Source organism: Mirounga leonina, unplaced genomic scaffold (genome assembly GCF_011800145.1).
Source record: "Mirounga leonina isolate KUSES-001 unplaced genomic scaffold, KU_Mleo_1.0 Mir_104, whole genome shotgun sequence".
In the NCBI taxonomy this organism is placed as follows: domain Eukaryota; kingdom Metazoa; phylum Chordata; class Mammalia; order Carnivora; family Phocidae; genus Mirounga; species Mirounga leonina.
This window is the reverse complement of record NW_023270231.1, coordinates 3,676,630-3,748,718: the sequence shown is the minus strand read 5'-3', so window position 1 is coordinate 3,748,718 and position 72,089 is coordinate 3,676,630. Positions and strand designations below refer to the sequence as shown.

General features: G+C 38.4%; 3 protein-coding genes across 8 annotated transcripts in view; 1 reads left to right on the top strand and 2 right to left on the bottom strand.

Annotated features, from left to right (window-relative positions):
• Positions 1–3,437, bottom strand: part of LSM11 (LSM11, U7 small nuclear RNA associated) — a 26,859-nt gene extending 23,422 nt beyond the window's left edge. For all 4 annotated transcript variants that reach the window (XM_035013249.1, XM_035013240.1, XM_035013220.1 and 1 more), the window contains exon 1: positions 2,962–3,437. In XM_035013249.1, the coding sequence (XP_034869140.1) occupies positions 2,962–3,406 (445 nt within the window). In that variant the 5' untranslated portion in view covers positions 3,407–3,437. The remainder of the gene's footprint in view (positions 1–2,961) is intronic.
• Positions 3,438–5,156: 1,719 nt separating this feature from the next.
• THG1L (tRNA-histidine guanylyltransferase 1 like) lies at positions 5,157–12,566 on the bottom strand. 2 transcript variants are annotated; one of them, XM_035013263.1, is made up of 6 exons: positions 12,325–12,566; positions 11,321–11,497; positions 10,422–10,591; positions 9,312–9,400; positions 7,838–7,945; positions 5,157–6,832 (listed from the first exon to the last, which is right to left on the bottom strand). In XM_035013263.1, exons 1-6 carry the CDS (start codon positions 12,513–12,515, stop codon positions 6,671–6,673), a joined length of 897 nt encoding a protein of 298 aa, XP_034869154.1. In that variant the 5' UTR covers positions 12,516–12,566; the 3' UTR covers positions 5,157–6,670. The 2 variants fall into 2 exon arrangements, with proteins under 2 accessions (XP_034869154.1, XP_034869165.1); XM_035013274.1 differs by lacking the exon at positions 12,325–12,566 and having other exon boundaries at positions 10,422–10,496; positions 11,321–12,275.
• Positions 12,567–41,496: 28,930 nt separating this feature from the next.
• Positions 41,497–67,746, top strand: SOX30 (SRY-box transcription factor 30). 2 transcript variants are annotated; one of them, XM_035012362.1, is made up of 5 exons: positions 41,497–42,719; positions 44,496–44,735; positions 45,972–46,151; positions 50,671–51,163; positions 67,365–67,746. In XM_035012362.1, the coding sequence occupies exons 1-5, from the start codon at positions 41,708–41,710 to the stop codon at positions 67,744–67,746; spliced, it is 2,307 nt and encodes a 768-aa protein (XP_034868253.1). In that variant the 5' UTR covers positions 41,497–41,707. The 2 variants fall into 2 exon arrangements, with proteins under 2 accessions (XP_034868253.1, XP_034868261.1); XM_035012370.1 differs by lacking the exon at positions 50,671–51,163 and having other exon boundaries at positions 67,365–67,483.
• Positions 67,747–72,089: the final 4,343 nt, after the last annotated feature.

The window sequence follows — 72,089 nt, the reverse complement described above, 5'->3', positions numbered from 1 at the left end:
AAGCCAGCAGTCAAACTCTTGAGTCTGTGGTCTATACCTCCCCAAATACACTTTACCACTAGAAAGTCAGTTATTAGAAAGGTTGCCCTAAAAGTTTTTTCACTTAAGAATATACACGATGGGGCGCCTGGGTGGCTCAGTTGGTTAAGCGACTGCCTTCGGCTCAGGTCATGATCCTGGAGTCCCGGGATCGAGTCCTGCATCGGGCTCCCTGCTCAGCGGGGAGCCTGCTTCTCCCTCTGACCCTCCCCCCTCTCATGCTCTCTCTATCTCATTCTCTCTCTCAAATAAATAAATAAAATCTTTAAAAAAAAAAAAAAGAATATACACGATGGTTCCCACTATCTATCATAACAAAGTCAAAGAGAAACTCTTTGGTCTTCAAAGTGTTTTTAACAAATCCTTCTCTGGACCCAAATTCAGTTCTCATTGCTCTAGACACACACCTTTCTGCCTCACTTATGTGGCACCCTCCACCCACCAAAAGAAGCAAGCAAAGAAAAATGAGAATTTAGAATGTACTCCCCTCTTCCCTTACCTGAGATTAGCATAATGGCCCTGGCACACAGGCCCTGGAGTTGAACAACCCAGCATTAAGTCTCAGATGCAAACTAACAAGCTATGTGATCCTGGGCAAGTAGTTAAGCTCAGCAGACCTCATTTATAAAGTAGTATCTAAAGGTAAAATAAGATATAATGCGTCTAAAGGGCTTGGCAAGTGCACAGCACTTACCAGCTAAATAATAGTAGCCACAATTAGCAACAATAAAATTGTCTCTTGACCTAAAAAGGGGCATGAGAGAACTTTCTGAGGTGATGATTTGTTCTGTATCTTGATTGTGGTGGTAATTTCACAACTATACATTTGTCAAAACTCACTTTAAAAGGGTGAATTTTATTATGTGTAAATTATACCTCAATAGCCTATTAAATAATTACTGTTATCCTCAACCATGCACTTCCTTAAATTAACTTTGAGACCTGAAGCCAATCTCTTCCAGGAACTCTTTCTGAATAAATTTAATCTTCACCCTTGCTTCTGTACTTTTCTTGCTTTCTTCCTTTTTGTTTTTTAAAGATTCATTTATTTATTTTAGAGAGAGAGACAGAGAGTGTGCATGAGCAGGGGGAAGGGCAGAGGGAGAGAGAGGGAGAGCAGCAGATTCCCTGCTGAGTGGGGAGCCCAAGGCAGGGCTCAGGCTGAATCGCACAACCCTGAGATCATGACCTGAGCCTAAATCAAGAGTTGGACACTCAACTAACTGAGCCTCCCAGACACCCCTGTACTCTTCTTGCTTTCTGAAGCTCATCAGTTCTCTGTGATGTCTACCCATCTCTATCATGTACACTCAACTGTTTCTAGTGATGTGATTAAAATTTTCAGTGCCTATGGCACGTTCTAAGATCTTGATTCCAGGCATATATTTAATCATGGGAAATCGACAAAGCTGGTTTTCATGCTCTGTCATACCAATATAGCAGAGTGCTCCATAGGTAAAGCTAAAACCACTCCCACATAGAAATACGTCTTTCCCTTGACAATCTCTGTAGCAAAGCAACAACTGGCAAAATGGAAATAAATGTTACAATCTGACACTTGAAGTGCATTTCCAAGATCTGATAGTGGCAATAAGGTCCCCCAAACTGCTCTTATTTTAGGAACATGCATACTTTATCTTTGTGTTACTGTTGGGCAAGCAAGCTGGGGTGCACCCTAGCTTTGGCAAGAAGGCTCTGGCACTGTGTGTCACAGTAGATGATCTGACAAAGATACATCTAACAGCACACAGCTTTTCAGGATGTTTCTCTCTTAATAAACACGTCTAGGAATGAAAATATTCCCTTGCTTCGCACAACCCTCTATTCTAAAAGCAGTGATTTAATAATGTTACAGTTTAGCTATCAGGATACAGATGCTTTGAATGGCTAACTAGGTCACTGTGTTCACTGGCAGATGTCAGAAATGTTTGCCAGATGACAAAAGACATAACCCTGGGCTGTTTTTATTCCATTTGTTTAAGACCTAACTCCCACGTTAGCAACCTTCCCTGTTTACAGCTTTACTCTAAGGATCTATTCGGAGGCTCCAAGAGATTCCCTTGTGTCATTTACACCTTCAGAACTTAAAATAACCTGTGCATATGGTAACGGGAGCCTGACAGACACACTCCTGCACCCATCCTGGCAGAGTGGCTGTGAAACAGTGTCTGGGTTTTAGTGGCATTTGTCCCTGCTGCATTCCAGCACTTGTGACTTGGTAATGCAAACATACGTGTATCAAGACCCAGTGGCCCTTCTCCTATAAGCACCCTGGAAGGAGCTGTCACTTAATGTGCAGGGGTTATGCGATTATGTTCCCTGTTCTAACTGAACAGATAGATCTCCCCACACTCCGTCCCATCATCCCCAATCCCACTCACCAAACACTCTCCTTTCCTTAATACTGGTCGTGCCCCTCCCCTCTGGCTGTGGTCCCTAAGACCTCTCATCAACTCCGCAGATCCTCCCTGTAATGCCCCGTTTCCGGGCCCCACCACCTCTCCAGATCCCCGTCACACCCGCAGACCCTCGCTGCAGGGAACTCATCACCTCTGTAGCCACTTCCACGGACCCAGTTACCTCCGCGGACCTACACCCGTTACCCACGCAGACCCTTCCCGTGGCTCCTTATTACCTCCACAGCCTGAGCACTCTCAACCCCCACCTCCCGGCTCATGCAGACCTCTGATTACTCCAGAAGACCCTCCCCACGCCCCCACTGGCCACATGACTCCAGCAGAACCTCCTCACGGTGGCGGATTAGCTCCGCAACCTTCACCAAGACCCTTCCCCTGACGCGTGTGGACCTGCGCCAAGCCCCTAGCACCCTGCAAACACCCCGTGGGCCACCACCTTCCGGGCAGCCGGCTGGGCCCTCGTGCCCCCCCCCCGGCCCGCCCCGCCCGCCCCCGCAGGACTCACAGGGCATTCGCGTGAGCACGTTGCGCGGCGCCTTCCTGCTCCGGCCCGGACCCCGCCGGCGCGGCCCCGCGGCCCCGTCCCCTTCCTCCTTGGCCACCATGAGGCGACGGAGGCGCTGGATGCGCTCGGGGTCTGGCGCGGGGGCGTCCTGGCGGCGACGGGCTCTGGCCGAGAGCCCGGCAGCGGCGGCGGGGCCCCTTGAGCCCGCGGCCGCGCCCCGCGCCCGCCCGCGCCCGCCGCCCCGGACCCCGGTCCTGAGGAAGCTCTCGTACTCGGCCAGGTTGTTGAAGCAGGGTGCGTTGGGGTAGGGGATGGGCGGCAGGCGGGGCGCGTACAGGGCCAGCAGAGGGTCGAAGCTGTCAGAGCTGACATCCAGCCGCGGGCTGGGCGGGCGCGCGGGGCTCCCGGCGAGAGCCGACCTCGCCCCCCGCTCCCGCTCCTCCATGTTTGAAAGGCCCGCAAGCCGAGGCCGATGGGAAGGAGGAGCGGAGCCGCCAGAGGGCGGCACTGCGCAGCCGCGGCCTGGGGTTGCACTGCGCCGGCGCGACCGCCGGAGGGCAGCATCTGTCCGCGCTCAGCCCCGCCGGCCCGCCACGGCGCTCGGAAAACAGATTAATCTGTTTGAACGCGCTTTCCCCATGTGTATCATTATCACTTAGGGTGTTTGTTAATACTCCAGATTCCCCGGGGGTGGATCTTGGAATCGGCATTTTAACAAGCCTCCCTAGGCGTTTTTCTGCTCTCAAACTGCAGTATACTCCTGGCTTGAGCTGATGGGAAGAGGCTGGAAGAGGGCAGTCCCAATCTGCTTTCATGCCGAGTCTCACTGGGGGTTAGCCTACCTGGGCTCAAATCATTTCGCTTCTTTGGATCTTTACATTATCACCTGAAATGTGATAGAAATAGTACCTAACCTACAGAATTCTCCTAAGAATGAAGAGATACTGCATAGAGAGCATTTAAATGTTCTATGTTAGCTAGTTAGTATTGGTTAAGTAGACAATGAAGGATGGTTGGATCCCAGTCCTGCATTTCCGACACCCTATGCAAAAAGTAATTTGCATTAACACCAGAGCGACCTTAGTATTAAAGAAAATTCACTGTATCACTGATTTTCTGAGCACTACTTAGGCAAGTGGAGGAAACTAGGAAAACAGCTCTTGGAAGCCAGGATGATGAAGATTTACAAGACCTGGTTGTACCACTTATTTTTTAAGATGCTGAACATAGCATGTTCAGCAAAACATTTTTGCTTTTTGATATTAAAATGAAAGTCTATACAGAAGGCCAGATATTATCCCCTAATCCATCACAGCCAAGATGTTTCCAGTTACCTACAAGTCACACAAATCACCTTCCTGCCACCACTCTCCTGAACTATCAACTAGCTCTTTTCTTGTGTTTGAACATTTCTTTAAGCTTTGGAAAGCCCAAGAGAATGCTATTCTCTACCTTAGAAAGCAAGATGAAAATTAATATACAACTGTGAAACACTGGAATGCTGCAACAAACAAAAGCCATCAGAAGGTGTTCCTAAGAGCACTACGGGTTTAGTTATGGTAGGACTATTAAACATCTATTGCTTTGCTCAAAACTTCTGCCCAAACAATAAACAAAGCTGCAAACTGCTGCTAGTTCAACGATTTAAGTGTTCGTCCCCCTATCTTAAGACAAATTGAGCCTTGATAGTATCACACAGCACCCACAGGAAGCACATTTCTTTGGGTGGTTTTGTCCTGAAAGTCTGTACTTTAATGCCTCTTATTTAAATTTATCTATATAATTGATACCTATATAGATAGATATAATTTATATAAATTTTGACATATAATGCTATCCATTTACTTACCATTATGTTACATTGGCCAGTCAGGAGCTACATTACCTTATTGCCTCATGTGGCCTATCACAGTATACTGAGGGCCATGTTGCCCAAAGTACCATGTATCATCCATAGGCATCAGAAGCCTTTTTGGTTAAAAATCCGATTAGTAAACCTCAGATCTTCACAGGGGGAGAGGTGGAGGCTGGAATAGCACTTAAAACAAGCATTCCAAGTAAATTTTTGTATGCAGAAGTCTGTGAATCACTGCTGTGATGAAGGTACATTTATCCTGGCTTATGTAAAGACACATATATACAAAAGTTGGATTCATATACTGTATTTGTATGAGAAAAATAAATGAAAAACTACGCCAAGGGAGTGGAAACCTTTATTTTTTTTTTTCCAGAGATTTTATCAATTACCAAACAAGTACCAAATCTCCTCTTCCTGTGTAGTAAGAACAGGAAGGGAAAAAAATGATTCTGACAGATGAGGTATCAATTAGTGAAGGAGACCAGCCGTTGCCTTCAAAAGTACATTTTCTTTGTGGCTGTAAATTCTGTAATGCAAGACCAGGCACTAAAGTGTAGGCTGCACTTAATTAGTTCTTTTTTTTTTAAAGATTTTATTTGTCAGAGAGAGAGCACGAGCAGGGAGAGCAGGAGGCAGAGAGGGAGAAGCAGACTCCCCGCTGAGCAGGGAGCCTGACTCGGGACTCCATCCCAGGACCCTGAGATCATGACCTGAGCTGAAGGCAGATGCTTAACTGACTGAGCCATCCATGTGCCCCTTAATTAATTCTTAATAGAGCCAAATAATCTTCCTCTAAAATATGACACGAGGACAACAGGCAATGTGAGTTCTCTCACCACCTATCCTCACTTCAGAGGGGGACCCCTGGCTTCAGAGGCCAGCAACTTGGCAATGTGCCATTACTGCTGCTACTCTATGCTGCTCCTCCCCCAACTACACTGGCCCATCAGCAGGTGGAACTATTAGGTGCCCAGGACACCTGCCACTTGTGACCCCAAGGGGAGTGTTGACCACTCCGCTAATTCAAATGTCAGTATTCTGATTACACAGAGGCTACCTGAGAATCCTTTTCAGGAAGTCCAGCAGGAAGGTAACTTTTAAAACTGAAGTATTTAGAGGACACGGAATCAATGTTTTTTCCTCATCCTTCATTCTCACACTTTCTTTTTCTCATATACACATAATTCTCTTTCTTTTTAGAAAGAGGTTAAGTGGCCTTGAAAATACCCCTGGTGAGACAATGATCATGCTGACAACTCCACAAAATCAATCTATGGAATGTTTACACAAGGACTTCCAAACTACAAATTTGTTCAGCCAAAGTTGCCAACTTGGAAACTGGCACAAAACCCTGATTCTCCCTGGAATTCCTGAATTCAGAGGCATCACGCAGCCACCAACCTATTATCTCCAGGTCAAAGTACACGGGAGGAAAGGTGCGATTTTCAAGGTTAGTGCATTTTGTAGTTAAGAACAGGTGGTTGAGAGTAAAGTTTGGATTCATGTTCTGTCATAGGTGGAAAAAGCTTGACACTTATGCCACAATCTAAAAATGATTCATTCTGCCTAGCATAAAATAGTTCTTGCTTTATAAAAATAGCACCACGATTAAAAAAAAAATGCACTTCTACAGAAGGAACCATGTTCCAACATTGTAAGAAAAAAAAGGTTCTACTTAAAGCAGAACAAGATAACCACCCCTACCCGCCCCTTCTTTCCCTGCTCCCTTTCGAACCAGTCATGTGTCACTACTAGCACACTGTCCTTCGTCGCAGGCCTCCTAGGGCACCTAAGGCCAGGAGACTTAGGGGTCTTGCATGGTTAAGCATGCCAGGGCTAAAAAGCAAAGGATCAGCTGTCTTCATCTAGGATCTCTGGATGTTCCTTCCAAAAAGCATCCCCGATTATATCGCAATATAAAGGCACTGGCTTTGTCCTGGTCCGGGTCACCGCCATCTTTTTTCCTTCCATTTCTGCTGGCAGTTTAACTTCTTTTGTTGTGACTTCACTCACCTATAGGTAAAAGTTAAAATACTGACACTGTTAACTGGGTTTGGGAGAGAAAAGGGGGATATGCAGGAAGTTTACTTTTACTTTATATACTTCTGAGTGATATATATTTATCAGGTAGATATACAGGTACACATATCTCAACATCTATGAATTTGTTTACAATTAAAAACTTCTACAAAGTTATGTTGCTATATTCTGAAAGGATCTTAGGAACCAAGGAGTGATTCCATGTTCCTTATTAGCAATAACTATAGAATTAAAGGTAATTCTGCTCTCTCATCTGCATGAAGAAGTATCCAAGCCTGTGCTAAAAGCAAATGTGCCTTAAAAATATTAATAAGCTGAAGCTGCCAGTGGGATGACTAATTCTTAAGGCACCATTTAACACGTGAAAACATTCATTAAAAAGAAAAACTACTTTACATGGAAGGAGATTAAAAATTTAGAGAAATCATTATGCTCAGAAGCTGGTACAGAGAGAAAATATTGGTGGAATTAAGAATTTAGGTAAATGTACAGACTTATTGTAGACTATTTGGTAAGTATGAATATCTGGGGAATCTCCAGAATATTCTGCAAGTGACAGAATCCTCATATACAACATCTTCTACTGCCTCATATTATAGCTGTCATGGGATGGACTGGCTATTTAATGATATTATCCAGTGTGGAAGAAATGTTCTTTGAATGCAAAAATCCTTCTATCTGCAGTGTACCCCTTTACAGGGTTTTATTTTGGAGAGCTTAGGACACAGAAAAGTAAGTGTACTAATTCTAAAATCTGTGATGCCACTTAGACCACAAAGATCACTAGCAAACTGACAAAATTAGCACTGACACAAAAAGCATCCAAAATAATATATAGCATTTCATTTTTAAAAAGATCTAATTCCTGTTAGTGACTGGAATCACATCTGCATACATGTGGTAGGCCAGACAAAGCATGGGATGGGCACAGGCTTTGTCTTTCTGACCTCCATTTTTCTTTGGACAGAACAGCATTACCTTCTGCCATATCAACACAGTCCCTTTCCTATACATCAGAGGCTCATTGTTGTAGTTGATGTTGAATTCGGAAAACAAAATCTCATTCTTGTCTGCTGCAAGAGTTCCCTGAGAAAATAAAAAGACAAAAACAGATTTTTATGTCTGCTCTCTGCCCTAATCCTACCTATCCATTCTACCCTCTATCTAAATTTCCACAAACAAATCAAAAAGTGGAATGGTTTTATCAAACCTCTTATAGATACTAATGAATCTGCATTTTAAGAGCAGTTTAAATCTTATTTAGATGTATAAATTCAAAAAATTGTCGTCTGTAGCAAATAACTGGCTTCAAAAGTCACAACTGTGATAGGGTGACAGGAACTAGCAGTAAGAGCACCTGTTCTGTACTACATACATTATATTATCTTATTTGACCCTCATTACCATCTCCATTTGAAAGAACACAACTCTGAAGCTTAGAAAGATTATATAAATTGCCTAAGGCTAAAAATTGCTTTTATTCTTCTAAGAAAAAACAAAATCTAAACTCAGCTCTTCCAAACTCTGGATAAATCTACCAGTATTCCTATTAATGGTATCTGTAAATCCTTATCATCATCGTTAATGAGCACCATTTATCGTGTAATTGCAACGTACCAGGCTCTGAGTTAGGAGCCGTTACAACACATCACCTCATTTCAGAATTAGTCATCCTACAAGCAGCGCTGTCATCTAATGATGAAAGCCAGTGTTTATATTAAAGTACTTACAATGTGCTTTGTACTATGCTATGTGTTTTACATGCATCATGCCACTTAATTATCACCATAAACCTATGAGGTGGGAACTATTATTTCCTATTTCACCTGGGTGGCTCAGTTGGTTAAGTATCTGACTCTAGATTTTGGCTCAGGTCATGATCTCAGGGTCCTGGGACTGAGCCCTACATCAGGCTCCCTGCTGGTCAGGGAGTCTGCTCAAGATTCTGCCTCTGACCCTGCTTGCTCACACTTTCTCTCACAAATAAATAAATAAATCTTAAAAAAAAAAAAAATAAAGAACTAAGGCAGAGAAGAGAAAATTAAACAGAAGTCCCTGAGTACAATTACTGGACTCCCAGAGCTTCTACTCTTACCGATGCACATACCCAGCAGGGAATGGCAATGATGAAGAGGCCAAGTGGGACTGATGAAAAAGAAGAGCACATGCCCCGTCTAAAGAAGGCAACCAATATGCAGCCCCAGCCAAGCATTACCATGTGGGAAGGTAGAGCCAGTATCACTAACTCCATTTTCCAGCTAAGGACACTAAGTCCCAGGGAGAGATAGTAACTCACCCACAGTCACAGAGCAAGCAAGCAGCAAAGCTGCTACTAGTTTTTTATATCCTCTCAAAACAAACCAGTAAAGAGAGCTTTAAAAGAATGCAAAATGCCATGGAAGAGTATAGAAAACCGCCCCCAGCTAAGTATTAATGCAGTAAGATCTTATACCTGTAATCTCTCTTGGGCTTGTACTGGTGTTAGTCCAGACTGTTGTACAAGTGCCCAGAAAACTGTATTATACAGATTATTGATGTGACCTGTGAGAACAGAGTAGCACTGTTTATACATACATAATTTTTATTCAGTATTTGCACTTCAAAGAATATTAGAACTCTTCCCCTCTTCTCTAAAGTAGAGAGATCGCAGAGACATTTAGTGATATACCCAGAACCATATACTGGGAACATGGCGGGGGGAGGTGGTCAAGTATAAACAAACTTATTTCCTAAAGGTTTTATTCTGTCATTTCAGTTATGCTTTACATAAACTGGTTAACTTGAAAATTACACTTAGGAGTACTTTCAAAGTTATTTGATTTAGATTATTCCTAGCACTTTCCCAGTTCTTCTTCTGGCAAAATCAAGATATACCAAATGAGTAAGTCTCACAAACATGTCAGCATAGTCATGTAAGGCAGGGGTCACAACTCAAATCACCCACTGAGGCCACCATGAACATAAAAGCATAAAGCAGAGGGCGCCTGGGTGGCTCAGTTGGTTGAGCGACTGCCTTTGGCTCAGGTCATGATCCTGGAGTCCCGGGATCGAGTCCCACATCAGGCTCCCTGCTCAGCAGGGGGTCTGCTTCTCCCTCTGACCCTCTTCCCTCTCATGCTCTCTGTCTCTCATTCTCTCCCTCGCAAATAAATAAAATCTTTAAAAAAAAAAAAAAAACATAAAGCAGAGTAGGTGACCCCTGGAGAACAAGAGAGAATGGTAGAGGACTATGGCACATTGGCTTCCGTGTGTGTGTGTGTGTGTGTGTGTGTGTGTGTGTGTGTGAGAAGACAGCAGTCACTGCCCAGCACAGGTTATGTCCAATACTAAGTCGGAATGATGACCTAGTATTGCCAGGTCTTCTGATTTTTCCCAAAAAAAACTGGAAAAAGGAAGTATTTACATAAATTTCCCAACTGTTCGATTGTTTTCAACTAATTAAAAAAACCTGAAATATTGCATTCTGAACAAAATACACATGCACCAAAACTGAACCAAATCACCACCTCTAATGTATGGAATTGGTGGTTTTAACTACATCTGTTTATTTGGTTTTACTTACAATCTGCTTGCCGCCAACTGAGGTAGTCCTTTAAGGTCTGGTTGTTAGGATACACTATGACTCTTCCATCAAAGCCTGGGGGATAAAGAAGGGGCTGGTCCTCAAAGTAATCTCGCCAATAAAACACATAGCTGGAGGCGAACTGGGAAGCCACGTGAGTCATGAACTTACTTGCGAAAGTAAGGCCATTGGGTGGAGCAAGAAAAGAGAAAATGCATGATATTAATTCAAAACCATGACAGGACCTGCGGGTGCAACAGAGTGATTACACAAACTATTCAGCAAGCCAAGAGATAAAATGTGTTGGGCCAAGAAAAACTAAGCAGGCCGCCCCTCTCCAGTCCTATCAGTAACTTACTAATACCAAATTTTTCTCTGTAGGATGTGATGTGAATTTATGGTTCAAGAGGTTTTGGGGTTTTTTAGTCTTGGAAGGAAGGGAACCATTGTTTTAAAAACATACCAATTCATTATATGCTTTGTTTTCTGTGAGAGTTTCAATATACTGCCAAATGAAATATCTAATTTGTATATTTTGAGACCCTCCTTAATTAAAAATTTAAGCAATACTGTAATGCACATACAGGCTGTCACTGGCTAGAGCCAACCTATAAATCATTAATATTATAATATTCTCATGGTCTCGGTTTCTAGTCTTAATATTAAGTGCCAGATCTATCTAGAAGCTAAGGTGATGAGGAATGGAGGGGAAAGAAACAGATACAGAGGCATATGTGATGTTCAACTATCAGACGAAGTACAGAAAATAGACAGAAAATAGACATTCTGCAGTTGCAAATACTGCAGACTCTATCTGCAGTCTGTAAGTCAGAAATTAAAAAGAGCAAAAACCAAATGCTGGTAGGAAGTATTCTGAAGAAGCTAGGCCATGGAATTACCTCGCTCTTCTTTTAAACCAATTGCTTTTCCTCTTGAACACAAAGCTGTACTCATCACTCTGTCCATATGCAATCACAATATCCTCCAGTTCTTTCATTACAGTCTGGGCACATTTGGTCATTAGGTGGAGAGCACGGCTGTCATTAGGTTTTGCAAAGTTGTGTTTCTCAGCAAACCTTCACAGAGGGAAGAGTAGAGGGAAAGGGGCATGAATGGAAGAGAGTCTGTCCTTAGCACCACATATCAAAAAGACTGCATACAGAGGAAGATATGCAATAGTGCTGTAAGTCTACTAGCCACAACCTGACTCATTTCCTTGAGAACTCCAGTTTTTTCCTGCCCTGAGAAAAAGGGGTATAACCGCTAAGTCTCCATTCCCTTTTCTGTGAAATGGAGATAAAAGTATACTTACTTCATGGGGCTGTTCTGAAGATTAGAGAGGTAAAAAATGTAACTACACCTGGCTCCTTGGAAGTGCTCAATAAATGTTAGTTATAATAACCATTATTAAAATAACACTTAAGAATTAAATTCCCATATTTGTTACACTTCTCCCTTTTTTCTGACTCGTTTCCTCGAGTCCAGTCGGTGCAGCCAGTTACTAATAATGAAACAAAAACATACTGTCAAGCATGGCCCACAGCAAGACCTAAAGAGGCCTCTGAACAGTCAGCCCTCAAAGACAGCTAACGAAATAGCCAAGCATTCGGCTGAAGAGATGGAATACTGCACCAGGGAGTGACACTTTCCATCACGGCCTTGCTAGCAGGTCTCTGCTCACCGGCACTCAGGCCGGCGGCTCACCACGAGCCCGCTCTGCCTCAGTTTAACTACTCACACCCGCTGGCGTTCAGGCCCGTCGTAGCCAGCACGTCGGGGAATGCTCAATGCCGCGCGCTCATTGGCTGTCGCGTTACCCAGTAACCGTGAGCGCTGCGGTCAGCGGTGTTTGAGTCCCAGGAAGCGCGGGCACAACATGTGGCCGAGAGCCGAAATCACTCACCGATGGAAATTCCTGCCGTCCAGCCGCACCACCACCCAGCAGTGGGCCAGGCAGGTGTCGTCAGCCTCGAAGTTCCGCACGTACTCGAATTTGCTCTTTGCCATGGTAGCCCCCGCCTTCAAACACCGTCTCAGAGTGACGGAAGTGCCGATCCAGAAATCGCGAACTTTAACGTTGCAAGAAGGCCACATTCGCCCCGCGGAAGGTGAACGACCAACAGAGCCCCGCCCCGGAAGTTCCGGTGTCTCTTAGTGGCCGCTCTAGCCATAGTGGAGGCCGGCATCTCTCTCGACTCTCCTTGTAGTCCTTAATCCACCTCCGAGGGTGGAAGGAGGGTTCCATTCTTCCCTTCGCTGTACACACGATTTTTCGCTTTTCTCCTCCCGTCGTGCAGGTCAGCCTACGAAGTTATAAAAAAATTCCTTTCTGACCTAGATTGAAAGTTTAGTTGTGATTTTTTTTTCCTCCTAAAGAAGAAAATGTGGAATATACCAAAAAATATAAGAAAATACTTCCTATCACCCCTCTCGCTTCGAAGCATTGTGGATGGTTCCTTCCAGTCTCTTTTCTCTTTGTATATCTGTTTACACAGGGAACACATAAAATTGTAATCATACACCTATGTAATTTGTATATTTTTTCACTTACCTTGAGCACTTTCCAATGTTATTAAATATTCCGAAGGGCGATTTAAAAAGAAAAATAGGCTCTTATTCGAACACATGGACGTACTAAATTAATTTACTCAACTTTTTCACAAACACCCAATTTTTTCTTTTTGCTGGTAGATAATAGTAACATTAAATCCTAGTATTTTAATGGTTTTTTGAATTCAGTACCTAATTATTTTTTTTACCCTCACGAAAATTATTCAAGTAATATAAAAGAATACATGATGAAAAGTCTCTCACTGACTCCTAACTCTGTACTTCAGACAATCGCTGTTACTAGTTGCTTGTATATCCAATCAGGGACAGAGAGAAACGTATATCTACATCTATATCTATATCTCTCAAACTACCTCAAAACAACAGGAATAAAGGAAGGATGGGAATGTCATGGATTTATGCCCTGGCTCTGCCACTTACTAGGTGACCTAACATAAGTTACTTTTCTCTCAGATCCCTTTGTTAAGTGGAGACACCAATTCCTCCCTTGCTTCCCTCTAAAGTTAATGTGAGCATCAAAGGACATGATGGCTGCCATTTGTAGTATGGATATACACACAACTGATAAAATAATATTCCAAGGTGATGTCAATTTGCAACCAAGATCAGGAAGTACTTAGAGGAAAAAGTTAAAACACACCAAAAGGAAATAATCACACAAATTCACAGTGTGGGGTCTTTTATAAGATTACTAACCTGACTTCTTAAAAAGATAAATTTCATTAAGAATAAAAAAAAAAGTGAAATGAAGGAAGGATGGGAAAAGGTAGGACACTGTTCCATAATAAAAGGGATTTAAGAGACATAAAAACCAAATACAATGTGAAAATCTGGAATGCATACTGGCCCAAAAAATATTAAAACTAGCTCTAAATGCACCAGGAAAACCTGCAGTTACAAACAGCTCTAAATTTTAGTGGCTTACAAAACAAATATTTATTTCTTGCTCAAGTCATTCATAGGCTCCTGAGCTGGCTACTGCTATGCTCCTGGCTGGCTACTGCTATGCTCCTGGCAGATGTTCTGAACTATGTGTCTTCTCATTCCAAAACCCAAGCAATGATTCAAATGGCTTCTGTACTACAGGGTACATCTTGCTGCGCACATTATATTTGCTAAAACATATTACAAATATAGTCAACTGCAAAGCTTATAGGGCAGGGATGTATTGTCTTCCCACAGGGAAGTAAAAAGTGAGTAATTTTGAACAATAATGCAATCTACTGCAATTGTATATTAGTTGATAATAGGGAATTATTGTTAATTTTACTGGCACAACAATAGCAGTGTGGTTAGGCAGAAGAATAACTTTAATCTTAGGGGATACATGAAGAAAAAGTGGCAAAATGTTAACAATTACTGAATCCAGTGGTGGTCATATGGGTATTTATTATTTTTCCAATTTTTCTACATGTTCTGGGTTGTGTCACCCAAAAAGGTATGTTGGAGTCCTAACCCAAGGTACAGTGAATGCAGATGTAATCAATTAAGAAGAGGTCATTAGGGTGGACCCTTAATCCAATATGATGAGTGCCCATGTGAACAGAGAAAACAGAAACACACAGAAGAAGAGCACCATGTGGAGAAGGAGGCAGAGATTTGAATGACGCATCTACAAGCCAAGGAAGGCCAAGGATTGTCAGCCATCACCAGAAGCTAGGAGAGAAGCATGGAAATAGGTGCTATCATTATTACCATTTTACAGATGTGGAAATTGAGTAGAGAGAGGTTAAGTAACTTGCCTAAGGTCACAGAACCAACAGGTGGTGATGCGAGAATTCCAAACCAGGCATCTTAACTACAGAGCTTATGCTCTTAGCCACTCCTCATACTACCTCCTCTTCTCTCTCTCTTTCTCTGTTTTTATTCACCAGCTATACAGTAGTTTCTACCTGTACAAATTATTGAGTACTTCACTGAATCCTCAAATAATAAAGGTACATGGGTCATCCAATCCCTTAATTCTCAAACATAATTTATTCATATACAACCTTTGTGAATTTTGTCATTTACATATGCTACCTTATTTTTAAAATATTTTTCTTTGTGTCAACTCTCTTCTTTTTAAATCCTTTTATTGGAAAAAAAATTTTTATTGAAAATGAACATACATATGGAAAAGTACACAAAACACGATGTAACCAGCACCCACTCAAAAAAGAGAACATTGTCAGTTCCCAGGAGTCCATTTCAATATTACTTCTTCTCCTTTCCAGAGGTAATGGCCTTCTTAACATCTATAACTTAGTTGTGTTCATTTTTTTTAAGTAATCTCTACACCCAATGTGGGGCTTGACCTCACAACCCCAAGACGAAGAGTTGCACGCTCTACCAACTGAGCCAGCCAGGCACCCTAGTTATGTTCATTTTTAAACTCTATATAAATGAAATCTTCAGTACATATTCTTTGGCATTTGGTCTCTGGATTAACATTATGTTTGGAAGATTCAACCAAGTTGGAGTGTAACTGTAGTTCGTTTGTCTTCATTCTTCTGTAGTATCCCATTGTATAACCATACCAGTTTATCCACTGTATTGTTGAATAGATATTTGGGTTGCTTACATTTTGGGGGTGATTATGAAAAATGCTACTCTGAGATCTCCCCCAGGTTTATCATTTAATACCAGGTACCATTCATTAAATACTAGCAACTTTACGTTGTACTGTACTAGCAACATTACATTGACTATTTCATTTATTCTGCACAGCTGCCTATCAAGGTTGGATTTTCCAACGATGGAGTGTGGCTCCTATCCTTCAGAGCTGGAGCTATCAAGCCACTGCATTATCTGTTCCAAGAAGGAAGAAGGAGAAAGGGGAAGAGGGCAAAGCTCACACCTCCAAGCCAAATCATCTCTCTTTATCAGGTTTTTACTAACGCTACACAACTTCTGCATTTGTATTTTGAGCCTTCCTTCTTCCTTAACTGCAAGAGAGCCTGGGAAATGTAGTTCTTTTATCTGGGCACTTGGCCACTCCAATAATACAGGATATTTCCTCTCTCCCTCCCTACCTCCCTCCCCTCCTTCTTTCCTCCCTTCCCTCCTTTCTTCCTCCCTTCCTTCCTTCCTTCCAAAAGAAGGGAGGAGTACCTGGGTGGCTCAGTCAGATAAGCGTCCAACTCTTGATTTCAGCTCAGGTCATGATCTCAGTGTCCTGGGATCGAACTCTGTATCAGGCTCCCCACTCAGCAGGGAGTGGGCTTGAAGATTCTCTCTCTCTCCTTCTGCCCCTCCCCCTACTTGAGAGCATGCATGTGAATGCTCTATAAATAAATAAATTTATTTATTAATAATAAATAAATAAATCTTAAAAAAAAAAGAAAGAAAGAAGGGAGAATGCTATTGCATGGGCAACTGGAAGTTTCTGCCACAAAAACCAACAAGAGTTATAAAGCACAGCCTAACAGGCCCTGTACCCTGAACTCTAACTCCCAGCCTGCTTTTCCTACCACCTTCAGCCCGTCTATAAGAAAAGAAGTCAGAGAAGGAAAAGGAGAGACAGAGGGTTGGTTGGAAATTCCAGGGGAGGTGTTACTTTCTTCTCTCCCCATACTGCCCTCCACCACCTGCCTTGAGTCCCTCCACCTCCCACCCCTGCTGTCACTGTAGCAGGGTACCAAGAGAGTCACTGGGAGATCCTGATAGGTATTACCTCTTCTGCTCCCCTTGAGTTTGGGGGTGTATGTGAATGTAGAAACCAGTGACTGCATGACACTTGGAGGTTTCTGAAGCAGCCTAGACCAGTAGATGAGAAGGATCAGCAATGTGGTATGCCTGAATAAAGGATGGGGATACCTCACTGCAGTTCCCGTCAGCCTTTAGGGCCTGAAAAAGGTCATCATCATCATTGGTTCCATAAGAAGGAGCTCAGAGGTTGGGGCGGGGGAAGGCTGGAGCTGGGAGTAGCCTCTGAGACCACTGGGCAAGTAAAAGTCATCCCTCCCACAGAAGATTTGGAGACAGAGTGAGCTGGAAGGGCCAAAGGCAGCTATGGCTGTTCCTCTCTAAGGGATCCTTGGAGATTAGGCTGGTGCTAAAAATGACCCCAGGATAACCATGTACCATGCCAACGCAGGAAGAGAGAAGACTTCCCAGCACCAGGTGGAAGGCCAATTACACAAAAAGGCCTCTGCTTTGCCTACACTTCAACCCAGGGGATGCAGAGGATCTCAGAAACAGACTGTGGCTCCTACCTCCATTTCAGATTGTTGGAGTGGGAGCAGAGTGAAAGAGCAGACCCAGGGTCTCCTACTCTAAGCCCCTTCAGTAATAGGCCTGGCCAGTGCTGGGGCTGCAGGGGGGCACTTGTCACAAAAAGACAAGTACTGTATGATTCTGGAAACTCAATGAGTTGTGTAGTCAAATTCATGCTAGGGAATAAGGGGAGTGGGTGAAGGGGGGTTATTGTTTAGTGGATATAGAATTTCAATTTTGTAAGACAAAAAGAATTTAGAGATTTGTTGCACAACAGTGTAAATGATGTACAACACTATTGAGCTGTACACTTAAAAATGGTTAAGGTGGTAAATTTTATGTTACGTGTATTTTACCACAATTAAAAATAACTAAAATCCTGCATACAACAGATATTTATGACCTAACTGGACAGTGACCTCTATTTCCAAAAATTTCTATTACTTAGAAGATCACTTATCACTGAGACTGACAGAGAAAAAAATAATTGCCTTTGGTGTGGAAGTCATATTTCAGTTTGTCTTCCCTGATGCTGACTCATTTCATTTGTACTAAGAGCTACATTATGTAAATGAAATTCAGGGTGGAAAAGGGTAAGAAGAAGGAATAATTTGTCTCTAAAGTCTCCTTCCTGCTCTGAACGACTCTAATCAAATTTCTGGCTGGGAGCAATGTATACACTTCCAGGAATGGACTGCTAGTTCTGTCATGATTTTGAGGCTGTTAAAACATTAGCATATACGAGGATATACATGGGTATAAAATTTAGAACTATTATTCTACAATAAATTATTACAGGGCCTTAAAATTGCTATAATATATTTGTTCTGTACTTTGAGATGCAGCTCACATAAGTCAGAGTAAATGGATTTTATTTCTAAATAGCCATCAATTGTGTCCTAAAATGGACTTTTTTGTCAACTACCCATTCTTTCTCTACTTAATAGAAGTTCCAGAAGTCATGAGGATATGGTCACTTGGAGGGCTTGGAAAAAGATATTAGGGAACAGAAAGGGGGATTGAGATGTATGTTTCCTAGTCCATTTGACCTTGTTACCACTTAATCCTGCAAATTTACTCATTCATTGAGCAGGTATTTCTTAATTTCCTACTTTGTACTATGCTCAATGGGATGCAACAGCAAACAATACAGCCACGGTGCCTACACAATGGAGTTCATGGCCAGCTGAGGAAGATAGACATTAAACAAAGAGTTTCACAAGTTAACTGTTGGACTAGAATTGTGTTAAGTGTTGTGAAATGGGTTGGAGGCCCTGCCCTGATTAGACAGCTGGGGATGGTCCATGAAGTTTTCCCTGAGGAAACAGTATTTAAATTATGACCTGAATAATGAAGTCAAAAGACAGCTTGCTTCATATCTTCCTGGAATTGTTGAATTTAATGTTGAATAAACATTTTGCCAAAACATTTTACTTGTATAAAATTTTGGAAACAACCCAAAATAATGTGAATTTACATACCATGGATCAGCCAATTAATAAACACCTATTGGCCCCCTTCAGTGCATAAGGGCACTGGACAAGGTACTGACTGGGAGGATTAAATAAATAAATAAATAAATATTTTTTTAAAAAATGTCTTCCAAGTGTAAGAAGCTTACCAAGTATCCAAACCATATTCTCATATATTATCCTATTTTTCCCTTTCAATGAGTCTGTGGGGGAGGCAGAACAATAATTCTCTCCATTTTATAAGAAAGGAAAAAATTTTGTGGGAACTGGTTAAGTGATTTGCCCAATATCTAATGGCTTCCAGATCTAGGACTAGAACCCAGTCCTTCTGATGCCAAGTCTAGTATCTCCACTCTACCAACTTGCCTTGCTATGTTTTTAAGAAACAAAGTGGATAGCTATTGTTTTTACCTGCCTAGCATCCCAGCATCCCTCTTTCTGTCTTATGGCAATGGCACCCCAACTGTCCTTCCCCTGCCAGACCATTTGGTTTATGTGGGGAATACCTCATATGTCCTTTGCTCCAAGGTAAGCACATGACCAAGACCACTGTAATGTTTCAGTGTGAATTAGAAAAAGGTCCCTGTTTCTAGCAGATATAGTTGCAAAGCTTTGGTAAATATGACCACACTGGATTTCAGCCCCTGCTTGTCCTCTTTGCAATGACCAACCTGCATGATGGCCTCACTAATAACTGAGACCTGGCCAGTAAAGTTCAGAGATGTGCATCTGACCCAAGCGAGGTCAATAAGACAGTCTGACATGCTGCTAGAATGATTAGGAAAAACAGATTCTCTTCCTATTAGAAATGCTACTTCCTATTAGAAATGACCACACTGCCTTCAAGAGGGAAGAGCCTGCCCATGAATTAGGCCTATACAAAAGGAAAAAATCTAAGAGATAGAGAAAATGATTTCTGATGACATTGAGTTTAGCATTGAGTCTGGAGCCAGTGCTGCTCCTAGACTCTTACAAGTTCCAGGAGGGCAGGGGCCTTGCTTAATATTTTTTAAAGCTCTATTCTCTGTGCCTAGAATGGTGCCTGGCACTTGGGAAGCAATCAATATATAAGTGTTGAAATATTAAGCCAATAAGTTCCTTTTTTGTATATGGAATTGGGTTTTTAGAAGTCTCAATTCATTGGGGTGTAAATAAATAACTTCATTTTCCCCAATAACTGCTCTCTCATGTTCTCTTTTACTGATGGTTAGCAACTCCCTTAAAGAATCTTGGCCAGGGGCGCCTGGGTGGCTTAGTTGGTTAAGCGTCTGCCTTCGGCTCAGGTCATGATCCTGGGGTCCTGGGATCAAGCCCCGCCTCAGGCTCCCTGCTCAGGGGGGAGACTGCTTCTTCCTCTCCCTCTGCCTGCTGCTCCCCCTGCTTGTGTTCTCTCTCTCTGTCTCAAATAAACTTCCCAGTAGGTGAAACATGTTAGTGTTGGTATTCAAATGTTGGTCAAGAGCACTGAGCTCCTCCAAATGCAGGCAACTCTCTCCCTCCCAGTCCTATTCTTCTATCAACTCAGGGTGGAGAGGTAGTTGACATAGCAGGTCTGGTTCTGGCTTTTTTCAGCAGGCCCTTCAGGGAGGTACCTGGCTTAGTAGGGGCTCCTGGAACTTTGAAGTGGGTTACTTCACACTTTATGTTCTAGGCTTTAGGCCTTTGGTATAATTTAAGAACAGCAGGAAAATCCCACTCAGTATCTTGTTTATCGGTTTGAGTTAGATCAAAAGCAATTCACATAGAAGAGATGAACTTGAAAGAATAGGATCACACTTTGGGTAAATTCAGGAGTATGAGTAATATATGCAAAGTAGATTGAGGTACATGAGGAGACCCAGAAAGAAATGGAAAGAAGGGGAGCACCTGGGTAGCTCAGTCAGTTGGGCATCCGACTCTTGATTTCAGCTCAGATCATGATCTCAGGGTCCTGGGATCAAGCCCCATGTTGGGCTCTGTGCTCAGTGCAGAGTCTGCTTGTCCCTCTCCCTCTGCTCCTCCCCCAGCTCACACTCCCTCTCTCTCAAATAAATAAAATCCTTTTAAAAAAGAGAGAGATGGAAAGTAGAGAGTGGGGAAAAAAAATCTTACAAGAGACAAAATCAAACTTGAGGATATTAAGTACAAGGTAAGGACTTTGGCCTTGATCTATCTAATGGTGTTTTAGGAAAATTAATCTGGCTATGGCATGAAGGATAAATGAGAGTGAAAAAGCCTGGAGGCAGCTAAGCCAACTGAGAATCTATTTTAATATTTCAGATATGCAGTGCTGACTAAAAGGAAGAGATGGATAAAAAAAAAAGAAAAGAATTTGGCATCCATTAAATGTTTTGAGGTCCTAAATCATAAAGATCTTTAATCCTTTTTAGAAAAGCCAAGACATTAAGATATCTTGAAATAATTATAGATATTATTATTGATACAGAGACAGAGTCGTGTTCACTGAAGTATAAATTCTACCATATAAGTAGGAGTTATTTATAAGGCTGCATATTGAGTGCCCCATAATGAGTTGGACCTGAATGGGCCATAAGTTGGTAGTGAGTTGATACAGACAGATATATTTCAATTTAACTTCTTCCAGTGGCTGGGCTGCTTTATTGAAGAATTTGAAATCTTCATGCCAATCTAAAAGTGGAATCTGGAATGTGAACTGACTTTCTTTTTAGCTTACACTGTTACTCATTCCTAAGTGATGGAAATTAAAGATAAAAGAAAATCCAGTAAGTAATTCTTGAGTAATTTGCTTGGGAAGAATTATTTCCTGATCTGAGTTCAATGAGATCTTCTTTTTCATTTTAACAATGAAAAAAAAAAAAAAAAGCAAAACTCTGCATAACAAACTACCCATGCTTGATTTTTATTATTGGTTCTGGCTAACTGGGGAACAGAAGTGGTTTCTTGAGCACTAATACCCAGAATTTTACCCCTAAATATTTCTTTCTTTTTTTTTTTTTTTAGATTTCATTCATTTATTTGAGACAGAGAGAATAAGAGAGAGAGCACATGAGAGGGGGGAGGGTCAGAGGGAGAAGCAGGCCCCCCCGCCGAGCAGGGAGCCCAACGCGGGACTCGATCCAGGGACTCCAGGACCACGACCCGAGCTGAAAGCAGTCGCCCAACCAACCGAGCCACCCAGGCGCCCTACTCCTAAATATTTCTGATGTAGCTTCTGTTTATCTTAATCTTTCAACACTTATTGATTCCCATGTGCCTTCTTATGTGAAGAAACATAAAATTAGGAAGAGAATTCAAAGGATTTCAGAGACTGAACCGTACTGCATCACCGACACTGCATGATTCATGCCATTTAAGGAAATTTTTTCTCTCTGTGACATTTTGTTTGTGAAGATTACTACTCAGAGAGGGAGACAAACCATGGGAGACTCTGGAGTCCGGGAAACAAACTAAGGGTTATAGAAGGGAGGGGGGTGGGGGGATGGGGTAGCCAGGTGATGGGTATTGAGGGGGGCACATGTTGTGATGAGCACTGGCTGTTATACACAACTAATGAACTGTTGAACACTGCATTAAAAACTAATAATGTACTAAAAAAATAAAATAAAAAAATACAAATATCTCAATAAAATGTGGGTAAAAGTAAAAAAAAAAAAAAAAAGGAACATGTTCTTAGGCAAAACCTCACAAATTACTACCCCGCTCTGACTCACCATAGATGTAGTCTGGGAGTTATCACCTCTTTAAATTACATTTAAGAGTACAATTCTGTAATTATAGAATTTCATGATGAGTCACTGCAGTATAAATCAGAATCGACTAACTATATAAATACAACCAAAGTATCTTCACTCTTGAACTATATTTAGGCTTTGTTTTATACATGTTTGAAGATGAACATCATCTTTTCCATTTCCACACTGAATTTGGCCAGATTTATCTTCATTTTCCTAGTCAACAGGCTTGAAAGTTTGGAATCATTATTGGCTCTTCTCTATTTTCCTCTAATAATGGCTAACATGCTTATTAGGTGCCAAATACTTTATTGAACCCTTTACATAGAACACTTAATATACTCCCAACAGTTCTTTTAGGTATATACTGTTGTTACCCGCATTTCATAACACATAGAGATTAAATTATTTGTCCAAGGTCACATAGCTAGTAAATGGTATAGCCAGGATGGGAAGCCAGAAATGTAGTGCCAGAGCTTATGCTCTTAACCAATTTTTTATACTGCCTCCTAATAACACCATAACACTGGTTTATGGATTTATCCATTCAATTAGTTGTTAATTTATTTATTCATGGCACAAACACTTCTTCTGTTTACTTATTTATTTATGAGAGCAAGCAGGGGGGTGGAGGGGCAGAGTGGAGAGGTAGAGAGAGAATCTCAAGCAGGCTTCACACTCAGTGTAAAGCCTGACCCAGAGCTCAATCTCATGACCCTGAGATCATGACCTAAGCCGAAATCAAAAGTCAGAGGATTGACTAAGCCACCCAGGCACCGCTGCACAAATACTTCTTAAGCAGCCATTCTAAATCAGAAACTATATAAGGTGCTAGGAATAAAGACAAGGTCCCTATACCAACAACTTAGGGAGAAAAACATCTTAACAAAAAATTAAAGTATATTACAAATGTTCAACAAATGTTACTTTCATTTGTTTTTTATTAATTTGGATGCTCTGGCTGTAAATAACTAGGAGCCTAAGAGAAGCTTCAACAATATGAAAATTTACTTGTATCACATAGGGAAGTTGAGTTTGGAAGTTCCAGGGCCCATGCAGTAGCTCAATGATGCAATTAAGGATTCGAACACTTAATACTTCTGCTTCACAGTTCATACCGTATCAAAGAGATCTCTCCTTATGTTCACAAAATGGCTGCTATAGTAACAGACATCATGTCCTCATACTATAACATCTAAAGCAGAAAGGAAATGAACAGAAAAGAACTTTCTTGTTTATCTGCTCTCTCTTCTATTAGGGAAAATGGTTCCTTCAGAAGCATCCAATAGACTGATCCTTATGTCTCAGTGGATAGAACCTGGGTCACATGCTCACCCCCAGACTTATCTCAGACTAAGGGAAGAGTACTTGGCACAGTGTCTTCTAAACAAAAGCAAGATTTTGTTAGTAAGGAAAAAAGGAGAATGGTTAAAAGGTAGGCAACCAATATTGATTACCACACCCCTCTTCCAAAATAGAGGTATATAGAATGTGCTGGGAAAAAAACAGATTAAAAAAAATGTTTCACTCTGCCTATGAGAACTAGAGATGGCTTTTTAAAGAATGGTACATTTAGGGGCACTTGGCTGGCTCAGTCGTTAAGCGTCTGCCTTCAGCTCAGGTCGTGATCCCAGGGTCCTGGGATCGAGCCCCGCATCGGGCTCCCTGCTCTGTGGGGAGCCTGCTTCTCCCTCTCCTGCTGCCCCCACTTTGTTCCCTCTCTCGCTGTGTCTCTCTCTGTCAAATAAATAAATAAAATCTTTAAAAAAAAAAAGTGGTACATTTAAGCTGACTATTGAAGGGTAGATAGAAGTATGTATACCAGACAAAGGACCAATATCTCAGAATATCAGAGATAAAAGACCTTAAAGAATATTAGAAAAAATTACATTCAACATGTATGTACGTCTCCTTCACAGTATTTTCCAAATTTTCCTCATTCTTTTTTATGACCTCCATCGCTCACCAAGTCAAAGCCAATAGTGTTTGGGCCTCTTTGCTTCAGTCAATAGTGATTTTATGTGATAGGAGGTCCAAGATAATATAAGTGCAAGAACCACATTTTTACCAGCTGACCAAATGCCCTTTTGACCAAATAAGATAATAAAAGACATGGTATGCACACTGTAAGGGACCTCAAATATTTGTTCCTTTCCCAGCTCCCTTTCTCTCTCTTTCCATCTTCCCCCTTTATTAATTATCTTACACTCTTATTTTAGGAAACGCTCAAATTGAAAATCTAGAACTTTGATTCTTCTGACAGTAATGGAACAGAAACTGTAGGATACCATGTAATAGAGACCAAAGAGCTCCATTTGCTCTTTATTCAGGATTAAAACTATATTAGTCATCCTTTGCTGTGTAACAAATTATCCCAAAGCTTAGTAGCTTAAAACAACAATAAGTATGTATTGTCTCACATAGTTTCTGTAAGTCTGGAATTCGGGAGTAGCCTAGAGGGCTGGTCTGGGCTCAGGGTCTTTTATGAGGTTGTAATTAAGATGTCAGATGGGTCTGTAGTCATCAGAAGGCTTGAATGGGGCTAGAGGGTTTGCTTCCAACATAATTCACTTACATGGCTTTTGGCAGGAAGCTGCAGTCCTCTCCCTGTGACCTCTTCATAGGGCTACTTGGTATATGGAGGCAGAGGATTCAGTAGCAGAGAAAACACAGATTGTTTGTTAGGATAACTAGATAGGAAGTGAACTTTATGTCATATATAAAGGAAAATCTCACACAGAATAAAGACTTAAGCATAAAAGGTAAAACTATAAAACTAATGGAAGAAAATATAAAAGAATTTTTTGGAGATACGTGGGGTGGGAAAATATTTCTTAAACAAGACTCTAAAAGTACAAATTATAAGGTACAAAAATGATGGATGCAACTGCATTAAATTAAGGATTCTGTTCAACAGAGGATATCAATGAACAGATGGCTCACAGAAAAGAAGATGTTTGCAATGTTTGAATATCTATAATAAACAAGGGACTCCTGTGGCTCAACATGGAAAAAAGCAGGAAACAATGATAAAATTATGAATGATTTGAATATGCATAATTACCAGTTGGGAAGGCTGAAAGACTAGTAAGCTTATGATGAGATGGTCAATCTCTCTAATGATCAGAGGAGTGAAAATTAAAACAACAATCAGATACTTCTAGACTCCAATAAGATTGGCAAAATGTGTTGAATAAAACTGAGTGTTGGTAAAAAAGTGGAAAACAGGAAATCCTTGTGCGCTGCCATTATGAGTTTGAAGTGGAATAGCCACCTGAGAGAGCAATCTGTTAGTGAAGTGTGCTTGTGCACACCTAGAACCTAGCAATCCCACTCTTGGGCATAACTGCAGAGAAACTGCTATACAGGTTTATGGGGGACATGTCCATGATAACACTGCTTGTGGTAGGAACTTGCTGGAGGCATCCTAGGAGTCCATAATTAGAGCAATGGAGAAGTAAAAAGTGCTTGACAGAATACAGAATTCCGGAGCTCAGAACCAGATGTACCTGTATGACATGGACAGATCTTTCTACAGAGTTTTCTGCTTCATAAGGGCAGAAAGTAGATCAGTAGTTTACAGGGGCTGGGGAAAAGGAAAATGGGGAGTAACTACTAATGGGTTTGAGGTTTCCTTTTGGGATAATGAAAATATTCTGGAATCAAATAGTGGTGATTGTTGTGCAATGTTGTGACCATACTAAAAACCACTAAAGTGTACACTTAAAAAATAAGCTAAAAAAAATCAGTAAACACATCCACTGGAGAAACAGATAACCAAAAAGAAATTTTAAAAATTATGCTAAATGAAAAAAAAAGAAACAAATTGAGTCCGTATCTAAGATGAAATGTGTAAACTAAAAAACAAATACATGTGGGGCACCTGAAGGCTCAGTTGGTTGAGTGTCCAACTCTTGGTTCCGGACCAACCAAGATCATGATCTCAGATCATGATCTCAGGATCATGTGATCCAGCCCTGTGTTGGGCTCCATGCTCAGCGCAGAGTCTGCTTGTCCCTCTCCCTCTGCTCCTCCCCTGGCTTGCATTCTCTCTCTCTCTAATTAATTAATTAATTAATTAAAAAAATCTTTACCAAAAAACACAAAAAAACAAATACATGTATTTACCAAACACTGTATATATCATTCAATGATACTTATATCACCAAAGAAACACTAAATAGATTAAGTGGGGTGCCTGGGAATGTGAGTGAGGGAAAGTAGAATTGGAATGGGAATAGAAAATGGTGAATAAAGAAGTATCATAAAATAATAAAACAGGAATATGGACTGAAGTAGACAGACTAATGTCCCTCCAAAGATATCCATGTACTAATCCTAGCAACATGTGAATATGTTACCTTACATGGCAAAAGGGACTTTGCGGATATGGTTAAGTTAAAGATTTAAAAATAGGGATATTATCGTAGATTATCTGGGTAAGCCCAATGCAATCATAAGGATATTTAAAAGATGGAAAAGGGAAATAAATGAGCCAGAGAAGATGATGTAACGATGGAAGCAGGGGGGCCTAGAAGGTCAGAGTGATGCATTTGTTGGCTTTGAAAATGGAAGAGGTCCATGAGCCAAGAAATGTGGGCAGCCTCTCAACAGTGGGAAAATCAAGAAACAGATTCTTCCCTAGAGCCTCCAGAAGGAAAGCAGCCTTACTGACGTCTTAGGTTTAGTTCCATATGACCTATTTCAGACTTCTGACTTCCAGAATTATAAAGTAATAAATTTGTGTTTTTTTAAGTCATTAAATTTATGGCTATAACAGCAATAGAAAATTTATACAGGGACTTGCCCAGAGCAAAGCTAATATTCTGCTGGAACTGTAGAGAATAATGAACTCAATTATCTGTACTAAAAGTCCAAAAAGAAAAAAAATGTCCATCTTCCCCCATAAACAATTAGTACTTGGTTCATTCTGTGTTTGTTCTAAGAATTAGCATGTGGTGGCAATTACACCTAAACTTTCTAAAATGTAAGTTTAATCAAATCCATTTCACAATTTTATAAGGATAAAAAGTACCCCTTTCTCACCAATTACCATAGATATTTGGTTCTTGTTTGTATTAACTCCTTGGGCTGCCTTACAAAATACCACAGGCTGGGTGGCTTAAAAAACACATTTATTTTCTTACAGTTCTGGAGGCTAGAAGTCCTGATCAAGATCTGACAGGGTTCATTCTTGGTGAGAGCTCCCTTCCTGGCTTGTAGATGATTACCTTCTTCCTATGTTCTCGTATGGCCTTTTCTAGGTGTGTTCTCAAAGAGGGTAGGGAAGAGGAAACAGCTTTCTGGTGTCTCTTCTCAAAAAGACACTAATCCTACTGGATCAAGGCCCCACCCTTATGGCCTCATTTAAGTTTATTTACTTCTGTAGAGACTCTATCTCCAAATATAGCTATACTGGGAGTTAGGGCTTCAGTATATGAATTTGGGGGGGGAGGAGGCCACAAACATACAGTCTATAATACTGTTTTAGTGGATTCATTTTAAGTAAACTTCTTAAGGGACATTTGTGATCTTAGACAGTTTTGTTATTAATTTAAAATTTCTGTTTAAAAGGTAAGCTGTATGAGGGAAGAGAAATTGTTTTATCCCCCGTTATATTCCTAGTACCTAGCACAGAGCTTAACACATTTTAGGGGTTCATTAAATATTTGCTGAATGAATAAATTAATTAATCAGTGAATGGAAACTCTCCTCTAGGCTTTCAGTCAATGGATGGTAGCAGTCACAGAAAATAACCAATCCCAGAATTTTCTGTTGCATATTCTCTACTAAGAAAAGAGAGAAAAGAAAAGGGAACACATTAGTTTTCAAGGCTGCTATAACAAAGTACCACAACCTGGGTGACTTAAAACAAAGAAATCTGTTCTCTCATGATTCTGGAAACTAGTACTTTGAAATCAAGACGGAGGCAGATTGATTCCTTCTGGAGGCTTTGAGGAAAAATCAGTCCAATGCCTCTTCCCAGCTTCTGGTGGTTCCCAGGAATCCTTGGCATCCCTTGGCTTATAAGAGGCATCTCTCGCCCATCTCTGCCTCCAACTTTACATAATTTCCATCTGTCTCTGTGTCCTCTCCTCTTCTTATAAGGACACCAGTCACTGGATTTAAGGTTCACCCAAATACAGTATGATTTAATCTCAATCCTTAAGAAATTACATCTTCAAAGAACTTATTTCCAAATAAGGTCACATTCTGAGGTTCTGGACATGAATTTTTGGATATACTACTTAACCCACAACAAGGATCTGATTGAAACGGTCACTGCAAATAGATTTCTATCATTAAGTAAATAAATAACACCTCCTGCTATACCTTACATAAATTGTCAAAAAAACAACTATGGAAGTCCATATATTATTTGACAGTTACTGATACCCTTTCATGAAAGATGAGAAATGAGAGCAAAAATCTATCGGGTCCACTAGCAAATCAAAAGATAGCTTTTTTGTGAATAGAAATTTACTGTGAAGGGGGTCCAAATGTTGGATTTCACAGACAAAAACTTAAAAGAAAGTATTATAAATATGTTCAAAGAATTAAATATACAATAATAACAAATTGGAAATATTAATAAGTAAAAATAATTAAAAATTAAAATATGAGAGTTGAAAAGTACGATTGAAATGAAAATTTCACTAGATAAGATCAACATTAGAATTGAGATGGTAGAATAATCAGTAAGCTTGATGACAGATCAATAGAAATAATTGAATCTAAAGACTAGATATAGATAAAAAGGATGAAGGAAAATGAACAGAGCATCAGAGACTTGCAGGATAATAGTAAGGATCCCAACATGTGTTAATGGGAGCCCCTGAAGGAAAAGAGAAAGAAAAAGAGTAGGAAAAATATTTGAAGAAATAACGGCTGAAACCTTCCTAAATTTGATTTGAGAAACAAAACAAAACTTAGAATCTCAACAAACCCCAAATAAGATAAACATAAAGAGAACCACACCTAAACTCATGATAGCCAAACTCCCGAAAGCCAAAAACAAGGAAAAAAATTATGAAAGCTTCAAAAGAAAAATGACTCATTACGTATGGGGGAAATAAAAATATAACTACTGGCTATAGATCTCAGATCTCAGAATCTCAGAAACAAAAGAGGGTAGTAGAATGACAGATTCAAGGTGCTGAAAGAAAAAAACAAAAGAGATCAACTATGAATTCTATATCCAAAAAAACTAGTCTTCAAAGATGAAGATAAAGATATTTACAGAGAAACAAAAACTTAGACAAGTTATTGCTAGCAGACCTGTCTTCCAAGACATACTAAAGGAAATCATGCTTGACAATAACTTGATCTACAGGAAGGAAAGAAGGGCATGGGAAATAGTAAATATGTGGGTAAGCATAAAAGACCATGTATTTCTCTCTTTTCTTAGAAAAACATGTTTGTTCAATGCTATAAATATATTATTGTATTATTCCATTTATAACATATATAGGTATAATATATATGATAATAATAGCATAAAGCAAAGAGGAGGAAATGGAGTTCTCCTGGTGAAATATATTTTATCAGAATTAAGGCAGTATTAACCTATCTTTAGGAAACCTATTAACCATGTTACACCTAAAGGAACTAGAACAAGAAAAACGAACAAAACCTAAAACCAACAGAAGGAAGGAAATAATAAAGATTAGAGCAGAAATAAATGACACAGAAACTAAACAAATAGAACAGATCAATGAAACCAGGAGCTGGTTCTTTGACAAGATCAACAAAATGATAAACCTCTAGCCAGACTCAAAGAGAGAGAGAGAGAGAGAGAACTCAAACTCACAAATGAAAGAGGAGAAATAACAACCAACACCACATAAAGGCAAACAGTTGTAAGAAAATATTATTAAAAACTATATGCCAAAAAATTGGACAACCTAGAAAAATTATATAAATTCTTAGAAACATATAACCTACCAAACTGAAGCAGGAAGAAATAGAAAATTTGAACAGACTAATTACCAGCAGGGAGATTGAATTGGTAATCAAAGAACTCCCAACAAACAAAAGTCCAGGACTAGATGGCTTCATAGGTGAATTCTACTGAACACTTAAAGAAGAGTTAATACTTATTCTTCTCAAACTGTTCCAAAAAATACAAGCGGAGGGAAAACTTCCAAATTCATTCTATGAAGCCAGCATTACCCTGATACCAAAGCCAGATAAAGACACCACAAAAAAAGAGAACAAAAGGCCAATATCTGTAATGAACACAGATGCAAAAATCCTCAACAAAATAAAACCAAATCCAATAATACATTAAAAAAATAATTCACCACAATCAAGTGGGATTTATTCCCAGGATGCAAGGCTGGTTTACAAATCAATCAACATGATACACATCACATCAATAAAAGGATAAAAATCATATGATCATTTCAATAGATGCAGAAAAGGCACTTGACAAAGTATAACATCTGTTCATGATAAAAGCCCTCCACAAAGTAGGTTTAGAGGTAACATACTTCAACAAAATAAAGGCCATATATGAAAAACCCACAGTGAACATCATACTCGATGGGGAAAAACTGAGAACTTTTCCCCTAGGGACAGGAACAAGGCAAGGATATCCACTCTCACCACTTTTATTCAACATAGTACTGGATGTCCGAGCCACAGCAATCAGACAACAAAAAGAAATAAAAGGCATCCGAATCAGGAAGGAAGAAGTAAAACTTTCACTATTTGCAGATGACATGATACTATATATAGAAAACACAAAGGACTCCACCAAAAAACTACTAGAACTGATAAATGAATTCAGCAAAGTTGCAAGATACAAAAATCAATGTGCAGAAATCTGTTGCATTTCTATACACTATGAAGTAGCAGAAAGAGAAATTCAAAAACAAGCCCATTTGCAACTGCACCAAAAATAGTAAGATACTTAAACCTAACCAAAGAGGTGAAAGACCTGTACTCTGAAAATTATTAAACAATAGGATGGAGCCATTAAAAAATACAATAGATTGAAAGTAATAGGATGGGAAAAGGTATACCAAGAAAACACTAACCACAAGAAAGCTGGAGAGGCTATATTAAAATAGACTTTAAGAAAATCACTAGAGAGGCGCTTGGGTAGCTCAGTCAGTTAAGCGGCTGCCTTTGGCTCAGGTCATAATCCCAGGGTCCTGAGCCCGAGCCCCACGTCGGGCTCCCTGCTCAGCGAGAGTCCGCTTCTCCCTCTGCCTGCCATTCCCCCTGCTTGTGTTCTCTGTCTCTGTCAAATAAATAAAATTTAAAAAAAAATTTTTTTTAAAGATTTTATTTATTTATTTGAGAGAGAGAATGAGAGAGAGCATGAGAAGGGGGAGGGTCAGAGGGAGAAACAGACTCCTCGCTGAGGGACTCCATCCCAGGACTCCAGGATCATGACCTGAGCTGAAGGCAGTCGCTTAACCAACTGAGCCACCCAGGAGCCCCTTAAAAAAAAAATTTTTTTTAAAGAAAATCACTAGAGATGGAGGACGATTTCATAATGATAACAGGGTCAATTCATCAAAAAGATAGAGCAATTCCAAATATACTTGCACGTAACAAGAGAACCCCAAAATATGTGAAGCAAAAATTGATACCTTTGAAAGGAGAAACAGACTATTCAGTAATTGCTGTTGGATATTTCAATATTTCTCTCTCACTAATTGATAATAGTAATTGGTAATAAACTAGACAGCAAATCAGAAAGGATATAGAATACCTGAGCAATACTATTAAACAGCTAGAACACTCCACCCAACAATAGAATATACATTCTTTCTACTACACATGAAAGATTCTCTAGAATATACCATATGCTAGGTGATAGAACAAGTCACAATACATTTATACAGATTGAAATCATACAAAGTATGTTCTCTCATCATAGTGGAATTAAATTAGAAACCAATAATAGAAGAAAATCTGGAAAATCTCTATTTAGTTGGAAATTAAACAATATGCTTCTAAGTAATTCATGGATCAAAGAAGAAATCACAAGGGAAATTTAAAAATATCTCTACTGCAATTTTGGGGTGGAGTCTTTTGGGTTTTCCACATAGAATATCATGTCATCTGCAAAGAGTGAGAGTTTGACTTCTTTGATGATTTGGATACCTTTTATTTCTTTTTGTTGTCTGACTGCTGAGGCTAGGACTTCTAGTACTATGTTGAACAACAGTGGTGATAGTGGACATCTCTGTTGTGTTCCTGACCTTAGGGGAAAAGCTTTCAGTTTTTCTCCATTGAGAATGACATTTGCTATGGGATTTCATATATGGCTTTTATGATATTGAGGTATGCTCCCTCTATCCCTACACTATGAAGAGTTTTAATCAAGAAAGGATGATGTACTTTGTCAAATGCTTTCTCTGCATCTATTGAGAGAATCCTATGGTTCTTGTCCTTTATTTATGTAGTGTATCACATTAATTGATTTGTGGATGTTGAACCACCCTTGCAGCCCAGGAATAAATCCCATTTGGTCGTGGTGAATAATCCTTTTAATGTATTGTTGGATCCTATTGGCTAGTATCTTGGTGAGAATTTTTGCCTCTATGTTTGTCAGGGATATTGGTCTGTAATCCTCCTTTTTAGTGGGGTGTTTGTCTGGCTTTGGGAGCAAGGTAATGCTAGCCTCATAGAAAGAGTTTGGAAGTTTTCCTTCCATTTCTATTTTTCGAAACAGCTTCAGAAAAATAGGTATTAATTCTTCTTTAAATATTTGGTAGAATTCCCCTGGGAAGCCATCTGGCCCTGGGCTCTTGTTTGTTGGGAGATTTTTGATTACCACTTCAGTATCCTTGCTGATTATGGGTCTGTTCAGGTTTTCTATTTCTTCCTGTTTCAGGTTTGGTAGTTTATAGGTATCTAGGAATGCTTCCATTTCTTCCAGATTGCCTAATTTGTTGGCATATAGTTGTTTATAATATGTTCTTATAATTGTATTTCGCCAGTGTTAGTTGTGATCTCTCCTCTTTCATTCATGATTTTATTTATTTGGGGCCTTCCTTTCTCTTTTCTTTTTGATAACTCTGGCCAGGGGTTTATTGATCTTACTACTACTTTCAAAGAAGCAGCTCCTAGTTTCATTGATCTGTTCTACTGTTCTTTTTGTTTCTATTTCACTGATTTCTGCTCTAATCTTTATTAAATCTCTCCTCCTGCTGGGTTTAGGCTCTTTTGCTGTTCTTTCTCCAGCTCCTTTAGATGTTAGGTTAGGTTGTGTATTTGAGACCTTTCTTGTTTCTTGAAAAAAGGCTTGTATTGCTATATACTTCCCTCTTAGGACTGCCTTTACTGAATCTCAAAGGTTTTGAACAGTTGTGTTTTCATTTTCCTTTGTTTCCATGAATTTTTAAATTCTTCTTTAATTTCTTGGTTGACCCATTCATTCTTTAGTAGGATGCTCTTTAGCCTCCATGTGTTTGAGTTCTTTCCAAATTTCCTCTTATGATTGAGTTCAAGTTTCAAAGCATTGTGGTCTGAAAATATGCAGAGAATGATCCCAATCTTTTGGTACCAGTTGAAACCTGATTTGTGACCCAGTATGTGATCTATTCTGGAGAATGTTCCATGTGCACTCAAGAAGAATGTGTATTCTGTTGCTTTAGGAAGGAATGTTCTGAATATATCTGTGAAGTCCATCTGGTCCAGTATGTCATCCTTGTTTCCTTGTTGATCTTTTGCTTAGATGATCTGTCCATTGCAGTGAGTGGGGTGTTAAATGCCCTACTATTATTATATTATTATCAATGTGTTTCTTTAATTTTGTTATTAATTGGTTTATATAATTGGCTCCTCCCCTGTTAGGGGCATAAATGTTTACAATTGTTAGGTATTCTTGTTGGATAGACTCTTTAATTATTATATAGTGTCCTTCCTCATCTCTTATTACAGTCTCTGGGCTAGAATTCATACAGGAATTCAGCAAAGTAGCAGGATATAAAAACAATGCACAGAAATCAGTTGCACTTCTCTACACTAACAATGATACAGAAGAAAGAAAAATTAAGGAGTCAATCCCACCTATAATTGCATCCAAAACCATAAGATACCTAGGAATAAACCCAACCAAAGAAGCAAAGGATCTGTACTCAGAAAACTACAGAACATTCATGAAAGGAACTGAGGAAGACACAAAGAAATGGAAAAACGTTCCATGCTCATGGATTGGAAGAACAAATATTGTGAAAACGTCTATGCTACCTAGAGCAATCTATACATTGATTCTACCAAAACCATCAACTTTTTTCATAGAGCTGGAACAAATAGTCCTAAGATTTGTATGGAACAAGAAATGACCCTGAATAGCCAAATGAATGTTGAAAAAGAAAACCAAAGCTGGGGGCATCACAATTTTGGACTTCAAGCTATATTGCAAAAGCTATAATCATCAAGACAGTAGGGTACTGTCATAAAAACAGACACATAGATCAATGGAACAGAATAGAGAGCCCAGAAATGGACCCCCAACTCTGTGGTCAACTAATCTTTGACAAAGCAGGAAAGAATGTCCAATGGAAAAAGGACAGTCTCTTCAACAAATGGTGTTGCGATAACTGGACAGCCACATGTAGAAGAATGAAACTGGACCATTTCCTTACACCATACACAAAAATAGACTCAAAATAGATGAAAGACCTAAATTTCAGAGAGGAATCCATCAAAATCCTAGAGGAGAACACAGGCAGCAACCTCTGTGACCTCGGCCACAGCAACTTCTTGCTAGACACATCTCCAAAGGCAAGGGAAACAAAGGCAAAAACGAACTATTGGGACTTCATCAAGATTAAAAGCTTCTGCACAGCAAGGGAAACAGTCGACAAAACCAAAAGACAACTGACAGAATAGGAAAAGATATTTGCAAATGTCTTATCAAATAAAGGGCTAGTATCCAAAATCCTTAAAGAACTTATCAAACTCAATATCCAAAGAACAAATAATCCAATCAAGAAATGGGCAGAAGACATGAGCAGACATTTCTGCAAAGAAGACTTCCAAATGGCCAACAGACACATGAAAAAATGCTCAACATCACTCAGCACCAGGGAAATATAAATCAAAACCACAATGAGATACCACCTCACACCAGTCAGAATGGCTAAAATTAAGAAGTCAGAAAACAACAGATGTTGGTGAGGATGTGGAAAAAGGGGAACCCTCCTACACTGTTGGTAGGAATGCAAGCTTGTGCAGCCACTCTGGAAAACAGTGTGGAGGTTCCTCAAAAAGTTGAAAATAGAGCTACCCTATGACCCAGCAATTGCACTACTGGATATTTACCCCAAAGACACAAATGTAGTGATCGAAGGGGCACCTGCACCCCAATGTTTATAGCAGCAATGTCTACAATAGTCAGACTATGGAAAGAGCCTAGGTGTCCATCAACAGGTGAATGGATAAAGAAGATGTGGTGTATATATATACAATGGAATATTACTCGGCCATCAAAAAGTGAAATCTTGCCATTTTCAATGACATGGATGGAACTAGAGGGTATTACGCTAAGCAAAATAAGTCAATCAGAGAAAGACAATTATATAATCTCACTGATATGTGGAATTTAAGAAACAAAACAGAGGATCATAGGGGAAGGGAGGGAAAAATAAAAGAAGATGAAACCAGAGAGGGAGAAAAACCATAAGAGACTCTTAATCATAGGAAACAAATTGAGGGTTGCTGGAGGGGAGGGGAGTGGAAGGATGGGGTAACTGGGTGATGGACATTAAGGAGGGCACGTGTTGTAATGAGCACTGGGTATTATATAAGATTGATGAATCACTGACCTCCCCCTGTGAAACCAATAATACATTATATGTTAATTAATTGAATTAAATTAAAATAAACAAAAGAAACAAAAAAAGAATCACTGAACTCTACCTCTGAAACTAATAATACACTATATGTTAATTAACTGAATTTAAATAAAAATTTAATTAAATAAGCAAGAAAAAATATCTACTGTATGAACATAAAATCATGACATATCAAAACTAATGGTATACGGGTAAAGCAGCACATAGCGGGAAATCTATAGCCTTAAATGCTTGTATTAGGAAGGAAACAAGATTTAAAATCAATAATCTAAAAAAAATCCAATTAACTAAGTTCTCAACTTAAGAAATTAGAAAAGAAGAGCAAATCAAACCCAAAGTAAGTAGCATGAAGGAAATAATAAAGATCATAGCCGAAACCAATTTTTTAAAAAACAGCAAAACAATAGACAAAATCAATGAAAGTGATAGTTCTTTGAAAAAACCTATGGAATTGATCAAATTTTAGTAAAATAGCAAGAAAAAAAGAGAAAAGGTACGAATTACCAAAATTAGAAATGAAAGAGGAAACATTCTGAACCCTACAGAAATTTAAAAATGATAAATGAATACCATAAACAGCCTTATACCAATAATTTAATAACTTAGTTGAAATGGGCAAATTTGCAGACAGAAATGACCAAATTGACTCAAGATGAAATACAAAATCTGAATGGGCCAATATCAAGTAAAGACATTAAATTATTTAATTGAGTTACTGAAAAATAAAGGCAAGTTGAGGCCCAGATGGCTTTCTTTACTAGTTAATTCTTTTTTTTTTTTTAAAGATCCATTTATTTGTTTGAGAGAGAGAGAAAGTGAAAGAGAGAGAGAGGGAGTGTGTAGGGGGAGGAGCAGAGGGAGAGGGAGAGAAATCCTCAGGCAGACTCCCCACTGAGCGCTGAGCCTGATGCAGGGCCCAATCCCAGAAGCCTGAGACCATGACCTGAGTCAAAATCAAGAGTTGGACACCCAACTGACTGAGCCACACAGATGCCCCTTTCCTGGTGAATTCTATCAACATTTAAGGAATTAATAATAGCAATTAAATACAAACCCTTTAAAAAAGAGGAGAGAACACTTTCCAGCTCATTTTACCCTGACATCAAAGCTGCAAAGATATCATAAGAAAAGTACAGACCAATACCCTTCATGTACATAAATGTTAAAATTCTTAAAAGAATAGTATTTGGATCCAGTGATGTATAAAAAGGATTACATATTTTGACCAAGTATTTACCCAAGGTTTACCCAGAATAGTTTAACACCTAAATATTACTTAATGCAATGCATATATTAATAGAATAAAGCAGGAGTCAGCAAACTACCATCCACAGACCAAATTTGGTATGTCTTTTGTTTCTGTAAATAAAGTTTTATTGGAATACAATTATGCCCATTCATTCATATGTTGTCTATAATTGCTTTCATGCTACAAGAGCAAAGTTGATTGATTACAACAGAGATCATATAGCTCACAAAACCAAAAATATTTACTATATGGTCCTTTCTGAAAGATGTTGCTGACCCCTGGAATAAAGGATAAAGTCATATGATCATTTCAATAGATGTAGAAAATTCATTTGATAAAATCCAACAAATATAATAAAGCTCTCAACAAACTAGGAATAGAATAAAATTTCAATTTGATGAAAGGCAGCTATATAAAACCTATAACTAACATCATGCTTAAAGATGAAAGACAATGTTTTCCCTCAATATTAGGTACAAAACAAGGATATCCACTCTTGCCACTTATCTTCAACATTGGACTGGAGCTTCTAGCCAGTGCAATAGGCAAGAAAATATAATATCAATATTCAACCAACTAGAAATGAAATTAAGAAAAATTATATTTACAACAGTATAAAAATATTCAGGAATAAATTTAAGAAGTACAGACTGTACACTGAAAATTACAGGACATTATCAAGAAAAATTAAAGACCAGAATAAATGCCAATATGCCCCAAGTCTGCAAATCAGAAGACTCAATATTGTTAAGATATCTCTTTTCCCCAAATTGATCCACAGATTTATGCAGTTCTTATGTAAATACTGATAGATTTTTTTTTTGGTGAAAACGGATAATCTAATGCTAAAATTTATATGGAAATCCAAAAGACCAAAAATAGCTAATATGGTTTTGAAAAAGAACTAAATTTGAGGACTTACTTGACCTAATTTCAAAATTTACCATAAAGCTGTAGTAATCAAGACAGTGCGACATAACACTTCCAGAGAAAAACCTGAGAGAAAAACCTTTTTAACCTTAGGTTAGGCAAAGATTTCCTAGATATGATGACAGGCATATTGATAAACTAGACTCCATTAAAGTTAAAAAACTTTTGCTCTTCAAAGATACCATTAAGAATGAAAAATAAAAAGAATGAAAAAAAGCAAAAGCCTGGAAGAAAATATTTGCAAACATATATCTAATAAAGAACCTGTATCCAGAACATATTAAGAAACCCTAAAAAAAATAATCCCTAAAAATCAAAATTAAGAAAACCAACCACCCTATCTAAAAAAATGGGCAAAAAGACTTTAATAGACACTAGGCAATGAAAATATATGAATAGCAACTAAGCAGATGAAAAGACAGTGTCATTATTCATTGTGAAACCTTATTTTTTAAATTATTTATTTGAGAGAGAGAGCAGAGAGCAAGCACAAGCTGGGGGAGGGGCAGAAGGAGAAGCAGACTCCCTGCTAAGCAGGGAGTCTGACATGGGGCTCAATCCCAGGACCCAGGGGTCACGACTTGAGCCAAAGGCAGGTGCTTAACTGACTGAGCCACCGAGCACCCTGTGAAAATATAATTTTAAATCACAATTATTTACTACTACATATACTACATACCCACTAGAATGGCTAAAATTTAAATGACTTATGATACTAAATGTTGGAGAAGAAGCAGAGAAACTGGGACCCTCATATATTGAGTGGAAATGTAAAATGGTACATACATTTTGCAAAACAGTTTGACAGTTTTGTAAAATGTTATACATATATTTACCATATAACCTAGCAATTCTGTTCCTAGGTACCACCAATATTTGTATATGAATGGACATTATGTTCACAGCAGCCAAAACCTAGAAATAATCCAAATACCCATCAGCTAGTGAGTGGATAAACAAGATGAGTGAGAGACATCTTACAACAAAGTATCTATGTACAATTTGGTATTTCCATACAATGGAATACTACTCTGTAATAAAAAAAGAATGAATTACTAATACATTCAACTTGGGTGAATGCCTCTTTTATCATTCTTTGTGCACATACTTGGCTCTTCTATTTAAAACCTAGCTCAGCAGTTCTCAAAATGTGGTTCAGGGACCAATTCTTTCTGAAAGTCTGCTAGGTTAATACTATTTTCATAATAATTCTAAGACAATATTTGCCTTTTTCACTTCATTCTCTCATGAATGCACCATGAAGCTTTCCATATGACATGTGAATCACAACAGACTGCATGAAGCAAACATGAGAATCCAACTGTTTTTATAGCTGCCTTTCATCAAATTGAAATTTTATTCTATTCCTAGTTTGTTGAGAGCTTTATTATATTTGTTGGATTTTATCAAATGAATGTTTTCTTTTTCCTTCTTTCTTTCTTTTTTTTTTTTTTTAATTAATCCAGACTAGATTTACATTGCCACTCTTCTAATTTTGGGGAAAACACAGTTTTGGCATAAAAATGTGTTATGTTAATATGTAATGGGTTTCTTATTGATATTTTAAGTGAATTGATAACTTTTTTAAAGTCCTTAGTTTTTATTTATAATATGGCAAATATTTATAGATAAAACCATATTGATAGATAAAATTACAAATATTGATAAATAAAAGCTCTTTGGAATCTTCAATCATTTTGGTGGGTGTAAAGGGTTCCAAGATAATAAAGTTTGAGAACCACCAATGCCCCTGTCTCCCTGCCAGGTATAAGAACTCCTGTTTGCCACATTTGACAACAGGCGATTAGAAAATTGGGCAGATCTTATTTGAAAGATAACTTGTCTTGGTTGCAAAAATTATTTGCTTCAAGATAAATCTATAGCTTTTAGTCAGGACATCATTTAGAAATGGAGCAAATGTTAATACAAGATTTCTTTTTCTTGATGAAAATAGCACAGTCCTAGAAAAGGAGAAGCATAGTCATGGAAATGACTTGGAGTAGTGCCTAGTATAAAAGTAAGCCCTTAAAATAGGTAGTAATTACTATGTTATTATTAGACTATGGCAGTCCTTATTTATCTAACAAATATTTACTGAATGCCTACTAAAGCCAGGCTCTATGCATCAGCATTGAGGATTCAATAATGAGCAAAACACTGCCTGTCCTCAAGGAGTTTATAGTCAAGTAGTGGATTCAGTAGAATAATGACATAAAGAAATACATAATTACGAATTGTGGTAAAAGTTTTAAAACAAGTGATGGACATATGAGTGCATAAAGGAGATTTGACCTGATTTTCAGAATCAGATAATAAGACTTCTCTGAGAAAGTGACAGTTGAACTGCAATTTAAAAAATGAGCAGGAGGTAAGGAGACACAAGAGAGAAACAGCATTCAAAGCCCCTTAAGGTAGAATGATGAGAGGCCAGTGCGGCTGGAGTCCACAGAGCCCAAGCCACATTGGGGCTTTATATGCTTTGCAAGTATATTAGACCTTTATCATGTGGTCAGGGGGGAGCCATGGGAATATTTAGGAGCGTGGGGTGTGACAGAACTAGATTTGCACTTTCAAAAAGATCTCTGGCATTTGGAACATAGTGGAACAAGGGAGAAAAATGGAGACTATTCACACAACGACGGCATATCCAGGTGAAAGATGATGGAAGCTTGGAACAGAGTAATGGCGGTGGAAGCCCAAAGAAGTGGATGAATTTGGGATGTATTTTTGCAAGTAAGGCCCAAAGAACCTGGTGATTAATTCAAAGTTTAACTGGTACAGTTATTGTACAAAAGGGGTAGTTGCAAAGTCTCCCCCCTTTTCCCTTGACACAGATCCAAAGGCCCAAAGTGATGCCCGGGGCCTTTCTTGTATTAGCCAGGGCAAACCGCGCATACAAAGCCTGGGGACTCACTGGACTTTATCCTCTGGAGGCCAGTGACGTGGAACCACACCGTTTCCTGGGCAACACCATTGTCGGGCTCTCCGGGCGGGGGAGGGGTAACTAAGGACAACGGCTGGATGAGAACTCCGGAAGAGAGGCCAAGTCAGAGAGGGAAAATGCGCAGCACGTGTCACAGCCCAGGCCAACGCGGGTGATTCGAGGGCTCCGCGCGAGGAGAGAGCGGAGGGCGGGAAGGGCCGGAGAATGCGCCTGTGATTGGAGGGCCGGGGGGATCGGGACGCTTGTGATTGGGCGAGGCCAAGACGGAGGGCCGCTTTTTGAACCGCGTAGGGTTCTGGGTAGCAAGGGCCTTGGAAGGGTCTTAACCGAAAGGGGTAGGGGGAAGGTCGCCAACAAACGGCTGAGCTCACAATCCGGGCTGGGACCAGGCCGGGGCGTCCCCCTCCCCCCATGGAGAGAGCCAGGCCAGAGCCGCAGCCTCAGCCGCGCCAACTGCCACGGGCAACCCCGCCGCGCCCGCTCCGCCCTGCTCCTCCCCAGCTGCCGGTCGAGGGCGCCTCCTTTAGGGCTGAGGCCGCGGAGCTCCCGCCGTCGCCGCCCACCCCGTGCGCGGCCGCCATTGCGACCGTGGCCTCGTCGTGCAGGGAGGCCCAGGCGTCGGGTGTACAACCCGCGGCACGGCGGCTGCTGCAGGTGAAGCCGGAGCAGGTGTTGCTGCTGCCGCCTGGGCCACCACTGGCTCAGGCCCGGGACGAAGGCGTCGTCGCTTCTCCCGCGCAAGCACGGCTGCTGCAGCTGAGGCCCGAGCTGCTGCTGCTGCCACCGCCGCCGCCCGCGTCCGACGGCGCCCCCTGCAGACCCGAGTTGCATCCAGTGCAGCCCCGGGCGCTGCACGTCAAGGCCGAGAAGCAGGAACAGGGGCCCGGCTTGGATCCGTCGGCGGGGACGCGAAGGCCTGTGGAGGCGGGCCCTAGAGCCTCCAGGGCGGCCAAGGTGGAAGGCCCGGGGCCAGCTCTCGACTGGCGCCGAGGGGACGAGAAGAAGGGCAAGTTGGAGGCGGAGGAGGTCATAAGGGACGTGGCGAAAGGCGGGGAAGGCAAAAACCTGGCGACCATCAGAGAAGGAGTCATCAAAACGGAGGAGCCCGAGAGACTCCGCGAGGACTGCAGGCTGGGCACGGAGCCCGCGTCCAATGGCCTGGTCCATGGCAGCAGGGAAGCCATCCTAGCCCAGCCATCCAGTGCCTTTGGGCCACACCAGCAAGACCTCAGGATCCCTTTGACTCTCCACACGGTCCCCCCTGGGGCCCGGATCCAATTTCAGGGACCTCCACCTTCAGAGCTGATACGGTTGACCAAGGTCCCCTTGACACCAGTGCCTATTAAAATGCAATCTTTACTGCAGCCTTCTGTAAAAATTGAAACCAAAGATGTCCCGCTCACCGTGCTTCCCTCAGATGCAGGTATTAGACGGCAGGGGAATCTGGTTTTCAAACTTCGTCTGTGTTGCCCCATAGCTGACATGTCAGCAGTTCAGAAGCCTAAACTAGAAAAATAAAATCATGGAACTGATTCATTACAGGGCAGAGTCTGCACAGGTATCACTTCCAATTGACTTGTACATATACCAGTAAAATACACTAACATGTTCCAAGATTCCCAAACATTTTTAAAAAAATCTATTTTAAGGCCCAGTGAATGATGAGATTTAGAGGCGACTAATGTTTATACACAAAATAGAAACATTCTCACTATAAACACAGTTATTTCAACCCTCAGTTTCTATGCTACACTTTATTATAGTAGTTCAATATTTTTACGTGTATCAAGAAGAAAAAGAAATTTTTAAAGATTTTATTTATTTGAGAGAATGAGAAAGAAAGAAAGCACAAACGGAGGGAGGGGCAGAGGGAGAGGGAGAAGCAGACTCCCCTCTAAGCTGGGAGCCAGACCTGAGCCAAAGGCAGACGCTTAAACGTCTAAGCCACCCAGGCGCCCCAAGAAGAAAACTTTAAGTCTTGTTTAATGAAAAAATGTTTATAATCAAACAGGAGAGTTTATACTGAATTTGGAGGTAATTTGTCATCTTTAAAAATGAATAGTAAACATTTTTCTAAGAGAAAACAGTACATGATTAAATGTAACACTTTAGTATTCTAAAAGCTAAGGATTTATAGAAATATAGAAAATGAAAATACTGTAGAATAAGCTAGAAATTGTTTTAAAAAATGTAGTTAGCAGTAACAACTACAAATATTTTATTGCTATCCATTATTTATGAATATATAGTTAGAAAATTCTTATTTTAAGATTTAATTCAGATAATTTTATGCCAATTAATGTCATGGAAAATCATATCAGTTCATATTTTCATTAACTTTTGTATTTACTGTTTTCTTATTTTCCTTACTGACCCTTTATCTCCATCTCACCCTCTTGCTTTTATAAACTTCATTTTCTAAAGGAAAGGGAAAGCTTTCTATATAATACTTATTCAGTCCTTTGTGCATTTTAAAAACTCATATATCAAGTAACTAAAATAAAGAGAAACAGTAGAAGTTTACAGACAGTTGTTTTTGATGAATTAGGTAAGAGATGTGAATTTAGCTACCTTTATTGTAATTTCAACTTGTTCTGGGACTCTCAAAAAGTCACTTTTATTATTTTTCTTTTATTTTTTCTCCCAGGACATAGGGTTAGTGTCAATGACCCACCTTGGCAAGAGCTTCACCTTCATAATGAAATAGAATATAGTATTATATTATAAATATTTTTACTTGAACAGACACTACAGGGGCATGTAAATGAGTTCCTTTAAACGTTTAGGGAACACCTAGCTAGTGCTAGGATTATAGTCATGAATAAGTCGTAGTTTCTGTCCCCCAGTAATAGAATATTTTTAATGGGAAAGAAACTAAATTAATTACTGGTAGAGATATTACCAAAGCCCACAGAAGTAATAAGCCAACAGTTTACTTTGTCTTCAACATTATTACTCGTACAATATCTTCAACAATATTATTCTTTTTGAGGAAAAGAAGAGTCATTCTAAGCTATAGCTTAGAATGCTGAGTTCAGGGGTTATGAGGCATTCTGGAATACTGACAGTTCTTTGACTATATTTTCTCCAGTTAAAAAATAAATATAGATGAAGGTGCACTTCACTTTAACATTATGTGTGTGTGTGTGTGTGTGCGTGTGTGGCACATTAATTCAGTCTCTTAATTTTTGTCATGTAGGAATACCAGATACTCCTTTCAGTAAGGACAGAAATGGTCATGTGAAGCGACCCATGAATGCATTTATGGTTTGGGCAAGGATTCACCGGCCAGCACTAGCCAAAGCTAACCCAGCAGCCAACAATGCAGAAATCAGTGTCCAGCTCGGGTTAGAGTGGAACAAACTTAGTGAAGAACAAAAGAAACCCTATTATGATGAAGCACAAAAGATTAAAGAAAAGCACAGAGAGGAATTTCCTGGTAATCAAATGAAATAAACAAAACTTCTTTCTAATTTCTTTTAAATTTATTTAGGTAAAGATTAGGTTAGGTTAAGAATGAAAGACAAAAATGCATTTTTTTTCTAATCTGATATGTACAATAAAGAGAATAATGGCTAATATTATAGTAATGATTGAGTTGATACATGGCATACGTTTTCTTAAATAGAACCAAGTAGAGGAATATCTGGTCTTATATTTGCCAACTAATAACAAACCAGGGGACATAATTTTAGTGTGGTTTCGATTAAATATACAGATATGAACTTAATAAAGGTGAAACTCCAGAGTTCCAGGCTACAATTTTACAAATACACTAGAAAATGAAGAGTTCAAATCATAGCAACAGAAACAAATATGCATCATACACTTAAAGACAATGAGAATGCAGGGATTGACACCATGCTCCATTTTAATGTTATATGGTTATGAGAACATAATTATGTCTTCTAACTGCCAAATTTATCCTCATCATGATGTAGTTTGAAACAATTTCTGACTTACTCCCCAGCCATGAGGACATTTAGATTAAGCTTGGGTAAAAGCAAAGTGTATGGCCAATATGATCATGCATGATGGGAAAAGAGTTATTTTTTTCTAAAATATGAGCAGAAATGTTTTGGGTGTCAGAGGCAACAGTTACAGAGAACCAGTGATTCCCCTGGTTATACAGTGGCTACAAACTGTTAAACTCCACTCTTCTGACTTTGGAAGGAAATTGGGTTGTTTGTGGACTTGGGATTGCCAAGTTTAGGAGAGTGATTCTTCCTAAGCCAGGTATAAAAATAGTGACTGGTCATTAGTGACCATTCCATTGTAAGATAGAGACAGTAATATCTCATAGAAAGTGAGGGAACAGGAGATGAATAATATCTTACAGGGGCATTATTTTATAAGTAAAGGAAAAGCTTTGGGATTCAAACTCAATGTCTTTAATGTTGATTTTACAATGGGTTCAATATGTGTCTTTGGTTATAAGACATTTGCCCTAACTCTTCCTTTGAATCATGGGTTACAATATTGACCACTAGTTAGGAGCTCTATGGGTATTAAAATGGACAGAAATCACATAATTAAGTTAGAAAAGACACTTTAGACAATAACTTATTTTTTTTAATTTAGAAGTATTTTGGATTCTTTATTGTGAAAAAGAACTATTTAAAGGCTAAATAGGGTCTTTATGTTCAAATTAAAAATTGCTTATCTTCTTCTATAGGTTGGGTTTATCAACCTCGTCCAGGGAAGCGAAAACGCTTCCCTCTAAGTGTTTCCAATGTATTTTCTGGCACCACACAGAATATCATCTCTACAAATCCTACAACAATATATCCTTATCGCTCACCTACCTACTCTGTGGTAATTCCCAGCCTACAGAACACCATCACTCATCCAGTTGGTGAGTTTGTTTTATTGTAGATTATGAATTTTTAATAGGTGTATGAAAATTTTACCTTAAGTTGAAATTTTGTTTCTGTTAGCTTAAGAATTTTTAGAACAACAATATTAAGGAAAAAAATCAAGAAGAAAGTAAAAACATGAAATTGGAGAAGGAAAAATTTCAGAGCTTGCTATGTACTGTATCATCCTAGCACATTTTTATCTCATTAAGTCAATCTAGCAATGTAGTTTGGTATTCTCCCTTGTTTTGGTGAATATTTCCAACTCAGATGTTTTCTCAGTCTATAGTATATTCCACTGCCATATTTGCATCCCTGCCTACCTACCCCCATTACCTAATGTTTATTAAGTACCAAATATAGGTCAAACTCTGTGTTTGAGACAGAATACAAAGGTATCTTTACAGTCTCCTATCAAAGAGCTTATATGGTAGTTTAGAAAGGATAGATACCAATTCAAATAATTTTACTATTTCTTTGATAAAATCTATAGTACCTTGTCTGTTATTATTTCTACAACCAATGCATTATGTTCATTCTGTCTTTCACATTTAATGCCACATCCCAAGCTCTTCTCCTATTTCTTGTTTCCAAAAGTGATTACAGCATGATAGTCCAGAATTCTTTTTAGATATCTTTCTTTTATCAAATGTCTTTGATGCTGGTTATGCCAGCATTTTCATTTTATATTAAATATCAAATTTGTTTATTTTAAAGTCTTCCAGAACTCTGGTGGAAGCTATATTTATTTTAGTCTGGCTTTTAAATGTCACTTTATACATATATGAATTTTCTGGTGAATTATTTTGTTCTCTACATTTTATCTCTAAAGCCCAAAATTGGTTTGCCTTATTATACTGTTACTCAGTTGACATCTTTCATTCTTCTGAATTCATACATTTTCTCTAAATTTTTAATTAAAAAAGTTTACTACTATTTCAGTTGTTTGGTAGTAGACATATGGTGCCTCTTCGGTTTACCCACCTCTTCTTGTTTAACTGAAACAAACAGAAAACCTACATTTTTCTGTACTATTGTAATCCAAAAAAAGCTGGTCTTCTCTTTGCCTTAAGATCTATTCCAGCAAAGTAGCATGTCCATGAGAAACAGAAATCCGGCTCAAAAATTCCTTGAAAAGTGATATAGCTCTTTATTGTAGGTTTTCTTGAGGGGGCAGGGAAGGAAGAATCACATGGTTCAACACACAGTAAGTCATCTTGGGGCTCCTCATTATCGTTTTCTCTCTCCAAAGTCCCACTTTTTTTTTTTTTTAATCAGTTGCCTGTTTGTCCCAATTCTCCATTTCCCATCTCTGTCTCTATGTCTCTGCCTGTTACTCTATTTCTCCTCCTCTCCTTCTGTCTCTGCCTCTTTTTCTCTTTGTTCAGCCACATGCTGGTCCTTCTCTCCTTACTACCTCCATATAGCTTTTTCTTTTAGAGAAATTTGGTCTGTCCTCAGTTTCTGCCATTCTTCACTCCTTCGCTATTTATCCCAGTCACACAACAAAAGCCTCGGTGCACCCTCTGTCCAGTCAGCACAGGCAGTGAATTCTTTCCCTTTGGGAGAGGTGGTGGGAGGGTATTGAAAATTAATAACTTTTTTTGTTCCTGTCATACTATACTATAGATCTAGAATTCTGCTCTTTATCTCATGTAATGATTAGATTATGCTAGCTGCTTTACAAGCACCTAAACATAATGGTTTAAACAGAATTATGGTTTATTTTTATCCATTTAAAGTCTAAAATAGGTATTTCTAGTCAGTGTATGGCTCTCTTTGAAGGGGTGACTCATGGGCACAGACTTCTTCCACCCTGTGGCACTGCCATCTTTAATATGTGGCATCCAAGGCCACTGGACTAGTGTGCATGAACTTGCAGAAGGGGAAAGAGCTTGGAAGATAATGCATGAAAGGTTTTCTGAGGCCAGTCACCGAAGTGGTGCACATCTCTTGTAGCTTCCATTGGGTAGCTCTTGGACCCATGGCAACTCCTCTGACTGCAAGGGAGGCTGGGAAATGTAATTTAGCTATGTGCTAGAAGGAGAGAAAACAGGTGACTGGCTAGTCTTTTCCATACATTATCTAAAGTTTGATACATTAGAGCTCTACCTTTCCCACAAGTCTTCTCTCTTCACTGACAGTTTATGGAGATGACTCAATGTTGCAGACTTTAACTTCCTGCTTAGCAACCAGAATTTCGACATTTAGGACATCTTCCTTATACTTCTATATAACTCTCTATGCATGCATTTTATTTTTAACCTCAGACCAAAACAGTGCCTGACATATGTTAGTTACTTGGTGAATACTGAATTAAAGGAATGCATGATTTATCATCTCATGCCTCACACTGCTTTTTTTTATAGAAGTATCTTTGGTTAAAAAGAACATTTCATGTCAGCTAAAAGATGAGTCCTTCCTTCTTCAGTAACTGAAATAATATCAGTTGGTCTGTATAGCTCCTTTACTTTGCCTGGGAAGATCATACTTCTTTACTGAGGACTAAGAGCTTCTTGAACTAGCTATAGGGAAGCAAAACCTGTGTCAGAGGAAGATTTTAGGAGCAGATGTCTTGAGTGCAGTGATAATTCAATTACAAATCAGCCTGGCTTCATAGTTGTTTAGAGAAGGGAGTTTTCTTTATACCAGATCAGTGGTAAAAGTACTATCAGATATAGATTTTTATTTGTTAGGGTTTTTTTTTCCATCTAGTCATAGCTTTCTTAACTATTATTAGCCAAGTTCTGTGCCAAAAACTGGGATGCAGACATGAATGAAAGTGTTCCTGCTCTCAAGCTTCCAGTTTTGTGATTGCGGTAGGGGTGGCAGACAAGCAAATATCAGAGGTTTATAATATTTCATGGTAAGTTATAGATTTACATGTTCTGAGGGAACATGGAAGAGGGAAATTACTTTATGCCTGATCAATCAGGAAAAGCCTAGGGCCTGTGCCTCGCAGATGGGAGGGCACATAACCCTATCAACTACGAGCACCAGGACAGCTTCACTTACACCCTGCCCCTGTGTTATCTGTGCTTCACTGGCTCAGGGGCCATCTTTGAAACAGATAGATTAACAGATAATTACCAGATCATTAGTAACAGATAATTAGTAACAGATAAATACCTACCTGCAAGTTTAAGAGGAGTATTATATGCCTCATCTGGAGAGAAAGAAGGAAGGAAAGGCCTTCACTGGGCAAGGCTAAGAGAAGATCCACATTCCTTTCAGCCTCTCACAGAGACATGTTTCTAATCATAGAGTCTGTTCTTGGACTCCATCTTCTATATTAACAGAGATCTAACTGCACTGGAATAAACCAGATCATGACTCTCTTGCCATGGCTTCTCTCTGTATTTCTTTGGAAAAGTTTAATTAAGTTTAGGCTAAATGTGTCATTTGAATAACTTGGTAACTCAATTAGTAGTCCTCTCTTGTTCAAGAACACGATTGTTTCACCTACCTATAAAATTCTGCCATATTTGTTATGCCTCGCTGCAATAATACTACTTTCATATCTGTCACAAATTGTTGACCTGTGACAAGTCCTCTTCTCACCTGGGAATTTCCTTCTGTAATCACATTGACATTGAATGCAATAAAGCAAAATAATTTTACTGATTGTTTATTTTTTCAATCAAAAAATTAAATGTCATTTTAATGTCAGATTAATATAGAGAAGTATATGGGATAGTAGTAAAATGACCCATACACTTCCCTGAAACCTCAATATTCAAAGTAAGGTTAATATATTTACACAATAGAAAATTTAACAGTACCAATAGATGTATAATAAAAGTCTAGCTTTTCTTTTTGCCACATTGCCCTGTCTCTTCTCCCAGATGATTGTTCCTTAAAAGTAACCACTATCTGTAGTTTCATATTATTTTTTTAAAGAAATATTTATATATATGCATTAGCATCTGTATGTATTCATCTTTCACTCAATCACTCGATTTTATTCATTTATTTATCCATTCAGAAATATTTGTTGGGTGCCTGGGTGGCTCAGTCATTAAGCATCTGCCTTTGGCTCAGGTCATGATCCCGAGGTCCTGGGATTGAGTTCCACATTGGGCTCCCTGCTCTGTGGGAAGCTTGCTTCTCCCTCTCTCACTCCCCCTGCTTGTGTTCCTGCTCTCATTGTCTCTGTCTCTGTCAAATAAATAAATAAAATCTTAAAAAAAAAAAAAAAATATTTGTTGAGGACCTATTCTGTGCCATACAGAATTTTGAGCCCTGGAGATACAGCAGAGAGCAAAACAGAATAGGTCTCTCCTCTCATGTCACTTAGAATCTAGATGGGAAAGAGAGACAAAAAATGTAAAATAGGTAAACAAAATGATTTTGATTTGTTCAAATACTATAAAGGAAATAGAGTAGTGTGATGTGGTAATGTTAGTAGGTGAGGTGGTTAGTGAAGGCTTCTGATTGTACAGCTTATTAAATTCTGAAAAAAGAAAAACATGGAGCAACTCAATTAATGTCAGACCTATGCTATTTTTATTTCTAAAGGTGATGCCCCACCTGCCATCCAGCTGCCCACACCTGCAGTCCAGCGCCCAAGCCCCATCTCACTTTTCCAGCCCAGCGTCTCCAGTGCTACCCAGGTGGCCGTCCAGGCTCCAAGTCTGCCCCTCTGCCCGGCAGTCCCACCCCAGGGCTTTGCTGGGCCCTCCCAAACAGACACTCATCGGCTGCATTCCGGAGCCAGTCGCTCTGTGAAGAGACCCACTCCAGTCTCTCTGGAGAACACCAACAGGATCCCAACTAGTGCAAGTACTGCCCATGCCAGATTTGTGACCTCAACCATCCAACCTCCCAAGGAGTATCCCAGCGTTTCCACTTGTCCCAGAAGTGCTCCAATCCCCCAGGCTCCTCCTATTCCACACTCACATGTCTACCAGGCTCCTCCCCTTGGCCATCCAGCCACGTTGTTTGGGACACCACCACGATTTTCTTTTCATCACCCTTACTTCCTACCTGGACCTCACTACTTCCCATCAAGGTAAGTGAACATTTTTTTCTTTCACCTAAAGACACATATAGCTAATGCATTTTTACCTATGAAGGTACCCATTTTTTTATTTTAAAAGGGACTTCCTCAATTCTGATTAGAATCTGATTTAGATTAGAGGCTGAATTAGGGGCCAAGCAGTTAACATAAAAACATGAAGGAGGCTAGATGAGGACTGGGAGGGCCAAAGAGAGTTCATGCCCCATCTAATGGGGTAGCTGCTACTGAACTGTAGCTGATTGTTGCCACAAGATAATACAGGCTCCAATGTTATCAGATCTGATTTTTCAGAAAAATCAGTTATAAGGGTCTTTAAGATTATTTAGTTACCCCCCCACCAATATCTTATTGTATAGAGTTGTGTTTCTCAGACTTACTTTTATATGTATATCATTCATATGTGATCTTGTTACAATGCAGGTTCTGAGTCAGTAGGTCTGGGGTAGAGCAGTATCCTATACCAGGGTATAGTAGGCCTGATATTCTGCATTTCTAACAAGTTCCCAAGTGATGCCAGTTCTGTTGGTTTGTAGACCAAACTTTGAATAGCAATGGTATAGAGGAGAGTGTTTAGTCTGAGAGGTTGAATGACTTGTTCAAAGTTACACAGTGGTCTTTTTAACAACAACAAAAATCCCATATAAATTATCAGTAAAAGAATTGATTTTTATAGGAAAGCATCTAGAGAAAACAAATTTGTAACTTTTCATTTTGGAGTGATAGAATTTAGCTTCCTTGCAAACATTCTAATAGAGTATAACTTCTACTTTTCAATTGCTGGTAAGTGTATAAACAGAGATAGTTTCTACTGAGATTGGAATGTTACATGTCTAATACCAATCTTCTATTGTTACTTATTTAGGAAAGTAAAATTACTTCTCACTTAGGCATACCAATAGCTCAAAGAACTTTTCAGGTATATATTATGTTACTTCAGTTCATAATAGGATTGCTTGTTTTAAAGTCCTTAGCCCAGTTTGCCACAACCATTCCCCATTTTATAGCTTAGTGATGGTCAAGGGGATGGTGGCTCATGTTCTGGTGTGACTTTTTGCTGTTGGAGGAGGCATTATAGACCTTTTTTTCCTCAAAGCATTATGGTTGTGCATTTTGACTTAATTTGGTGGCTTCCTGAAGAATTGGTTCAAGGGCTTACCTTTGTTTCACTCAACTCAAAACACTCTCAGGGTTTGAGTTGTCTTTCAAGTGGTGTTTGTGAAAAATATTCAAAGGCATATACTACCCTCAGTTTTCTGGTGTAAGGGACAAAAGATGGGGCAAGCAGCAGGCAGACTGAAAAGCCTAGAAGAGACTGGGAAAGGAGGTACATGGGGGAATAAAGACTTTGAAAAGCTCCAATGTATACTGGGAAATCCAGAATGGCACACACATATCCAGGGCTAGGCACATATTCAGCAAACACCTGGGAAGACTGTAAGCGTTCATCTCTGACTGATCTTTAGGCTCTGTGTAAATAGGAAACCAAGTCTAAGAAAGAACTGTAAACATCCTGGCTAAGCACTGAAGGAGTGCCCCAACTCAGAACCAATCTGCAAAGACTGGTAGGGTGTTTTTTGCTCTCGTTTGTTTTGTTTTAAGGAAAGCTCTGCCAAACCACTAAATTAATGGAACAGAGACTTAAATAATCACAAAAGGCAAAGAATAAAGTCTTTACAAAAATAATTTAGAAAAGTCACCAATGAAACACACAAGTACAACTCAAAAAAAGCAACCATATCGTACCCTGGGGAGGGGCAGAAATCTGATTTTTAGAAATACTACATTATAATACTCAAAATATCCAGTTATCAACAAAAAATTACTAAGCATGTAAGGAAACAAGAAGATACGGTATTTACAAGAAAAAAATTAACAGAAACTATCCCTGAGGAAGCCCAGACATTGGATTTACTAGACAAAGACTTTAAATCAACTGTCTTGAGCTAAAGGGAGATAAAGGAAACCATGGACAGAGAACTAAATGAAACCAGGAGAACAGAGTACCACCAAATAGAGAAGAACATCAATAAAAATACAGAAATTATAAAAAGGAACCAAATAGAAATCCTGGAACTTAAAATTACAGTAACTGAAATGACAAATCACTATGGAGATCCAGCAGCATATTTGAGCAGGCAGAAGAATTAGTGAATATGAAGATAAGTCAATTGAAATCATCCAATCTGAGAAGCAGAAGAAAAATAGTTAAGAAAAGTGAACAGAATCTAAGGGACCTGTGGGACACCATCAGATGTACCAACGTAATCATCAGAGATTCTGGAGAAGAGGTGAGAAAGGAAAGGGCAGAAAGAATATTTAAAGAAATAGTTGCCAAAAATGATCCAGATTTGAAAGAAGATGTGAATCCACGAAGTTCAATGAATACTAACTAGGATAAATTCAAAGAGATCCACACTAAGATACATTATAATCAAACTGTTAAATACCAAAGATGAAGAAAGAATCTTGAGTGCAGCAAGAGGAAAGTGACTTATCTTGTACAGGACATTCTCAGTAAGACTAACAGCCAATTTTGCATCAGAAACCATGGAGGACAGAAGGCAGTGGAATACATAGTGCTGAAAAAAAAAAACCCATCAATCAGGAATTCTATAATTGACAAAGTATCCTTCAAAAATGAGAAATAAAAACCTTCTCAGATAACAAAAGTTGAGGAAGTTCATAACTAGTAGATATATCCTACAAGAAATGCTAAAGGGACTACTTCAGACTGAAATGAAAAGACACTAGACAGTAACTCAAAGCCAAACAAAGAAATAAAGAACTCTAGTAAAGTTTACTATATAGGCAGATATAAAACCCAGCATTATTGTATTTTTGGTTAGTAACTTCTCTTTTTTTCCCCTGTATTATTTAAAAGGAAAATACATAAAGCAATTATTATAAATCTATGTCAATGGATACAAAATGCATAAGTATATAATTTATGACAACATAAAGTGGGGATGGTGTTTTATAGAGTTTTCATATGCCAATGAAGGTAAATATCAATTTAAATTAGATTGTTATAAATTTAGGATTTTAACTGTAATCCCCAAGGTAACCATTTAAGAAAATAACTTTAAAAATACACAAAAAGGAAATAGGGAAACAAAATAGAACACTAGAAAAATCCATTAAACACAAAAGAAGACCTTAATGGAAAAACTAAGGAACAACAAAAGAATGACATATAGAAAGCAAATAGCAAAATGGCAAAATAAGTCCTTATCAGTAATCAATTTAAATGTAAGTGGATTAAACTATCTAATTAAAAGCAGAAATTGGCAGGATGTATTAAAAATAGGATCAAAATATATCCCGCCTGCAAAAGACTCACTTTAGATCCAAAGACACAAATAGGTTGAAAAAGAGGAAAAAATAAAAGAAGATATTCCATGCAAATAGTAACCAAAGAGAGATGGGGTGCCTATAATAATATAAGCAAAATAGACTTTATGTCAAAAATTGTTCACAGTAGACAAAGAAGGATATTATATATTGATAAGAGTTAATATATTAAGAAGATAAAGTGATTATAATCATATATGTATGCAACAAAGGGCCCCAAAAGATATGAAGCCAAAATTGCAGAATTAAATGGAGAAATAGATAAATTTACAATAATAGTTGAAGACTTAAGTATTTTTTTGCGATATAACCGACATAAAACATTATATTAGTTTCATGGTACAACATACATTTTTTTTTTTTGCTTGTGATGAGAACTTTTAAGATTTACTCTCTCAGCAACTTTCAAATATACAACATGGTATTAACTATAGTCACAATGTTGTACATTATATCTCCAGGACTTATTTATCTTATAACTGGAAGTTTGTAATTTTTGACCACCTTCGCCCATTTGTGCCTATTTCCCACCCCATCCCCCTTCTGGCAACCACTAATCTGTTCTCTATATCTATGAGTTCATTTTTTTTAAGTTCCACATGTAAGTGAGATCATACCAAATTTGTCTTTCTGTGACTTATTTTATTTAGCATAATGTCCTCAAGGTTCATCCATATTGTTACAGGATTTCTTCCTTTTTCTACAGCTGAATAATATTCCATTGTGTGTATGGAACTTCTTCTGCAGTGAACATGGGAATACAGTTATTTTTTTCAAGTTAGTGTTTTCATTTCCTTCAAATAAATACCCAGAAGTGGAATTGCTGGATCATATGGCAGGTCTATTTTCAATTTTTTGAGGAAGTTCATACTATTTCTTATTGTGGCTACACCAATTTACTTTCCCACCAACAGTACACAAGGGTTCCCTTTTCTCCACATCCTGACCAACACTTGTTATTTCTTGTCTTTCTGATAAAACCATTTTAACAGGTGTGAGGTGATGTCTCATTGTGCTTTTTATGTGCATTTTCCTGATAATTAGTGATGTTGAGTACCTTATCATGTACCTGTTGGCCATCTCTATGTCTTCTTTGGAAAAATGTCTATTCAGATCCTGTGCCCATTTTTTAACTGGATTGTTGTTGTTGTTGCTATTGACTTGTATGAGTTGTTTATATATTTTGGATATTAATGCCTTATCAGATATATGAGATGCAAATATTTTCTCCCATTTGGTAGCTTGCTGTTTCATTTTGTTGCTGGTTTCCTTTGCTGTGCAGAAGCTTTTTATTTTGATGTGGTCCCACTTGTTTATTTTCGCTTTTATTGCCTTTTGGTGTCAAGCCCAAAATATCATCAGCAAGACCAATGTCAAGGAGCTTACTGCCTATATTTTCTTCTAGGAATTTTATGATTTGGGGTCTTATGTTCAAGTCTTTACTTTTTAATTTTGGGTTGATTTTTATGTATGGTATAAGATAGGGGTTTCATTATTTCCATGTGGCTGTTCAGTTTTCTTTTTTTTTTTAAGATTTTATTTATTTATTAGACAGAGAGAGAAAGAGAGAGCACAAGTAGGCAGAGCAGCAGACAGAGGGAGAGGGAGAAGCAGGCTCCCAGCTGAGCCGGGAGCCCAATGTGGGACTCGATCCCAGGACCCCAGGATCATGACCTGAGCTGAAGGCAGATGCTTAACTGACTGAGCCACCCAGGCACCCCTCCATGTGGCTGTTCAGTTTTCTTAACACCATTTATTGAAGAGACTATCCTTTCCTGATTGTATATTCTTGACTCCTTTGTAAATTAATTGACCATGTATGTGTGGGTTTATTTCTGGTCTCTCTATTCTTTTCCATTGATCTATATGTCTGCTTTTATGCCAGTACCATATTGTTTTATTATAGCTTTATAATATAGTTTGAAATCAGGGAGTGTAATGCCCCTAGCTTTGTTCTTTCTCAAGATTGCTTTGACTATATAGGGTCTTTTTTTTTTTTTTAATGTTATGTTAGTCACCATACAGTACATCATGTAATGTTCCATGACTCATTGTTTGCCTATAATACCCAGTGCTCCATGCAATATGTGCCCTCCTTAATACCCATCACTGGGCTAACCCATTCCCCCACCCCCCACCCCTCTAAAACCCTCACTTTGTTTCTCGGAGTCCATAGTCTCTCATGGTTTGTCTCCCCTCTGATTCCCCCCCGTTCATTTTTTCCTTCCTTCTCCTAATATCCTCCATGCTATTCCTTATGTTCCACAAATAAGTGAAACCATATGATGATTGACTTTCTCTGCTTGACTTATTTCATTTAGCATAATCTCCTCCAGTTCCATCCATGTTGATGCAAAAGTTGGGTAGTCATCCTTTCTGATGGCTGAGTAATATTCCATTGTATATATGGACCACATCTTCTTTAACCATTCGTCTGTTGAAGGTTATCTCAGCTCTTTCCACAGTTTGGCTAGTGTGGACATTGCTGCTATGAACATTGGGGTGCATATAGCCCTTCTTTTCACTACATCTGTGTCTTTGGGGTAAATAGCCAGTAGTGCAATTGCTGGGTCATAGGGTAGCTCTGTTTTCCAAAGTGGCTGTACCAACTTGCATTCCCACCAACAGTGTAAGAGGGTTCCCCTTTCTCCACAACCTTTCCAACATTTGTTGTTTCTTGCCTTGTCAATTATTTGGGGTCTTTTGTGGTTCTGTACAAATTTTAGGATTGTTTGTTCTATTTCTGTGAAAAATGCCATTGGAATTTTCATAGGGGTTGCATTGAATCTATAGATTGCTTTGGGTAGAATAGACATTTTAACAATTCTTCTTTTGATCCATGAGCACAGAATATCTTTCCATTTATTTATGTTTTCTTCAGTTTCTTTTATCAACATCTTATATTTTTCAGCATACAAGTCTTTCACCTTTCTGGTTAAATTTATTTTTAGGTATTTTATTCTTTTTAAAGCAGTTGTACATGGAATTGTTTTCTTAATTCCTTTTTATAATAATTTATTGTTAGTGTATAGAAATGCAAATGATTTTTGTATAATGATTTTGTATCCTGGAACTTTACTGAATTTGTTGATTAGTTCCAACATTTTTTTCAATGGAATCTTTAGGGTTTTCTATGTATAATATCATGTCAGTCCAATAGAGATAGTTTTACTTCTTCTTTTCCAGTTTGGATGCCTTTTATTTCTTTTTCTTGCCTGATAGCTCTGGCTTGGAGTTCCAATACTATGTTGAATAGAAGTGGCAAGTGTGAGCATCCTTGTCTTACTCTTTCTTTTTTTTAAAGATCTTATTTATTCAGAGAGAGAGCGTGAGGGGGAGAGAGCCAGAAGGAGAGGTAGAGAAAGAATCTTAAGAAGGCTCCTTGCTCAGCATGGAGCCTGATGTAGGGCTCAACCCCACAACCCTGAGATCATGACCTGAGCAGAAATCAAGAGTTGGTTGCTTAACTGACTGAACCCCCCAGGTGCCCCTCTTACTCTTGATCTTAGAGAAAAAGCTTTTAGCTTTTCGCCATTGAGTATGGTGTTAGCTGTGAATACTTTAAATAATAGATAGATCATTCCTCCAAAATGAAGGAAGATTATAAGGAAATAGAAGACTGTACAGCACTGTAAACCAACTACATAACAGGCATATATAATGCTTCACCCAATGACGGAATATAGATTCTTCACAATTGCACACAATTGCACATAGGAGAGACCATATGTTAGATCACAAAGCAAGTCTCAAAAGTGCTTAAAAAGATTTAAATCATACAAAATTTCTTCTCCAACCATGATAGAATAACAGAAAAATTATAGCTGCAATGACCTACATTCAAAAACGAAGATCTCAAATCGACAACAACTTTACACTTCAAGGAACTAGAAAAAGAAGAGCAAACAAAGCCTAAAATCTGCAGAAGGAAATGATTAGAGGTAAGTAAAGAATAGAAAAACAAAAGAGCGTTTAATGAAATAAAAGAAAATCAACAAAAGTTAGCTTTTTAAAAAGATCAATTGAATTGATGAAACTTTAGCTGGACTAAGAAAAAAAGAGAAGACATAAATTATTAAAATGAGATGTGAAATTGGGTACATTGCTACCAATTTTACAGAAATAAAAATGATTATCAGAGAATATAGTGAATAATTGTACACCAACCAGTTAGATACCTCGATAAAGTGGACAAATAAGTGAATTACCAAAACTGAGTCAAGTAGAAATAGCAAATCTGAGCAGACCTATATTAAGAGATTGAATCAGTAATCAAAAACCTCGCAACAAAGAAAAGCCCTGAGCTAGATAGCTTCATTGGGAATTTTACCAAATATTTAAAGAGGAATTAATACCAATTCTCAAATTCTTCCAAAAAAATATGAAGGAACACTTCTAGAACCAGCATTACTCTGCTACCAAAGCCAGACAAAGATATCACAGGAAAGAATATTACAGACCAATATATCATATGAATATAGTTGTAAAATATGCTCAATAAAATACTAGCAAACTGAATCCAGGAGCATATTAAGAGGATTATATACCAAGACCAAGTGAGATTTACCCCAGGAATGTACATGTGGTTCAACATCTGAAAATCAATGAGTGTAATACACCTTATAAATAGAATGAAGGAACAAAACCACCCGATCATCTCAATTGATGCAGAAAAAAAAGCTTTTGATAAAATCCAACACCTTTTTTATTATAAAAAACAATTCCTGATTTCAAAACTGAATTGTCAAACTAGGAATAGAAGAGAGCTTCCTCAACATGATAAAGGGCATCTCTGAACAAAACCCACAGTTAATATCATCTTCATTGATGAAGGACGAAAAGCTTTCCCCCTGAGATTGGGAACCAGAAAAGGACGTCTGCTTTCACAATTGCTATTCAACATTGTACTAGAAGTTCTAGCCAGAGAAATTAAGCAAGAAAAAAAAGACGTCCAAAAAAAGAAATAGAATTATCTCTTTTTGTACATGATCCTATGTATGGAAAATCCTGTATATAGAAAATCCTAAAAAATCCACAGAAGTTTATTAGAGCTAATGATAAGTTGCACGGTATAAGATAAATATACATAAGTCACTTGAATTTTCTATACACTAGTAATGAGCAATCCAAAAAGGAAATTAAGAAAACAGTTCTATTGGATCATAGCAGAAGAGAGGAATAAATGAAACAAGACAAAACCAGAGAGGGAGACAAACCATAAGAGACTCTTAATCTCAGGAACCAAACTGAGGGTTGTTGGAGTAGAGGGGGATGGGAGGGATGGGGTGGCTGGGTGATGGACATTGGGAAGGGGATGTGCTATGGTGAGCGCTATGAATTGTGTAAGACTGATGAATCACAGACCTGTACCCCTGAAACAAATTAATACATTATATGTTAATAAAATGTTAAAAAAGAGTAAAATACCTAGGAATAAATCTAACCAAGGAGAGGTACAAGACTCATAAACTGAAAACTACAAATCATTACTGAAAAAAATTAAAGACCTAAATAAATGCAAATGTATTTTTGTTCATGCATTAGAAGACTTAATATTGTTAAGAAGACAATACTTCCTAAAGTGATTTGCAGAATCAATACAATCCCTCTCAAAAATCCCAATGGCTTTTTTTCACAGAAATGTAAAAGCTGACCCTAAAGTTTATATGGAATTATAAGTGACCCAGAATAGTTTTAAAACAATCTTGAGAAAGGGGAACAAATTTGAGGACTCACAATTCCTGACTTCAAACTTACTACAAAGCTACTATATCAAACAATGTGGTATCAAGAGAATGAAAGACAAGTCACAGACTGGGAGAAAATATTTGCAAAAGATGTATCTGATTAAGGATTGTTATACAAAATGTGCAAGATATTGAATTCTTAAAACTCAACAATAAGAAAACAACCTATTAAAAATGGACGAAATACCTGAACAGACACCTCACCAAAGAACATATACAGATGGCATTTAAGCACGTGAAAAGATGCTTCACATTATATATCTTTAGGGAATTACAAATTTAAATGGGATACTACTACAAACCTATCAGAATTGCCAAAATCCAAAATATGGACAACACCAAATACTAGTCAGGATGTGGAGCAAAGGAAATTCTAATTCATTCCTAGTGGGAATGCATAATGGTACAGTCACTTTGGAAGACAGTTTGGCAATTCCTTATAAAACTAAAAATACTCTTACCATATGATCCAGCAATCATACACCTTGGTATTTACCACACACACAAAAAAAGAAAACTTGTGTTTACACAAAAACCTGCACACAGATGCTTATAGCAGTTTTATTCATAGTTGCCAGAACAGAAGCAATCAAGATATCCTTCAGTAGGTGAATAGATAAACTGTGGTACGTATAAACAGTGGAATATCACTATATTAATATAATATAATTAAAATTAATATATACTGAAAAGTAATGAACTATCAAGCCATGAAAAGACATGGAGGAGACTTACATGCATACTACTAAGTGAGAGAAGCAATGAATAGCATTATAGTTTTGCCTTAGTTACCATCTTTTTTTTAAAGATTTTATTTATTTATTTGAGACAGAGAGAATGAGAGAACACGAGAGGGGGGAGGGCCAGAGGGAGAAGCAGACTCCCTGCTGAGCAGGGAGCCCGATGTGGGACTCGATCCTGGATTTCCAGGATCATGACCTGAGCCGAAGGCAACTGCTCAACAGACTGAGCCACCCAGGCATCCCAGTTACCATCTTGTTACAAAAATTTTTATATGCAAAGCAGAATAGCATATTGAATCCCATTATATCAACAATTATCAGCAATTTAGCTATTCTTAGTTCATTTATTTCTTTTACCCTCTTTCAAGCTCCTCTTGACAGATCTTTTAAGTTGGTAGAACAGGTGATATTATCTCTGTTTTTTTTTATAGAAGGAGCCCAAAGCTCAGAAAAATTTAGGTTTATTTAAGGTTACCAGGTTTTTAAGTGGCAGAGCTAGAACTAGTACACAGGTAGTGTGGCATGGTAATTAGGAGAACAAGTTCTAGAGTTAGCTTGCCTCATTCTATTTCACTACTTGCTAATTATATGACTTTGGGCAAGTTACTCAATCTCTTTAAGATTCTCTTCCCTCGGGGTGCCTGGGTGGCTCAGTTGTTAATCGTCTGCCTTCGGCTCAGGTCATGATCCCAGGGTCCTGGGATCGAGCCCCACATCCGGCTCCCTGCTCCGCGGGAAGCCTGCTTCTCCCTCTCCCACTCCCCCTGCTTGTGTTCCCTGTCTCACTGTGTCTCTCTCTGTCAAATAAATAAATAAATAAAATCTTTAAAAAAAAAAAAAGATTCTCTTCCCTCATCTGTAAAATGGAGATATAGTATCTGTCTCGTATGGTTGTTCTAAAGAATAATTGAGATAACACATAAACTTCTTAGCTAATGCCTAGAGAATATAGTAAATGCTTATTACATGTTGGCTAATATTATCATTCTAATAATTCTAATTGATGCTTTTCCCATTACACCACAGTGCTTCTAAATGTATTCATTTTCATCCATGCAATCCTCTAGGATTACTCTGATCTTAACTGATCTGTTTTCTGAATATAACATGTTTTTACCATACCTATATAGCCATGAAATGTTTGCAGTTTACATTATAGACTTTAGCACATGTCTAGTATATACCTAGATTCTAGATCTTTTTTTAAAATTAAATTCTCCACCAAGTCTGTGTAGTATCTTGCCTACATTGAGTCCTGAAAACAGATAGTGGGTCCAGTGTTTCTAGCTGAAGTGAGGGCTTTGTGCAGGAGAGCTATCTGTGTAATTCAGTGGGTGGAGGACCTGAGGGTAAAAGAGCCACAGGAGAAAAGTCATACTAGCTAGAAGGATAATGTGTTCCGGATGTATGTGTTATATTAAAAATGCCTCAAGGAAGATACGGCAATAGGAAAGGAAACCTGAGACATTTTGGAAATTTAGCCTCATTATTGTGATATTTAACATGGGCAAGGCCCCCAGCACTTGGGAGATTTGGGGATGGGATGCCAAACCACTTGAGATACCCCATATTTTAAAAGAGTTTGAGATAATAGTCTAGTATGTCAATCGTACTTATGTTTTTAAAGGGAAGATAACAAAGTTGACCTTTTTTTAAAAAAAAATGTGGGAGCATGAAGTGAAACCCTCAACTTGTAGGTTTTGCTGAATGTGGTTATTATATTTATGTTATCTGTCACTAGATGGAGTCGATGAGCCCAGGGAACTCTTGCTTGGACTTTTGTGTACCCCTTCCTATGATTCCCATTCTGTGCCTTTGAAAGGGAGAATACTCTAAAAAAAAAATTAACAAATGGGCTTGGATGGCAGAATTTTTAGATTTGCTTTAAAAAAGCAGTTTGTTAAACAGCAAAATAATCTTTTCAATTGTTCACATTGCAAAAACTTTATTTGGAAAAGATCTTTAAAACCACAGTTTAAGGGCGCCTGGGTGGCTCAGTTGGTTAAGCGACTGCCTTCGGCTCAGGTCATGATCCTGGAGTCCCGGGATCGAGTCCCACATCGGGCTCCCCCCTCTCATGTGCTCTCTCTCATTCTCTCTGTCTCAAATAAATAAATAAAAATCTTTTAAAACAAAACAAAACAAAAAAACCCCCCACAGTTTAATATCCATTCTAAATCTTTCTGAAAGGAAGAAAGTTTTTAATTTAACTTATTATGGAGAGTCAATTAAAAAGTTAAGTTGTTATCCTCTGTTCCAGTGCCACAGCCCCCCTGCCCAGGAACTCTTTTTTTTTTTTTTTTTTTTTTTTAGTACAGTTGACACACAATGTTATATTAGTTTCAGATGTACAACATAGTGATTTGGTAAGTTTATACCTTATGCTAGGTTCATCGTAAGTATAGCTACCATCTGTCCCCATACATTGCTATTACAATATCATTGACTATATTCCTTATGCTATACCTTTTGTTCCTGTGACTTATTTACTTTATAACTAGAAGACTATATCTCCCACTCCCCTTCACTCATTTTGCCCAAACTCCCACCCCTGTCTCTTCTGGCAAACATCAGTTTGTTCTCTGTATTTATAGTTCTGATTCTGCTTTTTCTTTATTTTTTTAGATTCCACTTACAAGTGAAATCATATAGTATTTGTCTTTCTCAGTCTGACTTATTTCACTTAGCATGATGCCCTCTAGGTCTATTTATGTTGTCACAAATGGCAGGATCTCATCCTTTTTTATGGCTGCATAAATTTCCTCTGTGTGTGTGTGTGTGTGTGTGTATAAAACACATCTTCTTTTTTTAATTAACATATAATGTATTATTGGTTTCAGAGGTACAGGTCTGTGATTCATCAGTCTTATATAGTAACCAGTGCTCATTACAATACATGCCCTCCTTAATGTCCATCACCCAGTTACCCCATCCCTCCACCCTCCTCCCCTCCAACAACCCTTAGTTTGTTTCCTATGATTAAGAGTGTCTTATAGTTTGTCTCCCTCTCTGGTTTCGTCTTATTTTATTTTTCCCTCCCTTCCCCTATGATCCTCTGTTTTGTTTCTTAAATTCCACATATCAGTGAGATCATATAATTGTCTTTCTCTGATTGACTTATTTTGCTTAGCATAATACCCTCTAGTTCCATTCACATCATTGCAAATGGCAAGATTTCATTTTTTGATGGCTGAGTAATTTCCATTATATATATACACCACATCTTCTTTATCCATTCATCCATTTATCCATGGACATCTAGGCTCTTTCCATAGTTTGGCTATTGTGGACATTGCTGCTATAAACATTGGGGTGCAGTTGCCCCTTTGGATCACTACATTTGTGTCTTTGGGGTAAATACCCAGTAGTGCAGTTGCCGGGTCATAGGGTAGCTCTATTTTCAACTTTTTGAGAACCTCCACACTGTTTTCCAGAGTGGCTGCACAAGCTTGCATTCCTGCCAACAGTGTAGGAGGGTTCCCCTTTCTCTGCATCCTTGCCAACATCTGTCATTTCCTGACTTGTTAATTTTAGCCATTCTGACTAGTGTGAGGTGGTATCTCATTGTGGTTTTGATTTGTATTTCCCTGGTGCTGAGTGATGTTGAGCATTTTTTCATGTGTCTGCTGGCCATTTGGATGTCTTCTTTGCAGAAATATCTGTTCATGTCTTCTGCCCATTTCTTGATTGGATTCTTTGTTCTTTGGGTGTTGAGTTTGATAAGTTCTTTATAGATTTTGGATACTAGCCCTTTATTTGATAAGACATTTGCAAATATCTTTTCCCATTCTGTTAGTTGTCTTTTGGTTTTGTTGACTGTTTCCTTTGCTGTGCAAAAGTTTTTTATCTTGATGAAATCCTAGTAGTTCATTTTTGCCTTTGTTTCCCTTGCCTTTGGAGACATGTCTAGCAAGAGTTGCTGTGGACATCCCTGTTGTGTTTCTGACCTTAGGGGAAAAGCTTTCAGTTTTTCCCCATTGAGAATGACATTTGCTGTGGGCTTTTCATATGTGGCTTTTATGATATTGAGGTATGCTCCCTCTATCCCTACACTGTGAAGAGTTTTAATCAAGAAAGGATGTTGTACTTTGTCAAATGCTTTTTCTGCATCTATTGAGAGAATCATATGGTTCTGGTCCTTTCTTTTATTTATGTAGTGTATCACATTATTTGATTTACAGATGTTGAACCACCCTTGCAGCCCAGGAATAAATTCCATTTGGTCATGGTGAATAATCCTTTTAATGTACTGTTGGATCCTATTGGCTAGTATCTTGGTGAGAATTTTTGCATCCATGTTCGTTAGGGATATTGGTCTTTAATTCTTTTTTTTGTTGGGGTCTTTGGCTTTGGGAGCAAGGTAATACTAGCCTTATAGAAAGAGTTTGGAAGTTTTCCTTCCATTTCTATTTTTGGAAACAGCTTCGGAAAAATAGGTATTAATTCTTCTTTAAATATTTGGTAGAATTCCCCTGGGAAGCCATCTGGCCCTGGGCTCTTGTTTGTTGGGAGATTTTTGATTACCACTTCAGTATCCTTGCTGCTTATGGGTCTGTTCAGGTTTTCTGTTTCTTCCTGTTTCAGGTTTGATAGTTTATATGTTTCTAGGAATGCTTCCATTTCTTCCAGATTGCCTAATTTGTTGGCATATAGTTGTTTATAATATGTTCTTATAATTGTTTGTATTTCGCCAGTGTTGCTTGTGATCTCTCCTCTTTCATTCATGATAAAAGACATCTTCTTTATCCATTCATCTATTGATGGACACTTAGGTTGTTTCCATCTCTTAGCTATTATAAATAACACCACAATAAACATAGGGGTGTGTATATCTTTTTAAATTGGTGTCTTCATTTTCTTTGGGTAAATACCCCATAGTGGAATTATTGGATCATATGGTATTTCTATTTTTAATTTTTTGAGGCACCTCCATGCTGTTTTCCATAGTGGCTGTATCAATTTACCTTCCCACCAACAGTATATGAGGTTCCTTTTTCTCCACATCCCTGTCAACACGTGTTATTTTTTTGTCTTTTTTACTTTAACCATTCTCGCAGGTGTAAGATGATATCTCATTGTGGTTTTGATTTGCATTTCCCTGATTATGAGTGATGTTGAGCATCTTTTCATAGATGGTCTGTTGGCCATCTGTATATCTTCTTTGGAAAAATACCTATTCAGGTCCTCTGCCCATTTTTTAATCAGATTGTTTGTTTTTTGGTGTTGAGTTGTAGAAGTTCTTTTTATATTTTGGATACTATTGGATATGTCATTTGCAAATATCTTCTCCCATTTAGTAGGCTGTCTTTTAGTTTTGTTGATTATTTCCTTTGCTGTGCAGAAGCTTTTTATTTTGATATAGTATCAATCATTTATTTTTGCTTTTGTTTCTCTCGCCTTAGGAGACATATCTAGAAAAATGTTGTTATGACCGACGTCAAAGAAATTACTGATTGTGTTCTCTTCTAGGATTTTTATGCTTTCAGGTCTCACATTTAGGTCTTTAATCCATTTTCAGTTTATTTTTGTGTATGGTGTTCAAAGGTGGCCCAGTTTCATTCTCTACATGTAGCTGTTCAGTTTTCCTAGCACCATTTATTGAAGACAGTCTTTTCCCCATTGTATATTCTTGCCTCTTTTGTCATAAATTAATTGACATATAATCATGGATTCATTTCTGGGCTCTCTATTCTGTTCTATTGATCTATATGTCTATTTTTGCACGAGTGCCATACTGTTTTGATTACTATAGCTTTGTAGTATATCTTGAAACATGAAATTGTGATGCCTCCAGCTTTTTTTTTTTTCTTCTTCTCAAGATTGTGTTAGCTTTTCAGGGTCTTTCATGATTCCACACAAATTTTAGGAATTACTTATTCTAGTTTTGTGAAAAATGCAGTTGATGAGTAGCTATTAATTCCAGCCCAACTATATATCCCTCCCCTGGTACGTTTTGTTTCAAATGCTAGTAAAAACAATTGTTGCACTCCTTACTAAGCATTGATTTTTAACACAATATAACACATGCCTGCATTTCCAAAACCTTAAATGGTGTCATGCAGAAAAGCCCAGATTAGCAATTTTTCTTTATCAAGGTTGTCAAAGGTAAGAAGCCAAGGCTGATACTAGATAATAGCTCTGGTGAGTCACAAGCTTACTTTGCCATTTATTTTATGTTGGGACTTGGTAGTAGTAAAAGAGCAGATGAATACATGAAGTGGTCGCAGAAAGTTATCTTGGGAACTTTCCAGGCCCCAGAGAGGATGCAGTTAAACTTCCTCAATTAGTCTGTATGCAAGGCAGCATGGGGACAAGGTATGATCTAATTCCATTTTTGTCTTTCTGCTACAGCACGTGCCCTTATAGTCGGCCTCCCTTTGGCTATGGAAATTTTCCAAGTTCAATGCCAGAATGCCTTGGTTATTATGAAGACAGGTACCAAAAACATGAGGCTATGTTTTCAGCTTTAAATAGAGACTATCCTTTTAGAGACTACCCAGATGAACGTACGCACAGTGAAGATTCTCGGAGTTGTGAGAGCATGGATGGGACCTCTTACTATAACAGTCATAGCCACAGTGGGGAAGAATACTTAAACCCCATGCCTCAGCTGGACATTGGAGCCTTGGAGAACGTCTTCACAGCCCCAACATCAACTCCCTCTAGCATCCAGCAAGTCAATGTCACTGACAGTGATGAGGAGGAAGAAGAAAAAGTGCTCAGGAATTTATAATTTTAAAACAAATATGCACAGAAAATAAACATTTCTTAAAATATATTCTGGGTCAGTTGGTATGAGAAAAAAAAGCCTAGAATGCTTTGCTGAGAGTTTTCAGCCATGATTTGAGGAATCAGATCAAACGTAATTTATACCTTCATAAAGTTTTGATTAGTGAAACTGGAGTCCTGATGTTTCATCATAGGAATATTTAAGATATGAAGTAGTTTATTTTTGTGGCTGAAATTTGTATCAACATATATTATCATTACTTTATCTTGGAATGTGCAAAATACTGAATCCTCACAATTATATTGAGGGGATAGGGAGTATATATCTGGCATGACAAGTGTGATTTGTATTTTATCTCAGGATACATTTATTTATTTTTCTCATATGATTTTTTTGTTTGGTGTTTATGTAATACTTATGGATATTGTCTGTTTTTATGTAACAGTTTGAAAATATTTTGATAATATTTAGTAGTGAATTGAGACTCAGTTACTAAATTTAATTTATGTTAATAATCAATTATAAGTTGCAAATGTGTTTTCATGGCATTTGAGTAATTCCTTCAGCTAAATTAGTCATTTCTGTTCCTAAACATTTTCATCATCTTTTTTGGATTTCTTTTTCCATGTGGTATACATTGTTCTACTTTTGTTATAATTAAATAAATATAGATAAAATTGTTCTTGTTGGATGTTTTCTGTTTGGGGGATAGAAATAAGCAAAACGAGTACTGTTCAAATGAGGATGGTTTCCATACCACGTGCAGATATTTATTTTTACTTAATAATCTCCAGAATTGCACAGATCCTATTAGCTTACATGAGACTTGAATCTGTATCAACAAAGATATTGTACACATACTCTGATGCCATTTTCAAACTTTTTACACATGTTGTACATGTGACTTAAGCACCCCCCCCCCCAAATGGAAGAGCTCCTCCAGATTTGGTGCAAGCAGCTGTCTCTAAAACCATGGAGTTCATGTAAGAGCACATGGAATTTGTTTAATTCACAGTGAGCAATAAAAATCATTCTTGTGATGTGTCCTTCTGGTAAGTATCCACTATGGATGGAGAGAACCTATTTAGAACAGGATCAGGACCAACAGAATTGGGATCATGGTAGAAGAAATCTACAAGGCACCTGAACTGAGGATTGGAAATAACCACAAACCAATACACTTTTCCCTCAATGATCTGTATAATTTATGCAAATTGAGATTTTTGTTACTTAAAACTACTTGGAAATTTTGTATGGAAACCTGTTCTAAGCTTCCAACTTCTTCCTGTACTAAGTCTGTATTTGTTCCTTAAGGAAAGGTTGTTAATACATGTCATCAGCCCTATACTTAATTGTATGTAAGATTTCCTCTTCCCAATAAAAATTTTATTTTCATATTTTATATTCTTTATTACTCTGTGCAATGTCATTTCAATGTGGTTAAACAGCAAAACTTGAATATCTTGATGGAGAGAGCAAACGTGTAACCTCATGTTGGAACTAAAGCAACACATGGTTGTCTTCACAATTGATGTTTATACACATGAAGGAAAAATGTGTGTGACAGTTTGACCCATTTTATCACATCTCATTTTAATAACACTGTAGTGACTAAACTGGGTTTTGATGACAGACCTTATTCTTATAGACAAATTGAATGTTACAGGGCATAGTTTAGTGTTTCCTAACTACCTGTCCTCAGGCTAGCCCTGCACCACCAATTCCTTCCTTTCTTCTCCTTAATGACTGTTGAGGATGGGCAACAGTACTGGGATCAGAAGTCAGGAGTTTAGATTCCATAAAGATCCACAATATAATTTGAGCTGGAAAATATGGGTAGCTTTTATGTAGAAAAGTAACCCAATTGCAAATAAGCATGCCTAGCTACAAATGCCCATATCTGCTCATTTCTACCTCTTTAAATCACAGTTGGCTCTGACTAGAGATCTACAGACTAAACAAAGCCCTGCCCTATTGGCACTAATTCATCTGCCTCTCCAAGTCATCAGAGTGAAATTCTCTAAGCTTAGAGCCACAAGCACTTTCTAATAGGTTTCATTGCCTTGTTTGTCCTTATTACAAATCAGAGGTAATATTTGTAATAAGAATAGCCTTCTTTATTTTATTTTATTTTTTAATTTTTTTTAAGATTTGATTTATTTATTTGACAGAGGGAGACACAGCAAGAGAGGGAACACAAGCAGGGGGGAGTGGGAGAGGGAGAAGCAGGCTTCCTGCGGAGCAGGGAATCCGATGAGGGGCTCGATCCCAGGACCCTGGGACCATGACCTGAGCCGAAGGCAGATGCTTAACAACTGAGCCACCCAGGTGCCCCAAGAATAGCCTTCTTTAAAGTGTGTTGAAATGTCAATAGGTTTAAAATGTCAAACTTTTCTATGCTTTGGACAAAGCTGCTCTGGCTAGTTGCAAATTAAGAAAACTGCTCTCAGTGAAAATAAAACAAAAATAAAGAAAACTGCTCTCAGTGAAAATAAAACAAAAATAAATATAATCCCAATTTAGAGCAGTGTTTCTCTAAATATGTTAGTTGGAACCCAAGCCTTTTAGAGATTCTGACAATATTTAAGTTTGGGAAACACATGCTATTCCCCACCTTGGGGAGTGTGAATGCCCATTATCATTGTAAAGATTCTCAAAAGTCTTGCAGTGAAGAATCATGTTTAACAGTTTATCTCAATGCTACCCAAACTTACTGGCTTGAGACTCCCTTTTTTGTTTTAACAATGTCTGCTAACAGAGAATCCACTTTGGAAAATGTTAATACATTTATAGCTGGTGGCTTTGGTTTTCAGTTGTTGACTTCACATATGGTTTCCTGCATTGATCACCTTAAATCCTTTATTGAAAGAAGGCAGTGGCTAAATAAACTGGGTTTTGTTTTTTTGCGCTAAGTATTTGATGATCTTAAAAGGGTGAAGAACTGAAACTTATAGTTGTAAGTTGCCTTTTTCTACTAAACTGGCTCTTTAATGGAAGTTGATATTGCATCCAAGAATTCAAGTGGGCAAATGTGCTAAATTCCCGCACAAGTATATTTTCCACAGTGTAAACCAGCTGTTGGTAGGATTATTCCTGAGCCAAACGTCTAAGCCACATTTGAAAGTTGTAGTTAGGTTAGAAGTTGAAATTCTGGGGATTCTATGAACTACTTACAATATTTTAAAGTAGTATAATTTTGACGTGGGCAGGGTAATTCTGAAAAACTTCTGGCCTACATTTTGGAACAGACTGCTGAAGCACATCATATTTTTAGCTTTCTGAATCATTTAAACTTTTTGAATTTTAGAGAAATTCCAAAGGCTTCAAAATAAAATCAGCTTTCTAAAAACAAGTGTATAAGGAGTTACATTCTAATTCTTCGTGATAAAAAATTCCATATCCTCTAGACAGATACGTACCCTTTGTCTCTACATTCTGCATTCTAACTACTTGACGCAACCTTACCTGTCTCCTTTCTGATGATTTTGACATAAACAAATCTTTTCACTAAGTGATGAATGCTTGTAGAGAAGTTGGAGGTTCTGCTTGCTAGACCCTTATATCTCTGGCTCCTTTTCTGAAACCAGGGAAATGTTTGATTTCTAAAAATAATGAACAGCATCTTACATGTATTCTTTTTCAAGGGAATATTTTCAAAAAGCTAAGCATTTGCCTGTGTTCCCTGAGACACTGTCTGTGGAGACTGACAAACCCTCCTGGAAAATGTCTTTTCAGCTACTGCTAAGTATGTAGGTCATAGACAATGGAAAGGTGTAAAGTGACCAACAATCCCAGTTTCCCCAGTACTGTGCAGTAGGGAGTCCCAGAACATGGGACTTCCGATGCTAAGACCGGGGAAGTCCTTGGCAAACTGAGATAAGCTAGTCACCCAATTGACTAAAATGAATATAGAATCATCCAGAGGGCTGGCTTATGCAGATCGTACTATCCAAATGTAGAGTTTGAAATCATATCGCTTCTCTCACAAAAGCAGAGTACAGTCGAACTTGTGTCAGGTTTAATAGAAAGGCACGAGGTGGGGGTAAGTTACAGGATGTGTAGGGTCTGTGAGAGAACTGGAGATATGTAACTATTAATACTTGTGGTGCTTTAATCAGACAGCTCCACGTTTACTTGGAAGACTAAAAGAAAAATAATCAAAGCTGTACATTTTAGCAATATTTCATTTTATAATCCAGATGGAGAAAGAATTTTTGTTAATACAGAGTCTTTGTTTTAAATTTTCTCACTGTTTTCCCCAACAAAGGTAGAGGAATATTGGCTATAGTCTTTTTTTTTTTTTTTTTTTTTTTAAGATTTTATTTGTCAGAGAGAGAGCACAAGCA

Bases quoted from the DNA above. Each gene is read 5' to 3' on its own strand.
- THG1L (XM_035013263.1), bottom strand. From the start codon at position 12,515: ATGTGGCCTTCTTGCAACGTTAAAGTTCGCGATTTCTGGATCGGCACT. The intron at 7,946-9,311 runs GTATAAGATCTT...TTATTTTCTCAG, and splicing joins AAGCCCAAGAGAGATTACAG to GGAACTCTTGCAGCAGACAA. The intron at 6,833-7,837 runs GTAATGCTGTTC...TTTTACCTATAG, and splicing joins CTGTGTTGATATGGCAGAAG to GTGAGTGAAGTCACAACAAA.
- SOX30 (XM_035012362.1), top strand. From the start codon at position 41,708: ATGGAGAGAGCCAGGCCAGAGCCGCAGCCTCAGCCGCGCCAACTGCCA. The intron at 42,720-44,495 runs GTATTAGACGGC...TTTGTCATGTAG, and splicing joins CGTGCTTCCCTCAGATGCAG to GAATACCAGATACTCCTTTC. The intron at 46,152-50,670 runs GTGAGTTTGTTT...TTATTTCTAAAG, and splicing joins CACCATCACTCATCCAGTTG to GTGATGCCCCACCTGCCATC.